The sequence below is a fragment of the Azolla caroliniana genome, unplaced genomic scaffold, assembly GCF_043228905.1.
Source record: "Azolla caroliniana isolate FFs.n. ecotype wild unplaced genomic scaffold, voAzoCaro1.0.p SCAF_17, whole genome shotgun sequence".
NCBI classification, from domain to species: domain Eukaryota; kingdom Viridiplantae; phylum Streptophyta; class Polypodiopsida; order Salviniales; family Salviniaceae; genus Azolla; species Azolla caroliniana.
The window spans coordinates 17,274,933-17,344,721 of record NW_028230452.1 but is presented as its reverse complement, the minus strand read 5'-3'; the positions used below and the strand labels follow the sequence as shown (position 1 = coordinate 17,344,721).

Here is a 69,789-nt window from a genome sequence, read left to right as displayed (position 1 = left end):
CTAAACCCTAAAACCTAAACCCAACGTATACATCCTTCATTGATTGGAAAATTATTTGGAAAACTCCAAATTATCCCAATCAATCTAACCTAAATCAGATCCCATTGTTTCCACATATGTTCAATGCACACAGCAGTTTTCTCTTCTGAATAACAAAAGGATGATCATCCTTCCATAAAAAATGAGACAAATCGTAATCCATTTTGCTTTAGCAATACCACAACTATAAACCATATGGTAATAGCAGTTTTCTCCTCAGCGTCACAAACAGATTATTAGCCTTCCATTAAAAGTGAGACAATTCCTAATCAACTTCGCACTAACAATTACATAAATATAAAGCATATGATATCATATATGTATACACAGGTTCTACCATATCCCTTACAATTTGGGGTATCTTCCTTCTCATAGTTTTCTATAATTTATGCATAAACAGAAAGTATTGTTTGATTGACCGCAAGGGAGCAATCATTTACATTCCAAAGAAAGCCAAAAGACATGAAAATGTTAATCCTCAACCTCCCAATGAGAAGAGGCCCTTTTTATCCCAGATATCTCTTTCACTGCATACTTAAAAAAGTGTTGGACTACAAAATTGTGAAGGTACTAGTGGCTAACCAGAGTACCTTTCTCCCATGACATCCATATATTCCAAACATGGCATGCAAATTGCAGCCGAAGCATTTGTTACACAATTTTAATTGGGTATGCCCTCAATCCCAAACCTACAACTATTCAATGATGGGTGAGAGATCAAACATTCAATCCATCAGAGAACAAGGCACTGTGTGGATAGGCCATACACTGAAGTTAGCATCCAATATATACTCCTACTTCCATTGAAAATCAGCTGCGAAGCACACTTCTGGGACCAGGTACAGTGCTTAATCCTCGCAAGGAAAGGGTCACAAAAATACTTGCCCTTTGCCTGATCAGAAAGCCCAAATTATCAGAATGCCATTCCGGCTTTACAAAGATTCCTAAAATGCCATTCTAGTTCAACACAATTTCCAGAAAGCTACCCTTATTTGTCATCATTATTACTTTGATTTACAATCATTTCCCAAAATGATTCCCAAGTTCTACCTTAACATATCCCTAGAATGGTAGCACAAACTGAACTCTAGTTTCTCATAATTCCTAAAATGCCACTCTAGTTTACACTCATTAAGTTTCTCGTGATTTCAATCTACACATTCAAATAATGTTTACCAGAAGTCAATAATAAGCAGTAGATCCATCTGGGAGGCCATAGCCTGATCCTGTCCGTCTTAAATCATATTCTGTTCTGGTGGAGCCGTATTCGGCACGACTGGATCCATATTGGGCGCGGCTGGATCCATATTCAGGGCGACTTGAACCATATTCGGGACGAGTCAAGCCATATTCACTGCGGCTCGAGCCATATTCTGTGCGACTCAAGCCATATTCTGGGCGGGTCAATCCATACTCAGGACGACTTGTGTCATAATATGAAGATGAATATGAGCCTCGTGGCTGCCAAAATAACCCAATGATGTTTACAACCCCACCACCACAAACAAAGTGATTTAATAAGTTTATGGATTCCTTAAATTCCTTTTCTTACATCAGTGGCACCTGCCAAGTAGTTATAATCACTGCTTCCTTGTGGAACATTTGCATAGCTGTAGCTTCCAGAACCATAAAGAGAGCTTGAGCTTGCAGCACTCCCTAATGAGGCTACAATGGTACATAGCACGAGTTTTTTAATTAGAATACTGAGAATTAAATCAATGAGTTCTTTGGTATTTAGACCATATTAATATTGTTAAACAATAAAAACTTCTCTTGCAGTAAGAATCTAGATTATGCAGAAAATATTTAATCAAATCATTTATTACTAATGCTAATCAATCATGAATTTTCTTGCAATTAGAATTAGAATCTAGATCATACAGTAAAAATGTATAATGAAATCATGAGTTTATCATGTGATGAGGATATCAATCAAATCATCGGGCTTTTTACACTTTTTCCCACATTTGGCTGATGTGAATAATGACAATCAAATCACTTCAGTGCTCAGATCAACAAGATGCACCTGAAGCCAAGATATTTCGCCCTGTCAGAGAAGCACTTCCCAAAGGTGCAGCCCTGAAGACAAATGATAACCTTAGAAACGCAAATGCATTTTAACCAAATTCATAAAAAAGAGTTGGTTTCTTTGATAACTATGCACATACCGAAAGGCATCCAGATAAGCAGATCCACTGACAAGTGCTGGTTCGGCATATTCCATTCGGGCTCTAGGATACGCTCTTTCATAATAGGGAGCCTCTTCAGCCTGCAAATAATAAAATATATATATTACACTCCTATAAATAAAATAAAATAATATAGAGCATGGGCTGTGCAATAGAGGGCTGTGCTTGTGTTTGTACTTTATTATGCATGTGTATAGGATTAGAACTCTAAAATCCACAAAATCCAACGTACAAATTTATTGCAACTGCTACACCATCAAACACCCATAAATAGTCCATTGTAACCTATGATCATGGATTGACATATGTGTCATATTCGTGATATTCTCCATGCGTGATATTCGCAAAATTCAAGAATACGAAATGGCAGGTCCCTTTTTTATTATCCCCTTTTTATTGTCAAGTCCCCTTTTTTATCTCTAGGAAACTAAAAAGGAGGGAGTTCATCTACTCGCTCTTTTTTTTTTTATAAATGAATACTTGACCATGCATTCGAATGGGAAACCCCATGAATGCGAATATGTCAATCTATGCCTATGATCATGCAATAGGTCTAGAGCAGCAAAAAACCTCAAAACAGAGCATCAACTTATGATGTCTATAGTTTACATTTTCTAAAAAGAAAGACAGGTTTCGACCAAAATGTGATATAGAAAGTGGTGCGCTTTTATTTCCCACACTTTTCACGTTAATTTATCGTTCTTTTTATATGTACTGAGAAAAGCATTTGTTTCATTCAAGTAACTACAATTAACAACCAGGGCATAATTGAGAGAAAATAATATGACCATAACAAGATAAACTAGAATACAGAAACTTATGTACTAACCACTATAGGGTAAGGTTGCTTGAGTCTAGGACTCGATTCGTTGTATGCAGCATACCCACGAATAACCTCTCTATGATTTGTACCACTTCCTCTCTGTCTTGGAATGTAATCTCGTGACCCGGAACCAGAATAATGACCTCGACTCATTCCTGACCTAGGTGACAACCTAACACCAAGAGGAAGATAATCATCTTCACCTCGAGCACCATAGCTTCCATGCCTATCTCTTAAGCTCCCAGATCTAGGTTCTCGTCTTGCCGAAGGAACGGCTGCTCCTGTAAAAAGTAAAACCCAGATATAAAACGGCTTCTTTGTGACTGATCAGAAGTGGATCATAATTTGTAAGTCAATTATTTAGGAATGTAAGGTTAGAATATTCCAGTTGAAAACTTTCTATAACTTATAACAACAATAGCCAGCTTTCCATTGGGTTTGCACATAAAGGAAGCATACCAGCCCGTGGGAACTTTGGAGATGGCCTTGACCTCTCTCCTCGCAAAGGCCAGTCATCAACAGGCTTCCGTTTCACACCTATCATAGCATCCCGTCGACCTCTTGGAGCTACTCGACCACTATCACTTCTCCTCCGATTGAAACGATCACCCCGCAGTGCATCACCTAAATAATTCGACAGCACAATTTAACAAGGCATTCAAACCATACAAAGTAATGAAAGTTTAACTTCCATAGTGGAGTAGCTTGTATCACTGTCTTTCAAAAGACATTCAAAAATACAATGAATGCAAGTTTAGCTCCCAAATTTTTACCTTTGCCTTTGTTTTGTGTTGAAGAACCACCACCTACAGGATATGAGCCTCGATGGCCTTTCATTCGCCGTTGTCTTGGTGCCGGCTTTGCTTTTGCTAGCTCCACTTTCAATTTTATCTTCAGATAACCAATTAAGACTAAGAATTCCAGCACACCATCGAATTATGTACAATGGATAGTAATGCTGGAATCAGGAGCCTACCTTTTGGTCGCCCTCCACAAGCTCCACCTCATTCAAGGCCTTTATGGAAGCTAAAGCAGCATCTCTCGTCGAAAAGTTAACGAAGGCAAAGTCTCTTCTCTTTGACTTAGGATTGTTTCTTGCCATCATAACTCGATCGACCTCACCGTATTTGCCGAAAAGTTCTTTCAATTTTGCCTCATTCCAATCAGAGGGCATACCCTCAACAAAGACAGACTTGACCTAAAGAACAGAATCAAATGAGGATCCAGACTACAATACATGAGAAGAATTACTACAATTTCAAACAAAATGATATTAGTAAGATTTTGACCAACCCTCGCCAAAACTGTCTCATCTGGTTCATCTGATGCTTCAGCCCAGGCAATTCTGGCTGATCGATCACAACCAAATACAGCATCAGGTTTACTTAACCTTTTGAATGCTTTCACAGCATCGTTGTGAACAACAAAGTCCAAGAAAGCATGGCCACAATTCATCCCTTCATTGTTTGGATCTTCGTCGAGAGTCATCTCATCAATCCCTTCAACTCCGTATTCTTTGAGTTTCGCAAGAACCTTTTCACACATATGCAACAACAACATAAAGGTTAATAACAATAGTAATGTCAAATCAGATAAGAACGCATTGATAGGCGTACCTCTTCCAACTTCCAAGTCTTGCATATATTGCCCACAAATAATGTGTCATTATCTTCACTAGGAACAACAGCACATTCCCGGTCTCGAATCTGGACATACACATATGTATAACAATTAAGAGAAATTTTGTAACAAAAACAAACCAAGCAAACATATATCCTGACATAAATCTTTAACAAACATACATTCTGATATTTTAATAAGAAAACATACGTGGTAAGGATAGCAAAAACATAAATATAATAAAGCATATTAAGAAACATTAAGTTCCCTGAAATTAATAATAATAGAATAAAAAGCATGAGACATTCGAAATATTGTCATCATTGAAATATAGAACAGAAAAAGAAACCTTGATTTTATCAAGTTCGGCAGCCGCCTTGGCTGCTTGGTCAGCATTTGCAAATCGAACAAATGCATAACCCCTGTTTTTGCCTGTCTGCGAGTGTGTCATCATCCGCACTTCAACAATATCACCAGCGACTTCAAATGCTTTTCTTACATCATCTTCTGTAGCTTCTTTGTCTAAGCCCCCCACAAAAACCTCAAGTGTTCTCCTCCTTTTCCTTTCAGTAACCGACCTCGGTTCTATAGCTTCTTCACTTCCCTCTTCTACATTGTTTTCTTCATTGTTGGTTTCTTCACTTCCTCCCTCTTCTTCATTCTGGACATCATCTTCTTCTTCATCTCCGTCTTCTTCTTCTTCATCTTCTTCATCTTCTTTTTCTTCTTCTTCTTCTTTTTCTTCTTCTTCTTCAACTTCTTTATCTTTGCTCTGTTTGTCTTTATCCTCGTCATCAACAAAGCCTTCCTTCATTGCTTCATCTATTTGTTTTCCACTCTCTTCCCTATTCACTTGTTCAACAGAATCCTCTTCATCTTTGTCCTGTTCATCATTGTTATTGTTGTTAAGGGAACCTTCCTTGATTTCTTCATCTACCTGTTTCCCACTTTCTACATTACCTACTTGTTCCCTGCTATCTTCTTTTGCATGCTGGAAATCTGAAGCAGAATCTTTTATGCATTCCTCTTTCACCTCGACGGGCTCAGACACGGCATCTACTTGAGCAGTAGTGGCAACTTCTTCCACTATACCAGGATGATTAATGTCTTCTTTCTCTTTGCAATCATCCTTCTCTTTGGCCTCTTCTGCACTCTGTCTAATTAATGTGTCCCCCAAAGCAAAATCTTCAATCATATCAGAATGATCAGCATCTTTCTCATTGCCATTGTCTCCTTCTTTGCAACCAACTTCCTCCTGGGAATCATCCTTTTCTATGGGTTCCTCTACCTTCTCTTCGGTGCTCACATGTGGGTCACAGGAAACCTCAGGTTTCAAATCACTAACCTTTTTGGCTGATTTCGGAGTCCCCCTAGCTGTTCCTCTTCTGCCTTTCTTTGCGGATGGAGAAGGAGTATTTTTTTCGGCATTTCGAGTTGCTTTCACCCTCATCACTATCATCGAAAACAACAAGAAAAAAGAGAATTTTATGTTATGGAATTTTTTAATCAGCATGCATACAGCATAAAGTTTTCAATGCAGTTCATGAGATGACTAAGGAACAGAATTTTCATAGTATCTACCAAAAGAAGAACCCTAAAAGACAAGAAAAAAAAACCAACTCATATTCTTTGTGAGCAATTAAGAACAAGATATGGAATTAGAAGCAACTTCCATAAGACATATTGTTTATACAGTTCATCACGAAAGTAATCATCAGCAACTTAATGATATGAGACAAAGGGAGAAACCCCAAAAATGAGTAAAGATAACATCACAATCAAGAACAGTATGTGGAAATTGAAGCAGCATCTATATAGCATGCTTGTTATGCGATCCATTGGGCGAGCAGTGAATAACATAGACAAATGCCTAAAAAGAGAGGAAAAGAATCAATAGCACGTGTGGTTGAGACTACCCATGGGGTTACCTAAGAAATCAGCCGTTAAGGAGAGACAGAAAACCCTAAAACAGAGCAAATGAGGACAGGGACTAAACGGACTGGCCCAAGAAGCAACAAACTGATGAGACAGCAAAAAAAACAAAAAATGAAAGCTAGAACAGGGAAGAGAAAGGAAGAGAAAGAGGAGGAGGAGGAGGAAGAGGAAGAGCATGGGATTACCTGCAGAGGGGCAGCGGCCAAGGAGCTCAGAGAAGGAAAGGGAGGGGAGAGAGAGGCAGAGGAAGGGGTGAGAAAAACCCCTATAGATCTCTCTCGATCTTTGCCTGCTCTCTTCTGCTCTGCTCTGTTCTGCTCTGCTCTGTTCTGTTCTGTTCTGCTCTGTTCTGCTCTGTTTCTGCTCTGTTTCTCTGCTTCTCAACGGCTATTGTTTTGCAACCCTAAATCAACAAACAACAACCCCTGCTCCTCCAGAAGTCCTGAGCCAAGCAAATAATAATATGTAATATTAACAAAGAAAAGAAAAGAGAGAGAGAGAGAGAGAGAGAGAGAGAGAGAGAGAGAAGAGAGAGAAAAGCCTTGCCAAACTTGGCAACTTGTTTTGTTTGTTGGGGGTGAGAAGGGCTCTAGAGGAGATCAAGAGAGAGAGAGAGAGAGAGAGAGATCATCTTGGTTGGGCCTCAGCTACATACATATATACATCTAGGTCTTGTCTTGCCGATGACCGCCTTCCTGACCCTGACCTTGGCATAGCGCACAATGAATCATGACCATCTTGGGTCCTCTCTGCGCTTTTCGTATTGTCATGATTCTCAACCTACCGAATCCATGCTCCACAAATATACATATCGTCTCTTGTGTTGGGCCTGAGATACATGCATCTGCGTAGCGTGATGAATCATGATCATCTTGGATCCTCTTGCCCTTGAGTTTGTGTGATGATTCGCACTCCTGGATTGGAGCTCTGGAGAAGATCAAAGATATCGTCTTGACTGGGCCAGAGCTTATCATGCGTGTGGGTCTTGGCAATAACCATTTTCGTGAGTTAAACCTCGGCCCTGGGATAGGGTGAAGAATCACGATCGTCTTGGGATGATTCGCCCCCACCAAGTCGAGGCTCTTCGCATTGAATGCTAGGATAGACTGATAATTAATATCTCTCTCATTGCGCTCTTGTTTGCTATGGTGGTCTTTCTAAGCCGGCCTTATGTATATATCCCCTTGCCACTTCAAATTCTAGGATAGTTTGATAATTAATATCTCTTTCGTAATGTGTCGGTTAATCTCCTTTGTAATATACAATCTTCTTGAGTATTTCTATTTTATCATCTATCTTGTGTTTCTCTCCTCTCCTCTCCGTCACACACACACATCTTTAACCTATTCTGCTACACAGAATTAAGACAATTCTTTACATGGTATCAAAGCACTTTGGTAGCTCGATCTAGCCCATCCTTGTGTATTGTGTCTACGCCGACAATTCAAAGAAATCTGGTTCATTGCTATCGTAGTGCCACTACATAGCTCGTGTTCGAGAGAAGGAAAAGAAGAAAGAAACCTACATCGACATAATGAATACTCAAATGGGGAGCGCTCTCCCTAGCGAGAAGTTGGATAGAAACAACTTTGCATCTTGGAAGTACAAGATGCACCAATACCTTGTTGGCCAAGGTTATTGGAATTACATCAAAGGAGCTCAAGAAAATCAACCCAACCCAATGACACCCGAACACCGAACATGGAAGCAAGCCGCAAGCCGAGTGATGTATTACTTGGCGGCACGTGTCCATGACCACATGCTTGGCTACATTCGAGAAGCCAAGATGCCGAATGAAGCATGGGAGAATATAAGGAAGATTTTCACGACCAACACAACTGCAGGAAAGCTTCAACTACGCCAAGAGTTGAACAACATCCAACAAAGGGATATGTCCATCACAGGGTACACCTTGAAGATCAAGGAGCTTTGTGACTCGCTCGGCTCAATAAGCGTCAACGTGGAAGATGATGAGATGGTGCAAATATGCCTGACGGCCTCACACCACGGTTCGGTGCAATGAGAACCACCATTCTAGCAAGGAGAATCCTCCCTATTTCTTCGATCTTCAATCAATGTTATTGGTTGAAGAAAATCATGTTCGAACAAGGAGCAATGTCTCAGAAGGCCACATGCTCTACACACACTCGAATGGAGGAAGAGGGCACAACCGAGCAAGAAGAGGCTAATTCATCCAAGGACGAGGTAGACAAGGTCCGACCTATGAAAACAACTCCCAAGTTCGGCAAGAAAGTGGAAACAATTAAGGCACATTCGGAAGAAGGGGGAGCTTCCATGCCGGTCCAAACCGACAACACTCAATTGAGTGTGGATATTGCGGTAAAATCGGCCACCACGAATAAGAGTGCCGAAAGAAGAAAATCTGGTTTGCCGATTCGGCTACGACGACTATATGGCATACCACCATGCCTTTATGATGAAGGTGGCGACAATTCATGAACCGGAAAATTTTCCTGAAGCAATGAACAAGGAGATGGGGGCACAATGCAAGATCTTGTTCCCCACTCACCACACAAAAAGGCGATCAGCTGCAAGTGGGTCTACAAAGTGAAGCATAATGTTGATAGCTATGTCAACCACTACAAAGCCCGACTCATAGTGAAAGGATATGACTGTGCGGACCGTGATTGCACTTTGCAACGACGAATGTGTGGCACCTCCACCAGATGGATGTCAAGAACGCATTTCTCCAAGGCAAATTAGAAGAGGAGGTATATTTGGTACAACCACCTAGCTTTGAATTGAGCACCCATCCGAAAGTAGTCTGCCGACTAAAGAAGCTACTCTACGGTCTTCAGCGAGCACCATGTGCTTGGCATTCAAAGATAATACAATATCTTCATCGAATCTGCTTTAGAATGTCAAAATCCGACAACTCCCTCTACATAAGAAGCGATTCTAGAAGCTCGATTGTTATCATCCTATACGTGGATGATCTGGTCATCAAAGGTGAAAATCTAGTCAACATCAACAAGGCCAAATCCCTCCTCTCCGGAAAATTCGATATGATGGACATGAAGGAGCTCCATTACTTCCTTAGCATTGAAGTAATTCGGACTCCAGCCGGCATTATGATCTCCCAACTACACTACATCCTCAACTTGTTATACAAGTTCGGGATGATTGAGTGCAAATTTATGGCAACCCCTCTCAATCGAAACCTCAAACTGGATGCCGACTTTGGCACAGAAGAGTGTGAGCCGACTCAATATCGACAACTGATTGGGAGCCTCATCTATCTCATGATCACTTGACCCGACCTTAGCTACTCGGTCGGTCTCCTTAGCCAATTTATGCAAAAACCACGTGACATTAAGTTGTGGTTGCACGTGAAGCCATATGGCTCAAGAGGATTTTGAAGGATCTAGGTGTTCCCATCAAGGATCCGACTCCCCTTTACTACAACAACATGATCCGTATTTATATGGCTCGGAACCTAGTGTTCCACGTGCACATGAAGCATATTGAAGTGCACTATCACTTATTCGAGAGCGCGTTCAGGCTGGAGATGTCGACCTTCAACATATCAACACGAATCTTCAGACAATCGACATCTTCACCGAAACCCTAGGAGCTGACAAACTTCAACAATTCATGCCAGAACTTGGATTGACAATCCCTGACTTGCCAAGCTTGAGGGGGAGTACAAGAGAGAACTGGATACCAGCCGACGCGGATATCAACCAAAAGGAACCGGCCCGAGTTGAGCTTGAGGGGGCGTGTTGAGAATCAAGCTCAACCTAGACTAGCGTGTGAACACACCTTTGAGAATATATGAGCACATGAAGGTCAACAATCACCACTACTCTCTACACATTAACTATGTGTCATAAAATCATATTCTATGACACATAACTAATGAGTTTCCACATTCCCCATGACTGATGAGCTTCAATAGTTAATGAAGAGAGAGGGTGACTATATATAACACCCTCCTCCTACTTTGTAATGTGTCGGTTAATCTCCTTTGTAATATACAATCTTCTTGAGTCATGTCTCTCCTCTCCTCTCCGTCTCTCCTCTCCTCTCCGTCTCTCTCTCTCTCTCTCTCACACACACACACACACAACACATCTTTAACCTATTCTGCTGCGCAAAATCACCACCATTCTTTACACATATATTTAACCAAGGTTTTAGGGTGGGGTATTGACATGGGTCCTATCAATGGTATTCATGCTCTTGTCGTTGAATGTCATGGTTCAATTGAAGATGAACAATGGGTAAACAACTATAAAGTGGTATTCTCATGAATGGTCGATGTCACGGTGATCGAGGAATTTCTAGTTGTAACATAGGGGTTATGCTCACCATTCGTGGTTAATATTGTGACGCTTGTAGGAATGTGTCCCCATGAATTATGACACTAGTTGAAGTGGATCACCATGGACACCATCCATCACACTTGTCTACATGATCGTCGATATTATCACGTGGGTTATCAAGGTAGTTTGTGATCGCCATGATCCACCATGGCCATTGATAGTGGGGAAATGAGCAACGAAGGTAAGGTATACACGCATATCCAATTCCCTCCAATGATGATTTAAACACCATGTGGTCCGTAATTGGGTTCTTGTACGAGAGAACATCTAATTAATTACCCTCTTGTGATTCGACAACCCTCAACATGTTGACCATATTCCATGTCAAGGGCAGGAAACTGAAACTCATTCATTTGTTTCACGAACACCGTATTCCAATGACGAGACATGGCCGTGCCTATGATTGATGCATAGTAATTGAACAAGCAACATATAAAGAAAGACACGAACATTAGCATTGGTCAACAATTCTCGAAAGGACGAGTTGAGGTGTCCTTACCATATATCATCTTGTACCATCACGCAAGGACCCTGCGTCATGTCCCATATTGTCCCGTTCCATCTCGTCTCGTCCTATCCAATCCAGTCCTGTCCCGAACCATCCCATCCTTATTGTCTCGTACCTTGTGTCATGTCCCATCTTGTCCTGTCCCATCCCATTCATCTTGTCTTGTCCCGTCTTGTCCCGTCATGTCCCGTGCCAATTGTACCCCATGCCGAGAGGAGATACAAAGTGTTATGGGTGCCGAGAGAGTGTGCACAGAATCTCCATCCCATTTTCTTTGAAATCTGAATGAAGAAGAATATGTATGTACACTTGGGAAGTGTCAGCCACAATAATTCAACAAAATCTATTTTTTTAAAGATTGAATACATACTCCCCTTCCTTATCCTCCCCAATCTCTCTCTCTCTCTCTCTCTCTGTCTGTTTGATCCCCAAGAAGGTCGCATATTTAGGGCTTCTGCTGAGTCAGGTGTCCCTGTATTTTGTTGAGTTTCTGCTGAATTAGAGAATTCCGCAGATTTTAGGGTTTGTGGTGGGTCAGGCTTTCCTTGTATCGGGATTTGTTTTGAATCAGGGTTCTTGTTATTCAAATTTCAGGGTTCCTGCGTGTCCAGGGTTTCGCTATATTTGGGTTTCTGTTGAATTAGGGTTCTCCCTGCAATTGGGTTTTTTTTGAATTAGGAATCCTTTGTATTTGAGGTACCCTGTGGATTGATTCAGGGGTTCCTGTGTATTTAGTGTTTCTGGAGAATCGAGCTTTCTGTATCATTAGATATGCAAATGAGCTTTGCAAATGCTGTCTCACCATTCAGAAGACTTGCATTAGATATGAAATCGTTGCCGTTTCGATGTAAGTTGGGGATGAGGAGACGAATGATCGGCCATAAAACTAGTAACTTTCTTCTTCAATATCATCTCTTAAGGATTAGTACGCATTCTTTTTTATCTTCCATTTGCATGTGTATTTTGATGGCCCTGTTGATTTAGGTGTCGAGTTTTTGCTTGAAAATATTTTGCCTTAGTACAATCTATTCACATGTTGAATTATGGCTTTTGAAAGAGGCAAAGAAAATGTTTCCATTTGCCATTTGCATCTCATATCCATGTGTACAAAATTTTATTGCAATTTCGTGTTTTTTCTTGTGAATAATCTCATTAACGTAATCAGTCACGTCTTGAATTATGTTTATTTCTCATGTGTGTCTAACATGGTCCAAACTTCTTTCAGTGAAAAATTAGACACATACTTTTAGAAGAAGAATAATTATACCTGATAGAGTCTTGTACATGAACTTTTAAAGATCCTGCACAAATTTTCCATAACATTGAGCATGTGGCATATGTTGCATGTACTTTCCTATGTCTTTAACATGACGGGAGGACTGATATGAGAAAGTTGTAAGCGAGAGTGGGCTGTGATAGGAAACAGAAGACTTAGTCCAGGACAAACATATTCTTATAATATATATATATAAGTAAATATTTTTCTATTTATGTATGTATGTAAATATGCAGCCCAAAATAGCTCACAAAAGCTGAACACCTGCTTTGTACCTATGGTCTAACCCGTCATGATGCATACCTTTGTCCTATGATCAATCTGTATGAAAAATACTCTATTGGTGTTCTGACCTATTATAATGAATGTATGTGGTAGCTTACATTGCCAAAATAAATAGAACCTTGGTTCTGGGTACTAACAGTTTTGTGCTTTTATAATGAATATATGTAGTAGCTTGCATTGACAAAATAAATAGAAGCTTGTTTCTGGGTACTAACAGTTTTATGCTTTTATTGTGAAGCCTCACATATTTATCACTGATGAGATGTTAGCCTCTCAAATTGCACTTTGGATTAAGAAATACATACTTATCCTAGATCAGTATAACAATGTGACCGTTTGACTCTTGACTGAGATTTATATTCAGAAATGCTCCTTTGTATTGATAACTACATCTTCTCCTGAATTTATATAGCAGTCTGCGAGGCAACACCATCTGATGGAAGGGATTCTTCATCATCCACGAGAGTTACATCTATTGAGAGGTCACAAGCCGATAAAATTGTGGATGGAATGTCATTTGGGCAACTATGTGATGATTTTGAATGCATAAGCAGTCCAGCTGTCGAGGCAACTGCACGACAACTTGCAAGAGATATTCTTGATATGAAAGAAGGAAATCGTGCAGTTGGAACTTTTTCTTTATCTGTCAAATACAAGGTAAATGTAGAAAAGTTTCTCAGAATTGTCTTTTATTTACTGGAAGATTGTATCAAAGATGTGTTTCCTTTGATCATGTGGAAGATGTTCTTTTTCTCTTTTGTTTGCTGAATGACCACACAAGACATGTACTGTCTTTTATTTATGGGATTATCACACAGAAAATGCATTGTATTTTATTTATTGGATGATTCACACTGAATATGTATCGACTCTCCAGGATCCCTTGCGGTCATTCACGGGTAGAGAAAAGTATAAAAGGTCATCCTGGATAAGAGATGCATTGGATAATCCTTCTGTGGTAAGCTGACCATATCATTCTTTTCACACTTGTTGCTTTAAATGGGCATACGTGTAACTAAGTAATTAGGAGTTACATTAAGGCAGAGTAGGTCTATTAGCTGATGGATGGCGATGATCTAGATATAGAACTTAGGGGTTGCAAGTATATAAAAGGCTAGCCGTACATTATGAAGCCCATTCAGCATCCACTAGCTAATGAAGTGTTCATTAACTTCATTATGGACGTGACATTTACATAACTCCAAATTATCTAGTTATGCACATGTTCAAGATCTACAACAATGAGGCATATGGTTTTTCAACATTATTCTATGGTGCAGTTGCAAAAGAGAGAAAGGCAGATTGATTTGATTATGGAAAGTTACATAAAAACACAGGTGGGCTTTGCCTCAGGCAGTGCGTGAGATGGCGATGGAATCAACAAGTGTGCTAAAAATCAAATGGGTTCTCCGAGGCAAACCCAAATTTGCTGGTTCGGGGGACTTGGTCTTGTCCATTAATGGCAAGTTTACACTCAATCAAATCAGTGGGCAAGTTGTAGAGCATATCGAGGATTGGGATCTATCAGGATCTTCTCCCGTAGCCCAAGCTTATTTTTGGCTTTCAAGGTTGTCGTATTCGACATTGGAAAGCGGAAAAGATGCACTTGATGCGTTAAAGGAGTTTAATGAGAAGGTGCTTGAGGATTCAAGAGGCAATCGAAACGAGAACGTTTATAGAGATCCCACAGATCCAACCAAGGTTAGTCAACAATATATAAATAAGGCAAATCACCAAAATACCCCTAAGTTTCAGAATGACCAGAATATTCCTGTGTAGGAGTAAAGTTTGTACTACAGACTTCTGGTAATATTTGAAAACTTAAGGGCACTCTGGTAATTATGCAAGAAGTTAGGTTTTGATGTTTTTGCTGTACTATATTACATGTCACAAAAAATTGCTTAACAAATTCACTTTCTTCAAATCAAGAGTTGTACATAAGAGTGTAAAAGGGAATGGGAATAAAGCAACGATTGCTTTATAAGACAAAGCTAATGAAAGTATATGATTATAAGACAATGCTAGCTAAAGCAAGATGTATATTTAATGGGTGCATGACATCTTATACGTGTCCTTGTCTTTTAATGCAGTTTTTCCAGATCAATGATGACCCACAGCGAGAATTATACCAAATCGGTCTGTTTATTGCTGTTATATATCTTCTCGTGCAGTTTCTGAAGCAGATACTTTAGAATTTCACAATGTTTGGAGGGTTATTTCTTGTATCCGTGTGTGGAATCTAGCTATTCTTTCTTTAATTCAAGAAGTTTGGTGAACTGATTGCATGAATTGTATTATTCAAGCTTTTTAATTGTGTCATTATGAAGAAGCTAAACTTTATCCCACATATGTAAAATGACAAAGAAAGAAAAATTATAACTATATATGATTGAAATAAAGCTCGTTGATACTTTGCATTATTTGTCAAAGCAATGTTTTGAGGTTTTAGTTAAGGTGTCCATTTTGTTTTGGAGTGTGGTAGATCCCAAACTCGGGTTTAGGTTTTAGACTTTCTCTTACAAGTTGCTACATTAAATTACCTTATATTGAGCTTGCGGCAATGTGTTGAAAGGATGCTTGGATCATTTGTTTGCTTCTAGTTGCTAAAGTTTTGTAAGTGTATTGAGTAGGCGATGGTATGATGTTGTAGTCAAACGGATCAAAAACATGAGATCATACAAGCATATTGATTATTTGTCGTCACTTGGATGAGTTAATGAAGAGGGAATTTATTAGGAATGGAACTTTGACATCAAGAGGCTGGGACGTGTTAAATTTAACTCAAGGTTGTAAATTTAGAGTCTTATTGAGCTTATTAGGGTTTTCACCTCTTTTGAGGGCTTGCATTTGTATTGGCTCCGACTCTATGCGCTTAGATGTTCGCATAACATTTGGGAACATTTTGTAAGTAGGTGGTGGAGTATTGATAGTTTATAACTTTTTGACATGTATTACACAAAAGTTATAGATACATGGTTAGATTCAATATAGATGGTAACATGGCATAGAAGAAAGAGAAAACCTATATTGAGTCTACAAAATAAAGTTGAAATTGCTAGGATGCAAGCCAAGCCTTATATTGCTGAATAATGTACTTCAAATTTTTAGTTTTTGCTTTAATAATACCTAATGCCAATGAATCTACATGGGAGCGGTTGAATATTGTGAAACCTTCTCCACCCATATTTTGACGTGCTTTCAATGTCGAAAAATAAAAGTTGATCATGGGCTTAACATTCAACAATATCGCTAGCAAACATGACTTGATTAGGGTTGAATTTAAATCTACGTAACAAAACAAAGAGCCATCCATTTAACAAATGCATATCTACTTCGTCCACGTAGTAAAGAGTCTTGTGTACGATTCCGTCTATATACAAAACAAAATGCATACATTGACAAACAAAACTACATTTGGTTCTTACTTCCACAAGCTACTAGGCTATGCTTCTACTGGATTATTTATTTGGTCATTAGCCCGAATGACCATCAAAGGCAATTCATCGAGGAAACAAAAAGCGTGACCCAAAGAATTCGGGTTTCCCGCGTTGTTGTGGTGAATGAATTCACGGTTTTTTGTTCTCCGAGTGTCCCCGCCCATTTGCATGACATGTTTCCATTGTTTCATGAAACCTTCAATTGAACCATCACAATCCCATCCTTCACTCATTAGCTCCTCTGCTCCTCCATTTTTGTACACACACACACACACACACACACACACACACACACACAAACAAACAGAGTAAAGTCATGGCTTGGAAAGGGAAGCATCCTGGTCCTGGTGGCTATGAAGACTTTGATCAAGCTTTGGATGATTCCGTTGTTTATGATGATTTTGAAGAAGAAAGTGGCGGTTGGGCGAAATCCTCTTCAGGTGGGTTGTTTATGAATCCTTTCTCTGTTTCTTTCAGTGAATTGTGAATTTTTCCTTTGTGTTTTTCACCCTTCAATTTCTCATGAGTCTTTCCTTTGTTTCCTTTCGATGGTTTATGAATATTCCTTTTTAATGCAAATTTGTTCATATCCTGACTCAATGTGGGTCAACACATGGTCTCCAAATGATGTATTGCAGAAAGTTACAATATCTGGAGGTGCTCTGTTTGTACTCTTGAAAATCCTGAAATGCTCGTGCAATGTGAGGTTTGCGGATCCTTTCGGAATTCTTCTTCATACCAAGGTTTGGAAAATGAGGCTTATAGTTTCAACTTTTCTGCTCATGGATTTGCTCTCTACGGTTTAACTAGATAATGGGTTGCATTAATAAACTATAAGGTTAGGGCTAGACTATCTATTCATTGTGCTATGTATCGACTATTTTTTAGCTATAGGTTGCATAAGTATATTAGGATTAAGACTATCCATCTAGGAATGTGTCCACTATAGTTTAGATAGATATTGGATGAGGGTTAGACTGATTTTCAAGGTTAGGAGTACACTGTCCATCATGCTATGTGTCCACTATGGTTCTGCTAGATGATGGTTTGCATCAGTAAGTATAAGGTCAAGGTTAGAATGTCCATCATGCGATATCTCTACTATTGTTTAGCAAGATAATTGATCAGGGTTAGATCAATGTTCAAGGTTAGAGTTGTACCTACCATATATGTATCCTTACCTGTATGAATTCGGTTTTAGTAGTGCGTTTCACAGCATGTAGCTGGATTTGTTTGTGGTATGTCTTAGGAGAAGAGTATGCGTAGTTGTAAAAGAAGGCAGGATTCACAGCTGTTATTTAGTTGACTTATTAGCATCACTTTTTGCTTGCGTCTGTTTGAATCATAACAAAAGCTATTTTAATCTTGATCACTAAGGTCCTTTCATGGGTGTCTATGTACATGTGCATGTATGATCTTGCAGCTGAGAAAAAGATGGGAGCTTTTGCAAAGCCTTCAGTTCTTGCAGAGTCTCTCTTTGATCCCTTACCTCATATGAAGTTGAAGAAACGCAATGTTATCGAGAAAATTATAAAAAGGATGGTTGGAAGTAATCCCTTGGAGGTGCCAAAGAGCTTTGAGGCTTGTTATCCTGAAACACACATAGGTTTGCTCATCTTCTTAGGTTGAAAAATACGAACAAATGTCCTCGGAATTGGTTATTTTGGTATGGGGGGATTGTTCAATATTGCTTTCATAAGGGTCATTTATGAAAAATATTTTGTCATTAGTTCCTGAGATAATCTTATGGGAATATGTGCAGAACCATTCAAGTTTGATAGTCCATCACCTGACGACTTGGTTCTACAGAGTACTTTCAAAAGTAGTGCTGGTAAGGTGTGTGTGTGTGTGTGTGAGAGAGAGAGAGAGAGAGAGAGAGAGAGAGAGATTAACGTCTTCTAAGACCAAAATTGACCCATGAGACAATTGGTTTACAACAAAATGGGATGTGTACCCAATCATTGAAAATAAAAATAAAATAAAACCTAGATAAAAGAGTTCTAATATTATACAAAAGGTGTTATGGTGTGACATATTCTATAAAGGAAATGGCTATGTGCTGGGCCTAGTTTCATTTCCATCCAAGTCTCTCAAAAAGGAGCGGGAGTTCAAAGGGTTTCGATGTGGGTGTGGCCTGTGGTCCCGATGTAAAAGGCCAAAATGTCCTATAAGACCAAACAAGAAATTACATCTTAAATGTTGTCTTGTCTTTGAGAACAACAAATCAAAATAAAATAAATACTACTAAGTAAATATAAAAGCAAATAAGATAAAAAGAGACAAAAGAATCTGGTTTTCGGCACATGTAAGATTCTCAAGCTAGATATATTATAACTTTTGTCTTTGAAAGATCTTTAGCAGAGGTGGATCTAGAATGGAGAGGTCTCCAAAGCGAGGGAAGCACCTGAAATGGCGGGAGATATTGGCCTTTATCTATCGATTACAAGAGTGGTGAGGTCGTGGTCTGTGGGGCCGCGGCCTATGTGCATGACAGATTGCTATTGCCCGATCTATTGAAATCCCTTTGTTATGTCCTGGTCGGGAGCGCATTTGTGTAGCCTTTGATTGACTTGTAGCATTAGTAGGAGTGATGGGGCTAAAGAAAGTTGTGATTGTTCTTTGTGGACAAGCTTGTGTGGCTGTTCTATTGTCCTTCAACAACTTTTCCCAATGTCTCTTAAGTTCTAGTAAGAAAAGTCCTAGGCACCGTTGGTCCTCATTCCATTGGGTCAAAGCCTTGTTAAAGAGGCAATGGTATCTCTCTCTTATTTCATAAAAGACTCTACAATGACAAACATAGTGTTCTTCGGATTCCACTCCTTGATGGCACAATTGGCAAATTCTTTATTATAAAGGTATTCGTGTATATTTTCCTACCTCAATCTCTAACTGATGTGATGAAGGTTGCAGCTACCCTATCACACGGCGCAATGCATAGGATAGATATATGTCCATATAAGGTGGCCTGATGATAAATATCCATCCTCTGATATGTGGTAAAAAGTGTGTTGTAGTGGGCCACCTTCATACCAAATGATATTTTGGGGCTGATCCATGTTATCTTGTTTTCCAAGTTAATAGTATCAGTTCAGATCACTCTATTCTTTTCCACGTTGGTCATGTTTAGACGGGGACAATCCAAGCTATATTGGAATGAGGGTAGTGCATTTTTATGGTTATGCCATGTGACACGAACCATTGCTTCATTTCAGCTTACCAACAATGAATGTCTCCATTTTCAGCTAGTTGTCTTGATGACATAAGTGCCAACCTTGGTACCTTCATTTAGGAAGCTCCCAAAGACGTTGGATACAAGTCATTGATCGGAACAATGCCTCGGTGATTATAAGGGCTGCTCCCATCTCTGCCCGGATTATATCATGTGGCACCGATGCTTTGCTCCTTACCATGCGGGCAATCATTGACACTAAAGGTCTCTCTAAATCTTTTCAATGATTTGCCTTGTTAAGACTTGATCCCCACATTTCTACTCCATAGAGAAGAGTTGGTGTGACAAGTTTATCAAATAACCACAGCTTACTTCGTGGCTCTTGGAACTGCAAATGTACACATTGTCTTTCGAGAGCACCAAAGGCTGCATATCCACGAGAAAGTCGGGCACAAGCAACCTCCCATAAGGAGAACCTAGGCCTTCTAAATGTTACTCCTAGATATGTGTAGGAGCGTGGTATTCCACCTTTTCCTCTCCCAAGAAGAATTCTGGTTCTGATCTTGTTACCCATGCTTGAGTGGTGTTAAACACCATCATCTTAGTTTTATCCTTGTTTATTAACAAACATTTGTCCGTACAAAATAGTTTAAAGGCATTTAGATGTCTTTGCAGTCCCTCTGAGGAGTCAGAAACCAGCACAATATTATCAACATACAATAATGTTTGTATAGCCATACCCACTAGGCATGCTCCCAAACTCCCGAACCCCTCTTATGGAAGGTGATACTTCATCTATCCTCTTGTCTTTGAGAACAGTAAGAAATCTCATTATGTGATATATTATAACCCCTTTACAATATATTGGTCAAACCCTATGTAGCCCTTGATTGATTTGTAGCATGAGCAAGGGTGATGGGGCAAAAGAAAGTTGTGATTGTTCTTTGTTTTTTTAACTTGTATGGGGTGCCAAGCACTGGTTGTCCTTATATCCGATTACCTTGCATACTGGGCTAAAGCCTTGATTAAAGAGGTATTGGTATATCCCTCTCATTTTAAAAAAACAGTGTAGTGGTAAACATAGTGTTCTTTTAATTCCACTCCGTAATGGCACAATTGACAGATTGTTTTCTCTAGAGGTGTGTGCATATCCGCCTACCTCAATATGTCAATGACAAGGGTAGTGAGATAGTGGTCCACACGACCCTGGCCTAGGTGCACGACAGATTGCCTAGGTGATCTATTTTAATCCCTTCGCAGGTCCACTTGTGTAGTTTTGATTGACTTGAAGCATGAGTAGGAGTGATGGGCTAAAGAAAGTTGGAATTGTTCTTTGTGGATGAGCTCGTGTGTCCTTTGAAAACTTTTCCCCATGTCTCGGAGGTCTAGCAAGAAGAATCCCACGCACCGTTGGTCCTCATACTCCATTACCTTGCGTAGAGGGCCAAATCCTTGGTTAAAGAGGATATGGTATCTCCCTCTTATTTCATGCAAAACAGTGAAATGGCAAATATATTATTCTTCAGATTGGACTCCCTAATGACACAATTGGCAGATTGTTTTGTCCAGAGGTGTGCATGTTATCTCAATTTCATGTCATGCAAAGATGTTTGCAACTGCCCTATCACATTACGCAACGCATGCGATAGGTGTGCATTCATGTAAGAGGGCCTCATGATGAATCTATCCTCCAATATGTGTAAAAACTGTGCCTTATAGTGGGCCATCTTCCCACCAAGAGATGTTGTGGGGCTGATCCATGTGCGTTATCGAATTTGATAACATCAGTTTGGATCACACAAATCTTTTTCACTTTGATTATGCTTAGAGGGTGGATAATTGTAAATCTAACAGTGGTTATGTTTACACTTTATGAAGTGGAGCAATTGCTTGGAGATCCAAGAAGCAAACAGTACCTTATCATCAACAGAAGCCAAGTATGTTGCAGCTTCTCTAGCACACAAGAAGGGATCTCGATGAAAGAAATTCTTGAAGAAATGAACCTACTTGAAGTGCCAATCTAAACTGTGACACTGAATCATGCACACATCTTTCAAGTAATTGAAAGATGAGCAGCAATATCAGACTTGTATCTTTCAAGCATTACGTAGAAGAAAAGAGGATAAAGATGAAGTTTATGCCATCAATGGCAATGTAGGCAGACTTCCTCGTCACAAATGTTGTAACTTGTCACCAATGCTGAATGATTTTTTATGTAACTTACTTATGAGAGCTAATGCATGAGTTTTTGAATCATATTAACCCATTTTAAAGTTTTAATTGAAGTATTTTTTACTTCGCTCAAAATCTAAGTTTAGGGTCTATGATACATCTCTCATATATGGGGTTGTAAATATAATTAGCTTTGTGCATACAGAAGTCCTGCTTTAATTTATTTGGAAGTTGAGTCAAGATGGTGGATGAATCATTCGAACAGAAAACATCTGTTGCTCTTGATTTAACTTGATTCTTGTTATGCTACACTTCTTAATGTTACTAGTGTTCTTGAATTTCTGATAAGAAAATCTGTTTCTGTATATCTGTTGTGCAATGATTTATAAATCAAAGGTCAAATTTGCAGTCAAAGTACCATCAAAGAATGTAGCATCATCAAAGAGACCCAGTGAGGAGAAGGAATCAAAAGCTAAAGTTGCCGAAGAACTTAATAAAGAAGATGCGAAAAATATTGTTCCTCAAACTATTGAAATGCTAAAATCTTCAGACCTTCATACAGACGAAACACATAAAAAACCCATCAATAGGACAAGAGCTGCATTTGATTTATATAAGCCAGAGAGCTGGATGCTTGAGGCATTCAAACAAGATATCAAACAGAGTCTTCATTTAGCTATCGTGAGTAATCTAATATCAATAAATCCTCAAACATATACTATTCTTTATTCTCTAATATGTAACTAATTTCAGGTGATGAAGTTTATCTTATAGGTTGGCCATGTTGATGCGGGTAAGTCAACATTGATGGGGCGATTTCTTCATATTCTTGGTATGGTGTCACAAAAAGAAATGCACAAATATGAGAAGGAAGCTAAGCAAATTGTAAGTTATTGTGAGTTGAGGAGAAGTTTGTCTCAATCACATGAATATAATTCCCATGGATGCTTCTTATCCAAAGTACTATCTTCTCATTTGTGAATAGGGGAAAGGATCGTTCTCTTATGCATGGGTACTCGATGAGAGTGCTGAGGAAAGGTCAAGAGGTGTCACAATGACAGTTGCAGTGGCACATTTTGAAACACCAAGATTTCGAGTGGTTCTACTCGATTCTCCAGGACACAGAGATTTTGTCCCGAGTATGATATCAGGTGCTTCACAGGCCGATGCTGCTATTCTGGTGGTGGATGCATCTATTGGAGCCTTTGAGGCAGGGATGGAGGCTGAAGGAGAGGGAGCAGGGCAAACAAAAGAGCACACACAACTCATTCGAAGTTTGGGTGTTGAGCAAATTATAGTCGCAGTGAATAAAATGGATTCCGTGGATTACTTTCAAGGTCGCTTTGATTCTATCAAATCAACATTGCATCCATTTCTACGGAAGTGTGGATTCAAGGACTCGGGGATTAAATGGGTTCCTTTGAGTGCCATGGAAAATCAAAATTTGGTGACATCACCATCACATGAGAAGCTAAAGATATGGTTAGCTATGCAGATTTAATGATAGAAAAAGGCTATGTGAACTAGAATATTAAACATCACTTCTGATTCTTCTATGTAATTTGTAGGTTCTCAGGCCCAAGTCTTATAGAGGCGATCGACTTGTTTGAACCACCGATAAGGAATGTTGAGAAACCTCTCCGTATGCCTATTGCTGAAATGTTAAAATCACGTACTTTGGGTCAAGCTGCTGTTAGTGGAAAACTTGAGGCTGGAGCAGTTAGGGTTGGTTCGAAGGTTAGAAACAAAATTTGGTTAAGAAATCAGGGAATGGATAAAATGTATTAAAATATTGGCCAAGAATAAATTAGCTACAATATTAAGTTTTCTTTACATCTTCAAGGTCCTTGTGATGCCTGCTAGTTTATCAGCAACTGTGAAAGCTATTGAGCAAAACGGAGAGCGTTGCACATATGCCAGAGCTGGAGATAATATCGACATTGGGCTTCAAGGAGTTGATCCAGGATGCTTGATTCAAGGTGGAGTTTTATGCCATCCAAATTTCCCAGTACCAGCAGCGTCAAAACTCGAGTTAAAGGTTATAATTCTGGAAACATCAGGCCCTCTTCTCCGTGGTTCCCAGGTATATATATATTTTTATGTTACTATTGATGTTAATGGTAGTTCAGATGTCATTTGCTGAATTTTGTTTTTCTAAATAGGGGGCCCAATCTCCATTTGGAGCATTTTAATGATGGATCATTATTTTCTATTTATGGGGGATAATCATTATTTGAGGCATTTTGTTTTCTACTGTTTGTGACATTTTGGTTCTCTGAATGGGGGTGGATTACCATTTGTTGCATGTTTTTCCTCTCCATTATGTTTTTTTTTTCTTTATGGAGGCTGAACTGTCAGTTGTGGCATCTGTTTTTTCTTCATGAGGGTGAGATCGCGTTTTGTAACCAATGCTGGGGCCCGAAGATGGCTAGATGAACTATGTGGTAGTGATCATTCATTTACCGAGTTTCTTGTGTTTTATTTCCAGGTAGTGTTTCATTGCCACCATTCGAAAGAACCTGCTAAGATTACACAGTTGACATCCTTGCTGGATCAGAAAGGACAGGTTATCCCGAACAAGAAGCCTCGATGTCTTCTAGCAAATCAACGTGCTATTATTGAGGTATGAAAATATATGTTGTATAATAACATGAGGGCATGTTAACAATCAATGGTCTGGGTAGGCTTGCTGACTCATATCACTGATATATTCTTAATGATTACTAGGTCACACTAGAACGTTCAATGTGCATTGAAGAGTATTCCAGGTGTAAAGTTTTGGGAAGAATCACATTGCGTGATCAAGGGAAGACACTAGCAGTTGGAATAGTGACTCGGATAATTGAATGTGAAGATTTGGCAGAATTTTCTATCTAATCTCTAAGATGCATTTTATGTACAAAATGATTAATTTAACGCTGAATAGTGGAAATAGCTCTCTGCATAACGTGCTTGTTCGATCAAAGCAATGTCTCTTTGGTAAGCTTGTTTTTTGGGGTGTTTGTATGAATTGATGGGTCTTAAGCTCATATGATCTTTGTAGTAGGCCATTGTTGGGGGAAGAGGTTCACTTCGTGTAATTCAATTCTTTTGGGTATAGAGCTGTCGTAGATCTTGTTGTGATACCTTGTTTTGTTCATAAATTTGGCAAGGGGTACAATATCGTAAGGATGTCAAGTTCTTGATGTCGAGGCCATTGTTATTGTGGACCACTTCATCGTGTGTGACTAACATGATTGTTTTGCATGTTTGATTGGTGACAATTGTGCAAATGATTCAAACACCTTGTAATTCTTTAATATGGCATGCTTTAAATCCAATTGATGAGGTTCATTCTGGAATAATATAATCACAGTAATGGGGGTTGTCGCCAAGTCAATGTGGATGCTTTATTGCATTTCATTTGTGACATATGACTAGTGGACACTCTATTCGTGTCCACAAGCCCACGGGGAGTCCTAGAACCCATATCGATGCATTGTACATGAGAGTAGAGGTGACTATGGTGTCATATAACAATACATTGGTATGGGACTCTTGAAAGTGTGTGTGGTGGCATAGTCATTCTAGCAACGTTAGAGTTGCATATCCTCAAGTGAGTCGAATTTTGGTGGCTTCAATCAATCTTTGGTGATATTGATCATAGAGCAGCAACCATCCATGCTTGTAAATGTGACCCTTACATATGTTAGAGTCCACTACTTCAACTTGGCATCTATTAGCATCATCAAAGTAATGACTTTTGTGATTCTATATCAATTGCATTGCCCACTTCAACAACCCCTAATAAAAAGAAATGATTGAATTGAGATCCCAAATTTCTTTCTATAATTAACAAGAAACACAAGTAATTCCTTTTGTAAGTATTACATTGCTCTAACCTATTAGATGGTTTCCATTTAAAATATGACAAGCTTCTTACCAAGGTCTTATTGACATGGTGCGTACACAATTTCAAACTTTAAGATGAATGTGCCCATCAAGCAATTGGCATGATTCATTAATATTAGTTTCTCAATCAAATGTGTTGCATCATATATATCCATGGCTGCTCTTGTTGGCATATATTCGTAATAGCAAAAAATGATGTGCCATCAAATGCATATCTAAATTTAGTATTATTGAACCACAATTGCTTGGGAGTAGCCGAATGATCCCATGAAATCCATTTGATTACAATCTTTTCCTTTGTTTTCCACAACATAAACTTAGAGTTTGCAACATCTCTTGTAACACCTTCGTCCAAGGACGCAATGGTAAAACAATGTACAATTCCAAAATGCATTGCACCATTTTGAGTCACACATGAAATGACCCATTTAAACTTCAAATACATAATCTTGACCTCCACTAACTTACTACCGATTCACTCAATTAAGGGATAATCTCTCTCTCTCTCTCTCTCTCTCTCTCTCTCTCAACTAATTTCACTAGCTCAGTTGGTTAAAATAATATGATAATATTAAGTAGGCCTACTAGCTTAGTTGGTTAGAGTGTCTTTCTAATAACATAAAGGTTCACAATGTTTATTCTTTGTTAAACAGAGAAACCACACACATCAATACATGTTAAAGCCCTTCTTATTATTTACCATCTACATCATCGTGCACAATTTTCCCTAAACAAGTTTGAGAGTTTGAGTATCAGACTTCATACTATGGGCTTTTAATCACATTCAACTATGCTTCTGCACATCTTTGACAAGAACCCAATCCTTGCACAAATTTGTCTCACAATCATAGCGTGCACTCTTGATTGTAATATTTATTAGTAAAGTTCTTGAGCATCAAAAGTTGTTACTCAATTTCATATGTATTACATGAAAAATGTTATATTTTTTGTCTTGTAGGTCATATTTGACCTTAGACATAGTAATAAAATCTCTCCCTCCCTCTCCCTATTTTTGTCACAATCCTTGCACAAATTTGTCTCACAATCATAGCATGCACTCTCAATTGTAATATTCATTAGTAAAGTTCTTGAGCATCAAAGTTGTTACTTTCGTATGTATTACATGAAAAATGTTATATATATTTTCTCATAGGTCATATTTGACCTTAGATACAAGAGAACCTCTAGCTTGATAGTTATAGTGCTCAACTCTCAATAAAAGGGTGGAGGTTTGAGTCTTATCCTCATCGAAAGATAGAAGGGAAGATTGTGGTCTACTATCAAGAAAGAGAAGAGTGGTTAAGTGCAAAGGTTCAATACACTCACAACCATTTGTTTTTAGCTTAAGTTTTATTTTATTTTATTTTTACTTTAGATGAATGGGTAAATACCCCATTTTTGTTGTAAACCAATTGTCTCGTGAGCCAATTTTAATCTTAGAAGATGTTAATATCTCTCTCTCTCTCTCTCTCTCTCTCTCTTCACTATTTTTGGTGAAAACAGACAATTATATCAATAAATGTGTGTGAAAACACTACTCTAGTGTTACCATACATGAGTGTGGTCACCATTACAAGGGTAGTAGGACAAATTGAATGGCTAATAAGCAAGATGACCACCTCACCAAGGAAATAATTTCTACTTGCTTCAATGAAGAAAATTGTCACATTAGTACTCCCTTGAATTTTCTGGATATGCTTTGACTTCGTGCCTATGATAAAATACAAACGCATTGCACATATCCCAATTATCACACAATCCCCAATATCATAGAAATAGGAAAACAAAATCCATCCCTTATTTAATGTCAACCTCTATTAATTGTGCAAACACACATTATCTTGACTTCAAATAATAACATGACAAAACTTGCCAAATTTGAGAAATGTAGCTCCAAACCTAACAAGCAATCAAACATTTTATGAAATGGCGAGTACTGTCTTCTGCTTGAACAATGCAAACAAAGCAATTGCTTGTTGCTAGTCCACATTGCTTTAGAGATAATCCCAAAGGTAAACCACTAATCTATACTCCCGAATCAAGACAATTACAACTAGTGGTAATGTGGAATGCCAACCATGTTTCAAGATCTTCCACCATTCATAGTTGTTACATACCTTTCATTCTTGTTGAGCCGTAAATTATATTCATCAAAGACACTCAAAGGAGCAATGGTACAAAACATTATTGGCCATCACTTTCAAAGTTGCGTACCTTCCATTCTTGTTCAACCTTAAATTATATTTATCAAAGACACTCAAAGGAACAATGGAACAAAAGATTAGCGTTCATCACTTGTAAAACTGTGTCTAACCTTGTAAAAGCTAATCAACCCATGATTGCTCTTTGGTTTGTAGAAATAAAGGACCTTACGACATCAATGTTAAAATTTGTAGTTATTACTAGATAAACCCATAATTGGGTGAAGTGTATAACAATTGTTGCACGTCAACAAATTCCAAAATTTGTTGAGATTGAGCCTCAACTACATCTTCTACCTCTTTGAACCCCAAATGAAACAAGGGTTGAAATCAATAGCACAATCTCTCCTTTCCAAGCCAACATACTAGTAAGACACGGATAACTCTTTTTGCAAAGAATTACAATACTCTTTACTAGATGATAGTGTCCATACAAATAAGTAGAGTATTTCACGTCATAGGACAACAAAGTGTTGAACACAAAAAACGAGGAATTTTGAGTGAAATACTTTCGTTCAATAATTGCCACCATGACAAATCATTGTCCTCCCATGTGTTAAACCCTCATTCTCAATTAAATATTGGATAATAGTTGTGAGTGTAAACACGTCTTGCAATAATGAAAACTTGCGAGCCATCATATGCATAGATAAATCTAATATTTACACTCCCCAAGTGTTTATGATTATTAGATTGTGACTTCCATATAATACCATGGGTTCCACAATATATTGTACAGCCATCATGCCTACATGAAATGGCCAAGATTGTGACTTCCAATACAAACTTGCCATGCATTCAACTCTCTCTCTCTCTCTGCCATTGGGATATAGATATATATCACTTTCTTGCTATTAAACTTATGCATAATGACTACATACATCCCTATAAGCTCGAATGAATGATTGAATGTGAAGCATGTTACAGATTCATGCCGAATTGAATTGAATTCCGTTTTATTTCTTAAGCTTACAAAACATTCGAACTTGCAGCCTCTCACACCGGAAGCGAGAATCATACCACCAGACCAAATACCACGTGAGGAATCTCATCCAAATTTTAAAATACAAATCAACGTTATGGTGATCAGGATAAAACATTATGTAACCTTCAAGATATGAGCATCGAGGCTTTCATCTCCTACATGTGTATATAATTGAGTTTGAATATGCATGGCCACAACACCAATATGGTGTATCACACTATAGGTTGGTAAGACAGTATGCAAATACCATTGGTCCAAATTTCTTTGAACATCCAACGATCCAATGTTACGTGTTAAAGACAGCTTGTCTTTATGTCATATAGACACAGATTCATGATTCCAATGCATTGTCTCTTCTTCCACCCTAGGGACTAACCAATTCAATCCGACCATAGCTTGTCTTTATGTCATACAGACACAGATTCATGATTCCAATGTATTGTCTCTTCTTCCACCCAAGGGAGTAATGCCTTTGCAGGGAATTTTCTACCCATCCTCAAGTTTTCCTCACATACGTTGTCGTCTTGCATACACAAATTACAACACTATAAATTTGCACTCAAAACATCTGCAAGACCATTCAGTCAATAATGTGTGCAAGTAAGGATTGTCAATGTCGAGGTCTCTATTACCACTACCACATCATCACTTCATTGTGTCATCAATATTTGCATACACATTAGACATAGATACATATACTGCAGCATTGTTATCCGCCAGAAACATTGCATGTTCAAAGGCCTCATTTGCAAGCTCTCTTTCACCCCATCTCTGACAACCACCCAATATAGTATTCCATGATACAACATTAGGATGAAAAGGCATCTCCTCGACTAAGGTTAGAGCATTTCCTATTTGACCAGTGCGGCAAAAGATATCAAGCATGCATATGTAATGCTTACAAGTTGGGACCAGATTATATGCATTCATCATGGCTTCCAAGCATATGTGGCTCTCATCCACAAGACCTGCATGACTACATGCAGCAAGTATGCTAAGAAACGTTACCATATTTGGCTTGTGATGTTCTCTTATCATTTCCCTGAAAATGGCGAAGACATTTTCACATTGTCCTATTTGTGCATACCCTGCTATCAATGAATTCCAAGAGACCACATCGCGAATGGGAAGCTCATCAAACACTCTTTGTGCATGAATAATGGAGCCAACGTTAGCATACATATCTACTATGGCATTTCCGACAATGATATCTGTTTTCAACAAATTGGTAGTTAGGATCTCTTCATATATCATTTGGCCTTGCTCACTAGCTCCTATGCTGCCGCAAGCTTTTAAAACACAAGAAAATGTAACACCATCACCAGGGATGCCCTCCTTCCGCATTTGTTTATAATATTTCATTGCCTTTTCGCCATACCCATGATTTGAATACCCAGAGATTATCGCCGTCCATGAGAGCATATCTTGAACCTTAAGTTTATCAAACATTTCCTCTGCTTCTTTGAGCAAGCCAAAACCAGCATACATATCAACAACTGCATTGCTGAGAGTAGGATCATTATCAAGCAACCCTCTTTTTGTAATCTCAGATTGGATTTCATAGCCTTTTTGGAAGGCTCTCACATTTCCACATGCTTTTAAGGTACAAGCAAATGTAACTGCATCTGGTGAAACATTCTGGACTCTCATTTGCTGGAATCGGTTTAGTGCTTCTTCGGCACATCCTTGTTTGGTGTATCCTGAAATAAGTGCATTCCATGAGACGGCATCATGAACATGAAGTTTATCGAACACTTCCTGTGCTTTTGCAAGCAAGCCACATTTACAATACATATCAACAAATGCATTACCGATGGTGACATCCCTTTCTAAAAACCCTCTCCTTGAAACCTCTGCATGAAATTCTCCAATTTTCTTTGTATCTCCTCTATCACCACAAGCTTTCAAACAAGAAATAAATGTGACTGCATCTGGAGTAATGTTCTCATCTACCATTTGTTCAAAACAATGCAATGCCTCTTCGGCACAGCCTTCATTGGCATAAGCTGTTATAAGAGCATTCCATGAAACTTCATCTCGATGAAGAAGCTTGTCAAACACAACCCTTGCTTTCTCGAGAAGACCACATTTTGCATACATATCGATAAGTGCATTCCCAATAACAAGATCTGTTTCAAAAAGTCTCCTCTTTAAAATCTCGGCATGTAAATCTTCTGCTGTATCTTTGAGCCCTATGCTCCCACAAGCGTTCATAGCACAGATGAGCGTGATGGCATTTGGGGTAATGCCTCTAGCTTTCATCTTTGCAAAGCAATCCAATGCTTCCCTCCCATACCCATGTTTAACATAGCCTGCAATGAGTACAGTCCAACTGACTACATCTCGATCTGGGAGCTGGTCAAACACACACTGACATGTCACAAGAGAGCCACAATTTACATACATGTCAACTACTGCGTTACCAACCATGAGATCTCTCTCGATCATTCCCTTCTTGGAAATCTTACCATGTATTTCTTGGCCTTTTTCAATGCTTCTACACGCTTTCAAGCAGCAAATGAATGTTGCAGCATTTTGTGACACACCCTCACCTTGCATCTGCTCAAAGCAATCTAATGCTTCATCATTACGACCACATTTGATATATGCGTTCATTAAAGTGTTCCACGACACAACATTTCGAACTAGAAGAGAATCGAATATTGTCTGAGCATCTACAAGAAAGCCACATTTAGCATACATATCGACCAATGTGTTGGCCACAACAAGATTACTTTCCAAGAGTCCTTTTTGGACAATGTCATCATGTAAAACTTGGCCATTACCCGGGTCCCCAATGGATCCACAAGCTTTCAAGCAACATATGTACGTGACATCATTAGGAAAAACACCTTCAATTTGCATAAGTTCAAACCATTTCAGTGCTTCTTCACAATAGCCAAGTTCGGAGTAGCCGGCGATGATCGTAGTCCATGTAACCACGTCTCTTGATTGCAACTTGTCGAACAAATCATGTGCCCTCGTAATCAATCCACATTTCACATACATATCAACCAATGCATTTCCAACAAACATGTCACTTTCCAAGCCGAGCTTCGCGATTTCATCATGTAATTCACATCCTTTTTCAGCATCCTTCATCAAAGCGCAACAATTGAGCAAACATACCAACAAGTGAGAGGTAGGAAAAATGCCTTTACACTCTTTCATTTCATCATATAAGGTTAGAGCAATTTCCGGACTACGTGATTTAGCATACCCTATGATAAGGGAATTCCAAGCGCTCTGATCACGATAGGTCAACTGATCGAACACATACTGGGCGTGCCACATGGTGCCCAAATCAACAAACACATGGACAAGGAAGTTCCCAATCATTATGTGGCCTTTGAGTCCAACAACATGGAAATAGGTCTGCATTCGGACAGCCCAAAGGAGGCCTTCCTCATGTTTCCTGCAAGAGCAGAGTATGGATGTGAGGCAATCAATGGGGGGTCTTATGAGAGGGAATGGACCTCTGCTCATGATCCATGAGCAAAAAAGTACAAGGTAAAATTGCAAGCTGACAGAAAAAACTAGAAAGACCTTTAAATTATGTAAATGCATATGCATATATATAATTAAGTGAAATTCATTTCTAAACAGGCCCATTAGCTCAGTTGGTTAGAGCGTCGTGCTAATAACGCGAAGGTCGCAGGTTCGAGACCTGCATGGGCCATTTCTTTGCATTTATATTTATACTTAATAGTGAATACTATCGATCAAATTTACATTCTAAACCTTCTCTTCTTCTTTTGTTTCTCTTTCCTTCATCCTAACTAACTCTTCACTAACCATAGCTAAACTTTCATAATTAACCCTTCTCTTCTTCTTTTTTCTTTCCTTCATCTCACTCTTCACTATGGTAGCTAAATATATCGACGGATTTGGAATGAGTTCTTCAGAGCGAGATAATAATTACTTGCCAAAACACCGGTTTTTGTTCTTCCCGAGAGTCTCCTTAGTATATTAAGTCATAGTTAAGAATGCTTGCAAAAACATGATTTTTGTTCTTCCTTGTCTCCGTAGTATTTATTCATAAATAGGACCACCTCTCATGGGTCGGGGTCGAGAACAAATGTGTGTATACAACAAGGCTTGTTAGATTAGCTACCCCCCTATATATTGTCGATGGAATTTGCTTATAAGCGTCGAAGCGATGTTTTATTCTTATGTATTACCCTTGAATTGATCCATTAGTGTGTGGGTGTGGTGGATAATAAAACTTGTAAAAACACGATTTTTGTACATCCTAGTCTCCTTAGTATTTAGTCATACATAGGAACAACTCGCATGGGCCAAATTGGGAGAAAAATGTGTGTACAACGAGGTTTGTTGCATTAGCCACACCCTATATTTATCAATGGAATTTGCCTATAAGCATCAGAATGACATTTTATTATTAATAATTATCCTTGAATTGATCCATTTGTGTGTGGGATTATCTCCCATGGATCATATGTAGTTAACTATGTAGAAACTTGCATGGGTAAACCTCTTTATTGATGAGATTTGCTTATTCAGTGCTGGAAACAATGTATTACTTTACTCCCAAATTATCTACCTTCTAGGGAATTTTGACCGAGTGCCCTTTTAAATTATGACAAATAATTTATTGTGTGGCATTTTGGCAAATTTCCCTTGACGTTGCCCTATTCCATTCACCCTTAAAAAGTTCATGTGTGATTAGTCAAATTATATATGATAGTATTCCACACATGTTTACACATTAATGTAGCCTACATACATTATTGCGTAACATGGTTGTTTTCTTACGTTATATATACAATTCCAACAAATTACTATGTTATTTTTGCATTGACAATTGTGCTCATGATCATGTTGATCATGCTTTGTGATGTGGAAAGTGAAACTCGGTAAGACATGGGTTTGAATAGAAAAGCCTACATGGACAACAAATTTTGTAACATGAAGTCCAATGGCTTTGGGAAGGGTTACAAAGTAGAAGCTTATAACATTGTGACTAGTTGATGCAGAATCAATATAAAATCACAAATCAAATTGATAAAAGGAACTATTGTTGAGGTTATTGCTTAACCCTACTGTTGAATATCTTGTATCAACAATTATATGATATTTTTGACTTACCTAAGGATTAATTCGAAATTTGATATTAGTCCTTTTCAGTCTTTGTATACACCACCACTACAACTACCACCGGCATATATGTATAATTCATTGATGCAACAACCCAAATGGTTTTTACAAGTAGCCAATTGGGAGAAGCCTACGGTGGTGTAACATAATGATAGCAACAAAGGAAATGGTATTGAGATTGATCCCCACCTACATCCGTCCCAACCTAGCATTACAATTCATTAGTTTGCTTTACCATGTAATTGCCAGGATAACTGTTTCGTCCTTTGCGTGTGCAATGGTCAAGAGCATACATTCTTTGTATAAACAAAATAAAAGAAGAAGAAGAAACAATGTTCTTAGCTTTACAATGCCCACACTAATCTAGAAGGTGTGTGTGGTTCTTACAAGTAGCCAATTGGGAGAAGCCTATGGTGGTATAACATAATGATGCAACAAAAGAAATGATATTGAGATGGATCCCAACCTAGCATTACAATTCATTAGTTTGCTTTATCATGTAATTGCCAAGACAACCATTTCTTCCTTTCCGTGTGCAAAGGTTGGGAGTATACATTCTTCATAAAAACAACACTAACAAAGAAGAAGAAGAAACAATGTTCTTAGCTCTATAATGCCCACACTAATCCGGAAGATGTGTATGCGTGCACAATGTGCTCACATTGCGTGCCCATGGGGGGGGGCACACGTGCACATGTGGCAAGCAACATAACATAGCATATGCAAGCAAGAACCCGATGTTTCTGTCAAGCTCCAAACGTGATGCGCATACGTACTATCAGGATCTCTCTTTTTTTTTATTGTAAGTACCTTACCTATTGCTTCTTTTTTTTTCATAACTACCTTACCCTAGCGGTAAGTTGTTACATTACAAGCATTATGTCTTGGGTTGAAACCCAATTATCTCACAATATCTCTATTACATACTTCATAGATATCTCTTTTAATTCACTAGATGCCACTGTGGAATGAAGGGGTTGAACCCATGACCTCTTGCTCTCCATTGGGCAACCTTACCATCTCTACTACACACTTTGTGGATATCTCTTTTAATTCACTAGATGGCACTATGGAATGTAGGGGTTGAACCCATGACCCCCTCGTCTCCATTGGGCAACCTTACCAGCTGAACTATAATATATATAGAGAGAGAGAGACAGAGAGAGACAGAGAGAGAGCCGAGATGGATATAGCTCAGTTGGTAAGGTTGCCCAATATATATATATATATATATGAACGTATGTGCATATCTGGACAACGTGAGCTATACACGGAGCGTTTGGATTGGGGCGGGACCCATGCATATCGATTTGTGACTCGGGAACAGATAGAGAGACATATGGTGGGTGGGTGGGCGGGCGGACGGAGTCTGGGCGGGGCAGAGGCTCCTATGGAACAAAGAGCAGGGGAATGGAGAATACAAAATGTGTTGAATTGGAGCAGGAGCAGGAAGAGGAACAGGGGAGAGGGGCAGGCAATTCGGAATTGGCTCATCATCTAAGCAAAATCCATCATCTTCCACTTGGGTCACATGGCCATGGCTTCTCATCTCTCCTGCTCAGCCTTCCACCTCAACGCTCCTCCAAGGTACCTTTGTATGTTGTATATGTATGTATGTCTCAACACAGAGAGAGAGAGAGAGAGATGTTTCATCTTTGTGAATTCTCTCTCTCTCTCTCTCTCTCTCTATGCACATGATGGGCTATTTCAGATATTCCATATCGACCATGTTTTTGGTTTTCATATGCAGAGGTACTGACAGAGACTAGAGATGTATTTCATCTTTGTGAATTCTCTCTCCAAGCACATGATGGGTTATTTCAAATATTCTATATTGACTTGTTTTTGTTTTTCATATGCAGAGGTATTGTTATAAGTAGAGATTCATTCATCAGATACGATACCAAAGACTGTATAAGAGGAATACACAGATGCTTCCTTGCTGGGAAAGCTAGGCTAAGTGATAGTAGGGTTCAGGTAAACAAAGAGAGAATCGTTGCAAGTGTTGAGGTGGAACAATGGGTGAAGAAATCCCGAGAGGATCGAATTCAACACCTTGAAGACCAATCTCTTTCGATACTTAAGTCAACCATTGACAGTAGTCAACATCCAGCATTTCCTTGTGCCTTAATTGCTGGCGATGTGGTACGACATTTGATGCATTTCCTTTAATATGTAACATGGTTTTTGAGTTGTTTTTTTTGCAAGCTTACATGTAACTGTGCATTTTATTTGCGATTAGGATTCACATCAAGGATAGAGATATGCTCACATTAAAATCATTTTGCTATATGAGTCAAAACCAATGATAGATTAGATAACTATGAATTTGCATGCGATCAGGAGTCGGAATCTAAATATCTAATATGCGATTTAGGAATCAAAAGCTGCCCTTTTAATATGCATTGCTAGGAGTGAAATTAAGGTTAGAGATATGCTCATAATGATGCATTTAATTTGTGAGTTAAATTAATGGTAGAGTTGTGCACATTCAATAGGATTATCAGTCAAATCAAGCCTAGATATATAGTTATGAGTATCCATGAAATATGTGATTAGGAATCAAATCAGGTTAACAATATGGACATCTGTCTACAATCAGAAGTCAAATTGAGGCTAAGGATATGTGATTAGGAATCAAATCAGGTTAACAATATGGACATCTGCCTGCAATCAGAAGTCAAATTGAGGCTTATTCTTGTTCAACTCTGTGAATTATCAATTGATTTCCGCTAAGGTGTATTGTTCACAGCTGCATTGTAGGAGAAAAATCTCTGAGGGGGCCTGTTAAGTGAATTTCTTTTATAGGATCTAGAGATCTTTATGTATGAGCTGCTGCATTATTGCAGGTAATTCTTGATTTGCTGAACAGATTAGGAGTTCTCAGCAACGGCAGGGTGAAAGTTATATTCATTGACACATTTCATTTGTTCCCTGAAACATACAGCTTTCTCGAAACTTTGGAGGTTTGGTTTTAGATAGTTGTGATATAATATAGAAAAAAATCTGAAATACCCTGCGTTTTTCCAAGTTTACAAATCTTTTTAGCTAGTTATTGAGGGTACTGTATGCTTGAATGCAGAAAAGATACGGGTTCAAGGCCCATGTGTTCCATGCTGCAGGTGTTGAAAATAAAGAAGAATACTCAAAGAAACATGGAACTGATCTGTTCTTAAGGGTAAAGTTTATTGTACAGCTTACTGCTTATGTTTGGAGACCAGAAAATCTGTGGAGAATGGAAAGTGCAGTGAATTGGCAGTTTTGTCCTTTTCTCTTGACAATAATTTTTTCTTTAGCAGGATATTGATGAGTATGATAACATTTGCAAAGTTGAGCCATTCAATCGATCTTTAGAATCTTTAAAGGTTAGATTTGATTCCCAAGTTATAAAATCGTAACTTTACTTTGCAAATTTGCAACATTGTTGCATATCAAAATTTCATTGTTTACGGTTGAAGTCCAAAAGTTTGCATATAAAATAGTTGCTATTAAATGTTGTTGCTATAGTTGAGTCAAGAGTGAAAATAAAAGCTAACTTTGATCTAGTCTTTAAGATGCTGATATGTTCATTCATACTAGAAACTCCATGGACTAAATACATAAAAAGGAAAGTCTAAAAACTATAAACAGTTTTAAAAGGTGTTTCCAAACATAAGGCAATTAAGTACAGACCATAATGATCATCTAGTGTTGCATGGTTCAATGGTTTTGAACACGAGGACCTTTTTTTGTGTCTGAACTGCTTTCTTGTCTGAATGATATTGTTCTCCTTCCTCCAAATTTTTTTGGAGCAAATTTAAAATCCATTGTCATTTCTGTTTTAATGACCTTGATTGTTTCAGTTTCATTATTTTCATACGTCATGGCTAACTGTTCACTTTTTAGAGAAAAGTTTTATAATGTCAACATAAAGGGAATTTACAACAGTACAAGTATCCTTTTTGTTTCCTAGGGGGATATCTTGATCATGGCAAAGTCTACTTTAAAAGGCCATGTGTAATTTTGACTGTTCATTAAAGAAAAATTTTCATAAGAAAATTCAATTAGATAACATTGCAAGGATGCTATAATAGGTTTTGCTTCCTTCTGTTTTTTTAATGCACGTATGTGTTGAAGGACAGTTGGATTTACAAGATGTAGTGATTCAGGTTGATGCAATGATCAATGGGCGGAGGCGAGACCATGGTGCAGAAAGAGCACACCTTGAGGTAATAGATCCTGCTTGAAGCGGTGAAGGGGCTTATTAAAGAATACATTTAATTATAGATTTTTAAAATAGCTAGTTGTAATTGTGAACTCTATGAGAACCTAGGACATGCCTTTGTGAGACCTGCATTTCGTAATTAACACCATTTATAAAAATGTAGGCTGATGACATTGCATTGTCTATGTTATTAAGGACCGCACTCGTTTAACCAAATGTTCTGAGAGAAGAATGACCTATACAAATTAAGAATCTTACTGTATCTTCTACTACCTATCACAAAGGATAGAAAGGGAGTTCATGTAGATATCAATCCTTTCTGATTAATTTCTAGCTCTAAATGCTTTCTATGTAGGTTGTGGAAACAGGAACAATGTTAAAAATACAGCCTTTGGCCTATTGGGAATTCAGGTACTATCCAAGTGATCATTCAATTGGTTTTATTTACTCAAACAATGTAAATTTACAAGTATAGATGCTCCACAGAGACATATGGGAATACTTAAAAAAATATGGAATTCCATATCATCCACTCCATGACCAAGGGTATCCAAGTGTAGGAGATATTCAGAGTACCTTACCAGTGCCGAAGGAACAATGGTTTGAATATGGTGGTGAGAGGTCTGGACGTTTTCAGGTATATTCGCCATTGCTTGAAAGAGTAGATGGCAATCTTAGTATAATAAGTAACATTTCAGGTACTGTAAACTAGAGGCATTCACGGCACAATCTTACTAACTTCCACTATGTGAGCAAGGATTGTAGCATTCTTAGATCTCCCAACTTTATAACACCATAGATACTCTTTTTACTTCCTCCAACTTGTGTACATTGATGTCACAATAATTGTGGTATTTAAAGTTTATATAAGATAGTTCGAGTGTGCCTTTTTCTTTGTGTGTTCTCTAGGTTCTTCTCTTTTCATACTTTTTACAACGTAGTGACTATTTTTTATTCATTTTCTCATCACGTCAAGTTTGTTGTCGATTTTTTGATTGTTAAATACATTCGGATTTATTCGTGTACCCTTATAAGTAGACATGCTTCATTGTTTTAGCTATGTGGATTTTCAGAATTGGTTAATTTTTGTAACTATAGCTCTATCTCAAACTATACCACATGCGTTCTATGCTCTATGTCGGTGAAGAAGACCCTTTTTGTGACGCTTTAATGCCTCCTGTAGATCTTTGTGCATCATCTGCAGCAGCAGCAGAATCCTTCGCTCTGCTACAGTCTGCTGGAAAACATCTTTGTGGCAAAGGAGATTTGCCTCACCCTTCCACATGCCAACCAGATTTAAAAAAAAAATTTAACCAGGAAATGCATTTCAATAAGAAACTGTCAGGAAGTTGAGATAGCCATCTAGTTTTTTTCCAGGAAGTTTTTTGTAGCCACTGACTGGAGTTTTGTGAATCTTGACAATATTTTTCATCATTATGGGATCCCCACTCACTTTCTCGTCATAATTAAAAAGAGGCTGCCATCTGTAATCTGTCACATTTTGAACCTAATGCACAATATGAATGCACTAAGCAAAATTTTTACGAGGCTAAGTTATTCTTTGGCTGGAAATAACCTGTCTTTCTTGTGAATTACTTGAATATTTTGACATATTTCTTTGTGATGATGGATGGCCAGGGTCTGAAAAACAAGGATGGGACAACAAAAACTGAGTGTGGCATTCATGTCCGTGGTTCTCAATAAGATAGGAACTTCAGAGACTGCATCTCTCTAGACCTGTGCTTCGTTTATTTGAACCTTCCAACTGTACGTGTTTGCTCTTGTACATTATAGAAAGTCGATGATCTTCACAACAACAAAATTGCCTTTTATTACTTGGTGTTTAACACAGGTTTTAGGTACGCAATGTCATCTCATTCAAAAGTCTTTGGAATATTCCGAAAAATCATGTATGAAGTAAGCCATTATTGTATAGAAAGAAGGAAAGATTGTATTGTATATTGGGGTACTACTAGTATTTTGATTGAAGGGATAGAACTGGACAGGATCGCTAAATCCAGGAAAAGTTTTTGTGAATAGGGAACCTAATTGCAGTCTAGTTTATGTACTCCAGAATTCATTTTGGCAATCATGTAAATTGAAACAATGTAATTGCATGCAAACCTAAGTACATTTCTTATTAATGCTCATTTTCTTGTTGACATTGTCCGCTTGTCATTTAATCTCATCATTGTTATCCTCGGCTAAATATTAATATATAACAGATATCGATGCAATTGTATATTGTTGATCACCTCTACATTACGCTGCCAAATCCAAGCTTTCAAAGTGGAACCACATGTTGTCTTTAATCTGGGAGTAAGCTTATTGTCGTGGAACATGATTTCTACTGCCCCAATGTGCTTATTCTCATGAAATATATTTGGATTGAGTTGTTTATTCATTTTCCCCAAGGTTGCAACTGTTACATATATAGGTAAGTTTCTAATGATTCATTAAGAGGACTAGACCCCTTGCCTTGTTAGTGTGTAACCTAGAACTTTGAAGTGAGCGATTCAAATTAGAGATAGTGTTAAGAGTCTTAACTAAATATTTAAGCAAAACATAAGGAATTATGGACCAAAGAAAGGAAAGAGGGGTGCGAAACTACCTGACCATCCCGTAGTGATGGCATGAGATGGACCTAAGCCTCCTCAATTTCCCATACCATTTAGGGTTAATGTGAGTTGTACATTGTGTACCTTGAGGATTGCACATGTTTAGTTTACAAGAGCCATAGCCACACTAACATATTCTCGACTTGAATGAAGCCTCTATTAATTAGAAGGTAGCTCACTTTATTTAGGTAGAAAACTTAGGCCCTAATATGTTCACACATGACTACTTTATATGAAACGGTCAAATGATAACACACTTAATAATTATCTCATAATTAAATTCATACCCTCCTTTCTTTCGGAATTAACCTATGTGTATTGATAATAAGATTAGGGAAAACTATTAAAAGCCTATCTCATGATTAGTTATGGTTATGTGCGTAATAGATAGGCTTGCACTCCTTTAAATAAATTTGGGTCCCATGCATTTACAGAAGAGCATACAAAGTTTTCAACTTTTATATGGAGTTGATGATAAAGTCAAATGGTTTTTCACCAACACTCACTCCAAATATCAAGGATGGGAGAGCCCATGATGTTTCCATCTTCAATGTTGGGCAAAGCTAAAAGCACAATTGGAGTTTCCAGCCTTTGGATTGACACTACTAACTCAATAATGCACGCATTTGAGTATTTGGTGGCATTATTAGGAATTGGCAATGGTTCGGTTTAGGCTTAACCGGTTTGGTCTTATCCAAGCCAAGCCAAACCGGTTAAGCCTTAACCGTTTTGGGGTTCTCAAACCTGAACCAAACCAAACCGATCCCTTGGGATGAAAAAGCTTTAGAGGTGTGACGAAACCCAAAAAACACTCACTTCTACTCTTCTTCTCCTCCTCGTAACTCCCACCCCCTTGGCATGTCCCCCATCCCCATCCTTCTCCTGACATGCCCCCCACCCCCATCCTCCTCATCGTCCTTTGTAGATTGCTACCACCTGCCCCTTTCCGGACCTCAATATGTCCATTCTCGATTACTATTGCTTGTCCCTCGACCACCTTCAGGTTGAGCTCGCCGCGTCCTAGGTCCTAAGTCAAACTCCAAAGAATTTGGAACTAGAATTTCACCTATATGTATAGAAAGAATGTATATAACAACAAGGAGGAGGTCCACTATATGGGCTCCCTCTCCTTCTCTATCCCTCCCTCTCTCATCACTCAACAGTTTGTTGCCTATGGCTTCCTGTCAGTCTCTCTCTCAACTTTCAAATTCTAACTTCTAACTTCTCTCTCTCTAATTTCTAACTTTGTAAACCCTAATGATTAAACGGCTTAAACGGTTTGAGCCGGTTTGGCAAGGCTCAAGCTGAGCTCAAACCATTTAGGTGGGCTCAAGCCTAAACCAAGCCGAGCCAAGGCGCTAAGCTGCCAAACCATTTAAAACCGGTTTATTTAAACAGTTTAGGCTTGAGCCGAGCCATTGTTGATCCCTAGGCATTATTGGTGTAGGTTTTTAGAATATGTTAATCCTTGATCAATACTTTTTGCCTTTGTGCATCCAACACTAAAAGCCTTTTGATTTTGAAGATATTTGATGATGATGGCCAAACCAAGATTTTGCATTCAATACTATTGTTTTTTAGGTTTGTTTACATGCATTGCCATAGTCTAGTGATGGTATTGTCGAAACAAGATTCTTAATCATGTGGCTTAGTCTTCATAGTTCTTTTGAGTTTGTGAAATATAGATCACTTCCATTTCAATAGAACTTGGAGTTGGCATAAAGGTTATTGTTGCAAAAGTTTTGAGATGTGTCCTCATAAGAGAAATTGACACACTTTTCCATGAGAATACCATATGCATATAATTTATTTCCTTGATTGGTAATTATATGAACTTTTGTGGTGCATATATGTTTTCATATGAATTTTGAGTGCTCAATGTGCGTATGTAATGGGAACACAATCATATTCTAGCACTTTTAACCTAAATTGTATCCCATAAAACCCAAGACAAAAGTGTGAATAGACACTATTAGCCTATTCTTCTCATCGTTGTGAGGCATGATCTACATTGGATATACGATCTATTTGTGATCACAATATATACAATCAGCACATGTATTATGATATATTGCATGACATGTATGAATGTTTGTGTGCTCCATTTCCGATACTAGAATGAAGTATATATAAGTGTTCTTAAACAAGAGAAAGAGGGAGCAAATAATAAAAAGATGGAAGTCATTAGGATGATGCGAGAGGAGAGGCGAAAGGAGGAGTGCATTGAATATGAGTGGGACACTCTTTTATTCTAGTTTTTGAGAACATGTTTTTGCAAGAAAAGTGAGCATTTTTTTAAATATTATATGGGATGTATCATAGGTCAATGAATAAGGGGATGTTGTGTTGAGATATAACTCTTATTTTGTTTACTGAGCAACAATCGACTTCAATCTAATACATGCTGAAAAGAAATATATACTAGACGCAAGTTATTTTGTTGCATTCCTCCCAAATAATACATTATCAATATGATCCTTCACACTCTACCTTAAGAGCGCAAAACTCAGAACTTATCTCTTACCATCACACCAACAATATTACAACTACTTCAACTTTGATTACATGCTTCCTTTGGTTAAAGAGAAGAAATCTTTAGTTCCAATACTATGGAAGGGATACCGGTGACTTTGTACATTGTTTGCATCCATACGATACCTTAAGTGCTAAGAGCAAACCATTCCAACTCTTACCACATGCATGAATTGGCTAGTGAGAAGTATGAAGGGGTACCATATTGTGCTAGTTCTTTGCATTCTTGTCATGGCTTTAATTCGAGAGCTTTAGTGCGCTCCCAACGAACTATTTCGAATATTAGAATGGGCAGAAATTGTTGCACAAGGGCAATATTGAAAGTTCGATACCACAAGAAAGTGATGGTCGGTGAGAAGTATGCCTAAATATACAATAAAATAGAGAGAGGTACAATAATCTATAGTTATTGCTTGGCCATCTTAGATTTTGGAACTCATGTGGCATACATCCTTCGGTTTGTGAGAATACTATTTAAAGTACTATCACAACAATAAAATATTAGAAAAAGAGCATGAGTCATAGTGTTACAAACAATTGTTTGTTAAGTATTTGTCTCTACACACAATTATCACAACATATAACTTGTACCTACTATATACACGTGTACTAATTAAAAATGGAAGTAGTGACATTGTCAAAAGTATAATTTATATGCCAATGCACGCCTGACTCTGACACAAATTACAGTTACAAATAACATGGGGGAACTTGAGTCTTCCTAGCCTTTTTGACCTAAGGAATCATTTGCTATAATTTTCATCTCGGGGTAGGGAGACACGAAGTAAATTCGCAAAGCCTTCTTTTTAAGGAGAAGGCAAAACATATGTTTACTACTAATGAATGACTCGTCAAGCTTGAACCCATGACCTCCATCCCCGATTCTTATCGAACCTAGTGATTGACAATTTTAAGTTCGGGTGATTATTTGAAATGGTATTGATTCAGAAAGACATTCTGAAACATACATGTGAACCATATACATACATACATACATACATACATACATACATATGTAAAGTATGTGCATAAATACTCACATAAGAATACATAACATGTGTTATGTATTCTTATTATTATGTGTTATTTTGTATGCTCAAGAGGAAGGAAGAGAACTACAATGAAGTATGTATCTAAAAAGCCTTTCATTCATTCATTCCTTCATGTCTTGAGAGCATAATATGAACCATACGTACCATACGTGCATTAGCATTTCGCGAATGCTTCAATCATTCGCGTAAGAAAAACACCCTCAAAGAATGATAAATACCATACTTTTGGATGAACTATTTATTATTAACTAAAAAATTGAAAAAAAACATTAAAAAAGATGGGAAAAAAACAAAAAAACCACACAAAGAAGGTTTGAATAACATTCGCATTCGTTTCCCAATGCAGGAGACCGAATGTTATGCTAGGCGAACACGAATTTTGCGAATGCGAATGCACGTATGTTTCATACTATGCAAGTTGAGAGAACAGAACAGAACAGAGCAGAACAGAACAGAACAGAACAGAGCAGAACAGAACAGAACAGAACAGAACAGAGCAGAGCAGAGCAGAACAGAGCAGAGCAGAACAGAGAGCAACTGAACACCCCCACCCACTGAGACAATCCTTTCTCCCATGGCTCCTGCTCCCTTGCTTCTCCTTTCGCTTCCTCCCCTTCTCCTCCTTCTCTTTCTCCTCCCCCCGTTTGCTTCCTGTAATTCAGAAGGTAATCCCTTTCCCCACCTCAAATTAGGGTTCCTTCTTCTTCCTCCTCCTCCTCCTCCTCTGTCCCCATCAGAGCTCCCTTTATTCCGATCTAAAGCTCTGTGTTTTCTTTGTGTGTTTTCAGGTGACGCCCTTCATGCTCTGAGGAGGAGCCTTTCTGATCCTGACAATGTTTTGCAGAGCTGGGATCCCACCCTCGTTAACCCTTGCACGTGGTTTCATGTCACCTGCGACAGGGATAATCATGTGACCAGAGTGTAAGTTTGTAACCTTCTCGGTTTATTTATTTTTTACCCTAAAACTTGTTTTGAATCCGTTGTCTGTTTGATGGAACTCCAGCATGATAACATTGTTTAGGTTAACCCTAAACAAACCATAGAAATAATAGGAATATACATGCTTTTGTGGGTATCCTAGGTTTGATGTGACACCTAGCGGTAATGGTGTATGTGTACGTGTTTCATTTGTATTGAAGGTTTGAGATGAACCTTCAAAATGCTGTATATACACATACTCTACTGTGTATTTTGATAGTTTGCTAATTTAGGAACATTGCTACTACTAATACACGACTCAAACTTTGGCATGGTGAGGATATCTCTAACTAAGCTTACTCTAGAAATGGTGCATCTAGATATAAGTATACTGTCTTTGAGGTTTGTTTAATCTGGTCATACTGTTCTGTAAGGAGACTATGAATAATGAGAAAGAGTGTATACTTCCTTATGCTTGGGTCGTTGATCGAACCATTGTTCGTTGGACATTTGTGTGCCTGTTATTGTACCTCCAGGAATGATTTATGATGATACATATGACGATTGAATCATGTAAAAAAAAGTATCTTCCCTTTTATGTGTGAAATTATAGTGTAGCTGAAGGAAATATTGAATAATACCATAACCATCATTCTTAGAGTTTATGAATAGCGAGTTGTTGTTTGTTGTGGGGTTCGTTTATTACTGATAACATGTAATTGGCAACAGCTCATTTTGAGCCAGAAGCGAAGCATGAAACTATGACTCAATGGCTTAAACGGCCTGGTTTAAGTTCCAAAATTGCAAAATGATTCAGTTTGGTGGATTAACAGTTACGTTCAGTTTATCAGGCTTGAAACCGTGGCTTTAACCACTAGTATTTGTTGGTTTATAGGGCCATTTTCTATAGCAGGAAGTAATATAAAACTCAAAAATCTTAACATATTTTAAAATGATTGATCTTCAATTTTATTTTTGTGCAAATTAATTGCTAAATGGTTTACGTTTGAGGGTATCTTAAATAGTTTAACAATTTGGTTTAAATTTCAAATTGATTTAAATGGTTTGATTTTGAGACTCACAAACTAAAGCGTCACATCACTGATTGCTACTGATAACTACGCAGTTGAGGTCAAAAGTTGAGCAATATACTGCTGGTGATTACTGTGGGCTGTATGAAGCCATTATATACTGACCCTGTTTGATCATTGAATTTCTTTTATGTGCAGTGATTTGGGAAATTCTAATCTTTCAGGACATCTTGTTCCTGAGCTTGGAAACCTTCAACACCTTCAGTATCTGTATGTGTAAAAGACCTTATTCAAAGAAAGTTAATGTTGTGAATTCAGGTTTATAACATGGAAAATGTATACAGGGAACTCTACAAGAATAAAATTAGTGGCAAGATCCCCCAAGAGCTGGGAAACCTCAAGAATTTGGTGAGCTTGGATCTGTATAATAATAGCTTCTCTGGAGAGATACCGAGCACATTGGGAAATTTAAAATCTCTTGTTTTTCTGTAAGTTGTATGGACTCATTGACTTCTCTTGGCTATCTTTTCCATTATGTATACCATGTTTTTGCATAGAATAAAACTATATATGTGCATAAAAAGAAGCATTTTGACTTCAAATTTCGTCCATGAAGAGAGAGATTCTCAACTAAGATTCTTGTACTCTATTGTTTTGTGTATTTTATAGACGTCTCAATGGGAACCGATTGACTGGCCTCATACCTAGGTCATTGGTTGGTATAGGCAACCTCAAAGTCATGTAAGTATTCTGGATTTATTAATCTTTTTCTTCCTTCAAAAAATAGTGAACTATGCTGCTTTGTGATGCTGTTTTGGCTCCATGATTTTGAATTAGTATTCCAATGGTTGAATTAATATGCTTTTTTGTGATTCTCCTTAATGTCCAGAGATCTATCAAATAATGACCTCTGTGGAACAATTCCGGCTTTAGGATCATTTGAACATGTTCCTCTGAAGAGGTAACTGGATATGGTTTAACGTAGCACTTGTTGACAGCATATAGTTTGCAAAGACTATTGATTAATTGTGCAAATCTTGTGTTTTTTATAGTTTCGATAATAATCCTCGACTAAATGGTCCAGAGTTGATGGGATCAGTGGGTTACAATTCAGGATGCAAGTATGATGCACATGAGAGACTCTCTACTTAATCATCCAACGTGATGAGCTAATGCTTTTTAATGGCTATTATTTACAAGTCAGCTATTAACCTAATTGGTTTTTGGGTCGGGGATTTTGTAAGGTCCTTATGTTTCTCTGGATCAGCTATTTTGCATTAGGATAAGGCTGCTCTTATATCTATATATATTGGCATCAAGGGATCAGCTATTATGTAAACCATTCATCTAAATGGGTTATTGGGCTGAATGGAAGTTTCATTAAAGTCATTGCTAAATGAAGCATTCAGTGTTTAGACCATGATTGAGACAATTTCTCAGCTGCCTTTATGTGGGCCTTGATCCAATTCTATCCCCCATGAAGAACCTCATCACAAAGCTAAGTGCTCAAAAATGTATGTGCGTGTGTTATATATTTATCTTTTGGATGAAATGTTGTCTTGTCGATGATGGTATATTTCTTTGCCCTTGTATAATGGAATATTTATCTCTAAAGGTTATTTTGATGTGTAGAACTTATGGATTTGCTTTGAGGTCCATTAAACTTTGTTACCACCCTTACGGGTCTTACAAGATTTAAGTCTGAATCATTGTATATCCTGTACAAGCTTTGTCTGTGATACTCAAATCTCTTTGGTGCCATCAAAGTAATTGTACATCAATGGGCTTACATGTTTTGGTAGCTTTGATTAATCTATTACTAAGTAGGTGAGGGTATAATGAATTTGGGAATTTTATACTGTTATTTTAGTTATTTATGTGTGTTGTGGAGTCTTTTAGATGAGATCATGTAAGGCAAAATCTGTATTCTTGCCTTATATCTAATACAATGTCTCAACAGAAATTATGGTCATGATGGGTGGAATGCAAACTTAACACTCAACCAAATATATTAATATAAACCTTGTCAATCAAGGAAGAGCTATTGATGAGGTTGGCGTCATTATGATGATCTGTGGTGATAGCCTATGGTCATGAACCCTAATTGTAAGCTATTAATGTTATCAATACAAGCTTGTATTTTTTTAAGTCATTACTTTCTGGTTTCTTTTTAACACTATATACATCTCCACCCAAACCATACAACATATTGGCATTTCAAATTAATTATGACCTCATGGTCTTCAAACAATCAACTTGATTGCTCACAATTGACACAAGTGTAAGCGAGATAGGCATGTTGACAATCATAATACCATCAATACAAGATTAGGCTACGCATGCTCCTCTTCTTCTCCACTCTGCAAAAGAAAGAAGAGAAATGGATATGTTTCGACCTTGCTAAAACAAAGCATAGAAATTGCCCCTATGCCAACGAAAAAGGAAATATATATCAACATCTTTCTTAAAGAGGCCTAGATAGCCTATTAATGCAAATAGGAGATTACAAAGTTTAAATAAAAAACGAGGTTACGAAGCCCATTGTTCTATACATGTAAGATTCTTGAGGAGAAACTTACACTTATTTCTTTGTCTACAATATGGTTTCACGGATCACCATCGAAGAGACTCAACCAATGGCATATACTAATCTCTTTAAACGCACTCTTTACTGTTTTGATTAATAAGGAGGACATAATCAAGAGAAAAAGGAAGAAGGAAGAGGGCCAAAATCTTGCAAGAACAAAGAAGCTTTCATGAATGATCAGCAGAGATAAAAGATAACCAAAGATAAAAGAAAACAAATGGCCTCGCCCGGGCTCGAACCGGAGACCTTCAGTGTGTTAGACTGATGTGATAACCAACTACACCACGAGACCCTTGATGAGAAGGAATACTTAGATGTTTTTATCAACAATGTAGAGGGATGACACGTCATATGCACACGTGGCAGGGGACCTGACACGTCGATCTCCACATGGCACGGCTCGGCCTTATGTGGCAGAGCTCTTCTGCATCGCTGGCAATCCGCCCAACTCCCTGTCCTCCTCCCCCCCAATCCTTGTTGCTGCACCGATGGCTATGGCGATCCGACTCGATCTTTAACTGAGGTAATTAAGGGCTCTCCGTTCTTGCTTCTTTCCTCTGTCTATTTCATGATCCATCCCGTTTGGAACAATGTCTCTGAAGAAACTCTCTCCTTCCTCTCTATGTTTCTCCTAACCTACATATGCATGATATATGTGTCTCTCTCATGTGGATTCCTATGCGTTTTTTGTCTTTCTGGAATCAACCTTTTGTGCCTATATCAGAAAAGAAGTACTCTGTTATTTATTTCTCCAGCTATGATTCACGAACTTTGTGGATAGGAACCTAAGGTATCAATTCCTGTCGTCTTTTTGAGCTCACAATACTAAAACACTAGAGGAGAATCATGAGGTTAAAGAGAAAACCCACATGGGAATTATGTCTAAAACTTCTTTTATGTGTGAGTCTATATTTGAAACAGATGAGGATATACTAGGATGACCTATGGAACCTGGTAAAATCATGGGTTCTAGAGGGAGATGGGTAGATAGATTTTATTAGCATCCTCTGAAATCAAACATGACCTATGAAAGAGAGAGAGAAGTGTATTAACATATCTCTGGTACTTTTATACAGCTTGTTTGCAAATATTGAACACCTTAAAGCTTGTTTACTTGTTTGAAAAATGAAAATTAACCTAACTGAAATAACAAGAGAGCAAGAATGGTCACGCTGATCCATCCTGAAGCCCCATGAGATGCTTCATCTCAGTTATACAATTGTGACTTTTAGGAGTCTCCACTCAAGACTCAGGTGCTCCTCAATGGTTTCTATCTGACTGTGGAGTGGGTGTCGAATTTATCTCCCTACTTCCCTTTATGCTTATTATGTACTCTATTTAGGCATGTGCTATGTGTGATAGCTAAGTAAAAGTCAATCTGTGTGCTGGTGCCCTATTCTTCAATAAGGCTGATCTGGGGCTCTGAAGTTCCATGAGGAAGAATCCTAGACAATTTGGTTCATAGAATTGTACGACACGGTGTGCAATGTTCCAAACTTATATCAAAACAGATAATTTTATCTGTCTCAGATATCATAGAATATGATACATCTGCAGATGTAACTTGCCTCTAAATTTCTTCTAGGTGGCCTAGCCTGTTCTCAGACCTTGCTTTTTTCTATCTAACCCTTCTTTATATTGAGCTCATCCGAAGAAGTGCATATTTGGGCAATGTTTGGACATGGACCATGTGTAAGATGTTTATCCATGTGCCAGGGGCAGATAATGAAACATATCAATGTAGAGCTGGAGAAATTGGGGATGTTAATGTGTCATCCTCGTCCTATGGGAAATTGGGGTGTTAACCATGCCCCTTAGATATTTATCTTAAATATCTCAGATTTAATCACTCTATTCACTTCTGACTGGTTCAAACTGTAGTGAGAAGGGGGAATATTTCCATATGTTTACCATGCAAGTCTAACCAAGTGCATTGAGAATGGACACGGGGGACTCTATCCATGCAAGGCTTCTAGTTGCATTGAGAATATGTATCCACACACATCTTTTTAACGTCCATGGGAGACCGATTATGATGTATGGCATGGGGCCCAACCCATGAGAGATAGAGAGAGAACGGATTATCTTCTTCAGAAGTTAAATTTGACCTATGAGATAAAAATATTACCTTTTTATGTAATACATGTGAAAGTAAGTAGTGACTGTTGATGTTAAAGAACCTATTAAGTAATGCCGCAATCAAGAGTGCACACTATGATTGTGCGAGAAATTCATGCAAGGATTGGGTATGGTCGAAAATGTGTGGAAAACATAGTCAAATTTGATCAAAGGTAGGGCATTGTATCAAAGTGTGATACTTAAGACTCCCGAACTCGTTTTGCGCAAAGTTTGCATAGTCAACTACTCTTGTCACTTGTGCCTCAATGCCTTGTCTCACATCGTATTGTGTGAGTTAAGTTGCATGGAAGCAACGGTTCATATATCTAGCAATGGGATGGGTTTTAACATGTGTGGATGTGTGTGATTTTCCCGTTTGACGAAAAATTTGGTTTTGTAGTTAGGTGCAACATATGTAGTATAAATCATGAGGCTCCACATTTCTCTGATGTCATGATACATTGACGTTGGAGAAAGGCCACATTTATAGCAAAATCTAGTGATGCAGCATGAATGAAGTGTGTTGCATCCTATCTTTCAAACAGTTTTTCCATATCTTGCATCTAACCGGTTCAATAGTTCATTACATTATTTACATCTCAATCTTTATGTAAAGGTTTGATCTAATTCGTAGACTATTTGTAGGGCATGCCATGTTGCAATGCATGATTAAACATATCACTTATCCATGCATCTACTTCCTTGTTCGTCCATTTGAGCATTTCAACCTTTGTACATTGAAGATCCCTTGCCTTTTAAGAGGCCAATATCTTAAGCCCTATGGATACATCTTTAGACATAAAGAAGGGAGACATATGTGGAAGAGAACCATAACACTTCATTGTTCCGGTAATCGATAACTCATATAAATTCTTAGAATGCATAGACAAGTCCATAAGAGTTTGTTGCTATAACTCTTAACATGCATTCCCTTTAGATTCCCCAAAATTCTGCACATACATGTGCTTTTTCTTGTGTTTGGAGAAATTGTTGAGAGAGAGAGAGAGCATTTAACATCTTTTAAGAGGCCAAAATGGCCAAGATTGGTTGTGCATTAAGTTGCAAACTTTTTATATGAGCATTCATGTCACCATAGACAATAACTTCCCCTTTGGCTTTGGAATAAGCAATATTTTCTACTAGATTGGCAAAGGGTTGATCTCTATTCAGACAAGCATAACAATGAGAAATTTGATGAAGAATGTGGCATCCAGCTACAAACGTGATAACATTTATGTTCACCAATTTCTATGATTGACACATCTATCTCCAGTTCTCCCTTGATCAAACATGTCACCCCTCCTTGTCCTGATTGTTGTCTTAACATTTTCATTTATCTTAAGGAATATATATCATAGTTGCCTAAACATTGAATCCTTTTAGTATGATATCCAATTCAATTGTCAACTCTATGATATCGACATTCTTTACTTGATTCATCACATGCATAATAGGCGAGTTAGAGACAATATCACTGCTAAATAAATTGGCGCATGACTTTGTTGTACATATATTCTTCATTTCATTTGCATCCCGTCCCATTGTCTATCTTTTCTCCTTCAATGCTTCCTTTAGCTCAATCTTGTTCAAACGCTCATTTTATTCCAATCAAGCATGCTAATATTCTCTAGCCTTATCCTCAAGCTTACATAATAGTCGAGTTAGAGACAATCTAATTGCCACATGAATTGGCCTGGCCCATGATGTTGTTGTGCATACATTCACTCACATCCCACCCCATTATGTCTATTTTTTTCTCCATTGCTTCCTTGTACTTCAAGCTTACATAATAGGTGGGTTAGAAACAATCTCACCACCAATTAAATTGGCCCATGAATTTGTTGTGCATACATTCTTCATTTCACTCACATTTTGCTTTGTTGTGTCCATTTTCTCCTGCTTCAATGCTTCATTTTTTCCAAACTCTTGTTTGTTTCCAACCAAGATTTGGCTTACATTCACTAGCCTCATCTTCCAAATTTGCAATCGTTTTCTTATTACTCTCATTCTCAACCTCAATAACTTTGTAGTTTCACATTCTCCCTCATGAGTGCCCTAATCTCTTTATCTTTCTTGTTTATGGTCTCTTGTAAAGAAATTGAATGACTCATAAGCACTGTCTCAATTGTGGCTGAATTTGTTGTATTGAGGTCAAGAATTTCTGGTGATTTTGTCTCATTATCAATCATACTCCCAGATTTTGTGCCCTCCTTGTGAGTGTTTGCCACTATAATTTTTAAAACCGAGCTCTTCAAGAATTATAGTTTTGAAATCTATATACCTTTAGTTGATCATAGAATCCCAGATCATATTATAAATCTTGCTGTGGACTTTGATTCAAGCCATAGCTTGTCAAAATTGAACCTTGTATGACTAAGTTATGGCTAAAATAATGAGGCGTGCGCGCGCGCGACAGGGAGAGAGAGAGAGAGAGAGAGAGAGAGAGAGAGAGAGAGAGATTTTATATTTCTGTTACCAAACTTGAACTTGAACCCCTTTCGTAGGGTTCTCTTTCCGAATGTCAGCCATGGGTGCTGGAGACATGGGAACACCCAAAAAAACCACAAAAACTTCATCCAATCCACAGGTTATTTCAAATCTCTTCTTCTGGTTTTGCTTTTTTTCTTTACCTTTGAGATTGTTATACGCAGATGTTGAATTGATGTGTAGCAGCAAACTCATAGTGTCACCCTACAAATGTCATACTCTTCCAATTACTCCATAAAAGAAATGTATAAAATGAAACTGCTTTTTTGATAGGCAAAACATTTATGTGTGAAACATCTATAAAGATCGACATATCAAACAATTGTTTTTAATAATAATGCTTTTCATTAAATAAAATCAATGTAAATGTTCTCCAACACATTTGCATCATGCAGGTTTCTCTCTCCTGCTCTTTCTCTCTTCCTCCTTTCTGATATATGAAATTATATAAATAAATCTCTGTTAGGTATTAACTCATCAATCAGCTTTTGCATTGAATTTTTGTTAGATAACCGTTTATTAATTATTTTGTAATTAATTCTGAGATTATCTTGTTGCTGAACTAGTAGCATGAATGAGGTCACTGATTTATTGAGTGCTTCATTGTCATCTCACTTGTAACAACTTAGTGTGAGTAGTAGTGAACGAATCTGCTTTAATAGTGTTTTGTCATCATTTCACTCGTTGCAAGCACATAGTATTCACTGTAACACGTTTATTGTACCTACAAGAGATAAAACCATTGATAACACATATAGACTATACCATATGCTGTGATAGATTGTTTCATTATCGTAATAATATAGTACACTTTTATTCTTTTGAATGAATACAATAGCTAACAACATAGTATTTATAAGTCTCTGTTAATGTTAAACACAGGCATATTATGGCTTGCCTCCTATTCCTCCTCCAGGATACTTTCCAGCCACCCCTGGTTCAGGCCCACAACCTCACCCATACATGTGGGGTGCTCAGGTATATATCACATGAATAAATAAATATAGTATAGTACATTTAAGTTTCTACTGTATCTCATTTGTTTTTATGTTATATTTGGCAGCCTTTAATGCCACCTTATGGAACGCCACCTCCATTTGCTGCTATGTATCCCCATGGAGGGATCTATTCAATGCCCCCTGTAAGTGATGTTGTATTAGTGTTTGCTTTGCAAAATGTAAATTTGAAGTAAATATGTTTGCTTCAAGCAGGGTGCACATCCATACAGCCCATATGGTTTATCTGCTGGAAATAGTAGTGAAATTCAGGGGGTATGTGATGTTTACTAGCATTTCTCGTGTTTTGTGATAGCCAAGATTTTATTATTTCTGATTAACATTCCTTTTCTACAATAGAATGCTGCATCTGGAGATGCAGAAGGAGAGAAGAAATCTGGGGATGCAAAATCCAAAAAACCAATGAGAGTGGGCTTGGAAACGTTGATGGGCAAGGATAAAGAAATCACTAAAGGAACACCGGGATCTATGAATGGAACTTTCTCACACAGGTTAGAACTCGGGTGCCAAAAGTATAAAATCATGCATCATGCTCTTTCGAATATGACTTTTTACTTCAAGATCATTGTGCTTTTCAGCCATGAAAGTGGGAGTGAGGGCTCAACAGACCAAAGTGATGAAAACTCCCAATATGTATGACTCATCAACTTCAAAATTGGATTTGCAAATGCAATCCTGAAATAATGACAGTCTTTTTATTTAGCATTTATCTGATGCTGCAGGGTTCTGATGGAGGTCACAGAATAAATGCTGGTCATGTCATGCCTGAAGGTAGTATTAAAAAGTTATTAAAACTTTGAATATCATAGATGTTGAACAAATTGAAATAATCCTCTGAAACTTTGAATGCTAAGAAGTTAAACAAACCCCTCAATCTTTGAATGCCATAGACATTACACAAATCTGTCAAACTTGTAACTTCATAGAAGTGTGAAAGATACCTCTGAAACTTGAATGCTAAGAAGTTAAACAAACCCCACAATCTTTGAACGCCATAGACATTACACAAATCTGTCAAACTTGTAACTTCATAGAAGTGTAATGAACCTCTCAAATGTTGAAATTTAACTTTTCTGTTTACAGAACTTTCAAACTTTGAGCTATGTTTGAACAGAAGAATAATAAAACTTTCAAGATTTGAACCCTTGCAGCTCCAACACAAAGCACTGTACCCAGTGAGAATGGACAAGAAGCAAATAATGGAGGTCATGCGAAGAATCTTCCAATGGCTATAGCTGGCAAGCAGGTTATTGGAGCGGGACCTCTTACAAACCTAAACATTGGGATGGATTACTGGAATGGAGGAGCCCCAGCTGTGTTATCCAATCAAGGCAAAAAGGGTTCACTTGTTCCTTCGGGTACCAGACCAACTCGGGATGGTGAATTTTGGCTTCAGGTTTTCCCTCTGTCTCTGTCTCCTTTATATATTATTGTCATTGTTTTCGCAACCATTATCTTTTCATATGGTGGGGATGGAAGATTTTATGTCCAGTCATCCACATATATAATACTACATATGTCATGAAAAATTAGACTTCTCCAATGTTAATTAACAAGCTAATGTGTTTATGATCGGGATTAGCATATCTAGCAGAACTTAGAAAAGCTAACAAATACTAAGCTCTGAGAGAGCAGGTAACAAGGTTTAAATTGTTTTGGCCTCAAGAACGGCATTAATATCCCTCCATCTATCAATCCATCTTTTTTGGGAAGGAATATGGGACAGGAAACATACGTTTGAAACTCAATAACATGACAAAGTGCCTGTCTCTATAAGCCTACAAAAAAATCCAAGTGCGTGAGTATTGATCTTGTGTAGAGTCCACCTTGAAAGAAGAATGCTACTCAATTTATAATGAACACTTCAAATTACTTACATACCTTCATTGAGTGATAATCATAAGCTGCTAAAATGCAAATTTCTTATCATCACCTTGTATATATCCGAGAGTCTTCTTTGATGCTTCTCTGCAGGATGAGAGAGAATTGAAAAGGCAAAAAAGAAAGCAGTCAAATAGAGAATCAGCACGACGGTCTAGGTTAAGAAAGCAGGTGAGATATAGATGGATTTTTAATACAACAATTTTTTTTCCCGTGTGTTTATCTGTGTCTCTATAATGCATTAACATTCACAAGGTAATGTACTGTTACCGTAAAAGGCTGAATGTGAGGAGCTTGCAGCTAAAGTAAGCATACTCGAGAGCGAGAATTCCGATCTACGAAGTCAGCTCTTGCAATTTTCTGAACAATGCAACAAGCTTTCTAATGAGAATAGATTGATGATGGTAAGCCACTACGACATTCTTTAGTGTAGTTTCCTCCTTACCTAAGAACGTAGTTTATGTGCAAAATCTTGGAGGAATCATGGAGGTCCATTAAATGTGTTTTTGATTTGTGCAATCTTGTAAACATCATAGAAACTTATGATATTTAGTGTTTTGTTTCATGTAATTGTCGTGGAAACAAGGTCCATTAAATGTGTTTTTGATTTGTGCAATCTTGTAAACATCATAGAAACTTATGATATTGAGTGTTTTTGTTTCATGTAATTGTCGTTGAAACAAGGGATTATGTTTTCTGACATGTGCAATCCTGTAGGAACAACTATCAAATCATGAAATGCAACCAGAGGGTGTGTCAACCGAAGGTCGAGTGGTTAGGAATGGTGGTGGTCGGTTTAGAGTAGAAAGAAGAGGTACAAGAAAAGAACTTCAACTAGAAACCAACCCTTTCCAGCGATCCGAAGAAAATTTCATTGTAGAAAACGAAGGTGGCAAGTTACCAGTTTCTATGCCTTCTGGCTAAGCTTATAACATAATGTGTTTAGCATTATGATGTAACTTTATATACTTACAGCACGATGCCTTGTCCCTATGTTAAGAAAGTAAAGGCTATCACAAAATCTTTTGATTCATTGGCATGGCCACTGGTGGGGAGATATTTAACAGGAATAAAAATAGGTATTGCAAACCTATAATCCATATGGAGCCAGAATCAATTGATTAGAAAAGTTTGCTGTTACTGGCACTCAACAAAGAGGACAGTGGATTTGTGCCTGCTGGTGGTGAAATAATGTCTATATATAATATATGCAAGTCTCTTATATCTACCTTCTCAGGTTGTGTACATGACCTTATATACATATGAGACCGTAGATTATTTGTCAGTAACTCGGATATTATTATTTATGTATGATAAGGATTGAGAGGACCCATATTATGAAATTATATCCACATTTTGTTAATGCCATACATTTATCAAGATATCACATCATTCGATGTGGTGATAGGAAAGGCTGGAAATTCTCCATTCTCCAGTGTTACATCTTTCAAATAAGTCATGTCTGTTTGCTTTGAACAAGGCATACACGAATAAAATACCATGTGTAAGGATGCTATAAGAATGTCTACTTGCAGATTTGAAAGTCTTGATGTTGAAAAAAGGGCAGCTCTTTATGAAGTAATTAGTAATAGATCAAATTTGTCTCAACCTTGAATTGTGCATTGTGATATCGTTTATTTGATTATCAAATTTGAAGTTTTGAGAATTTTCAGGGTCTAGTTATTGGTTTTGTTGCAATTTGAAGTTTTGAGATTTTCAGGGTTTGGTAATTGGTTTTGTTGCAATGTATGAATGGTACTTCCGATATTTAGGCCAAACAAGACTAGGAATGTTGACTTAGTCCATATGTGCTGAGGGAATCCATGTTGATGCCCAAAATTGTAGTAAATTGCCTATGTTTCAGCAAGCAAAATATAGATTAAAGATCTAAAATTCAACAAAGATTGTTTGGATATTGTCTATTTCAATTAGGACAATGTTCCACTTAGCCATGCCCACTATTTCAACAAGGCTTGTTTTACCCTATTTGGCATGATATTTAGCATCTCACTTCATAGGAACTTTGAAAGAGGTAGCAAGATGTGGGTACGAACCCTTGAGATAGAGGTACAAAGAGAACATTAAATGAATCTTTTCCAACCACATAATGAAGCAAAGCAATCGGACTAGGTCATTTGATGGGAATGAAGAGGCTAATTTCTTTTATGCACCAAACAAGAATGCAACCTACATTGCTATGGCAAGTTGAAAATGCTATACCAAATACGATTATCCACATGGAATTGCATGTCTCTATCTCTAATTAGAGTATAAAAAGTAAGAATGTTGTTTGACTTTTTCAATTTAGGTGAAGATGCGAATTTTGTGTAATTACACTACTAATGTGCCACGATATGGATGCATCTCTTTCCATGCAACTTTGTGTGAACCTATTTTTTACATGCTCTCATACATGCCTCACTAAACTCAAAACACCTTTTCTTGCTCCCTTTATCCATACCTCAACGAAATATGTATATGTATCCATGTAAGCAATAACTCCATGAAATATATGTATCTATATCCATGTAAAACGGTGAGGCCTCAATGAAATATCTCTAGCCGGGCTACATTAGAAAAAATACAAATGCACATAAAAAACCATGTAACTTGGCAACATCCAACAATGCATGTAAAAACTCAAGGACAACACATAAACTTTAGTAACTTGAAAACATACAACAATTCACATTGAAAGCTCGGTTTTATTAAATTTGCATATATGATTCACCTAGACAAGAGAACTTCAAAGCCATGATTAAAAGTGTTTATCGATTTGATTCAAATAAATTCCTTATTTGAATACGGACAATGGCAATGCTCATGTGTCATCGTATAATTGGTTGGAGGATTATCAAGCTTGTATCCATCACTGTAAAAACAAATTGTTGCTTCTAGAAAAATAACTCTACAATCTCCGAAAAAATGGAGTGTAAATGATGGGACCCTCTTGAGCGTAACAAAGTGATACATTTAACAAAACAATTGAGTCTCATAAGCAACCTTGATCTTATAGTAAATGTACTGAATACGGATGGTTGGGAATTGGTTCAAACATGAATGTTTGCAATGTGATTTGACAACAACACTTTAATACGAGAAGCTTGATATCCAAGCCCAAAGTAAAATCCATGCACTTGAAAGCTTGTTGGTTAGAAGAAGTATCTCCTCGTGAATGATAGGTTTTGACGCACATCCTCAGAATTCATGGGACGTGTAATGATCAAGTTGCATGATGTCCTATTGATAGGAAAATTAACAATCCATTGAGAATTATATGGAGGATCCTACCCCAATGTATGTTACTTATAATCCAAACCAAAAATGTTCACGATACATGTCTCTTTTATATGTATAATTTCGACCCTACATTTTTTACCATGTTATTGGGGGGTCCCAAGACTTGTGTGTGTGTGTGTGTGAGAGAGAGAGAGAGAGAGAGAGAGAGAGAGAGAGAGAGAGAGTGAGTGAGAGAGAGAGAGAGAGAGAGAGAGAGAGAAAACCTACCCACTTCTAAGGATTAACCTTATGTGATGGTTTAATCTATGGTCAAACCAAACCACTAAAACACTTACCACACTACACGAACCAATTCCAATTGATTGCAAGGACATTGCTCAAGAGTACTTTTAGAGCTTTGTCAAGTCCAGATTCCATTGTAAATGTTTGAATATTGTGGGTCATTGCTAAAAAGAGAAGAGAAACTTTGGTTGTTGTAGAGAAGTGCCAATCAATAAAGACTATTAAGTGGCAACGTTTTAGAAATACCATCGCCTATTAAGTGGTAACATTATTATTGGGAAACTAAAGTTGGGATATTAAATATCACAATTCGAGATACCTTTCTCAAGATTGAACCTGGATTGTATCAAATTCCCCCACATATCCAATGCACCCATCAAACTATAGCTATAATATCTTATTCATATTGGGAAAGAGAACAGACAAGCCGATAAATTTAGAGCGTTGCACATACATACATTGAACGTGCACAACTACTTGAAAATGATAAAATTTGATTCGTAGAAGGAACATAGAACCTTATTACATTGTTACAAACTTTTACTACAAATGTTTATTAATGCCAAGAAGGGCCTAATCTAGATTTTCTAAACAATTTATCCTTGTTCCTAACTTAACATAACACTCCATAAAATATATAATCAATATTGCACGTGGTGCAACAAAGTTGGGCATTTCCATGAAGCATCAATGTCGGTGAATTGATCCTAAAGCATTTGGCTCTCGGTTGTCCAACCTTATTTGTGCTATATAAATTCGTTCAAATACAACGTTATTAGAACACTTTATGCTTCTTTTTAATCATTTCAAAATTGATAGAGATTAAAATATTGAAATTGTTTTGTTCAAGGGGTAGTCATTATTTTGAGAGACCTATTATATGTTGTTAGCAAGAAGAGTTTGAAGTGACGTAACGAAACCTACAGTCACGTTTTGGGCCTCTTTTCAAATTTGTAGGCTTGAACTATTGCAATTACAATCACGATCATTGTGCGACAAGTTTCTTCAAAATGCATTATATAATCATTACCATCATTTTGAAAATATGATGCCCAAGAATAGCATTTTTTGAAAATGTCATCATAGGACATGACATATATGTTCGTTGTCGTCTCTCGATGAACTACCACCCAAGAGGTAAGTGTTGCATTCTTAACGATTTCACATCTTATGAACGCCTATAATGTTGTACTTGACAAAAGATTGTATGTAGATATTCATTCGATCAAATTACATACCATCGTGTACATATACGTGCCTCTTGAAATTGACATAGATACTTTTTAATGGGCATTATGGTATGTTGGAGAATTGAACATTTAATCCTATCATGATATTTTTGCGGTCTTAGGAGAAACAAGTTGTTTGCAATTCATGAGAAATGAATTAGCTCACTCTTAGATATTCTCCCTTGTAATAAGCACCTAAGGAGTTGTCAAAGTTCGAGCTCACAAATTTACATAAGGGGTTGTCAAAGTATTGTCCAAGAGCCCAACCCCCATTTTATGCGTGGATTGGGTTGAGCATAGTGTTATAAACTTGTATGATTATGAAAGAGGCACATTAGAATGTAGAATACCATAAGTTCTCTGGCATCATCGTGTTTCAATCAATATCTAGCCTTTTGCATTGATCCTACACCATTCTTATGCCTTTCTCAATGTGTCCATATTTTGCATCATGACATCATTGTTAGCATATATTCCTTTCACTAAGCAAGTCCTTACATTGTTGTCAGTAGTATCTCTCTTGCCCAAGTTGCAACATTTTCGTTAATATCTCTTATTGTCAAGTCATGCGACTGTGCCATGATCTCTATCGGTATTCAAGTTCTAACACCACAATTAATATATATCTCTTACGAGTCAAAGGCATGGCATTGATGGTAGTATATCTCCCGAAAGTCAAGTCAGTATATTCCTCATTCTAGTCATGGCATGATATTGTTGTTAATATCTCTCTTCGTAGTCAAAAGTCATGACATTGGTACCAACATCTCTCTCACATGTCCAAGTCAAGATACTCTCACTACCATCTCTCTCATTGACACACACACACACACAAAGAGAATGAATGAATGCACACATTGCCAGATGCATGGACACATATGCAAATATGCGGCGGCGCATGAATGAGCGCCTTAGATGTGGGGGCACGAATCGAAATGCAAAGGCAAATTATACATTATACATTATACATTGTTATGTATATCTAGATAGATCTAGATAGACTATGTATATGGATCATTATTGCTCAGCTATTTCCTCAATGGCATTTTGGACCCAAAGGAGGGCAACAGTAAGGATACCACCAGAGACAAGAAGGCCAACAAAGCTAGACACCAATTGGGCTGATTCAGGAGACAACTCACATACACATAACAAACCTCCTCTGTTTCTTCCTCCTCTGTTTCTCATACATTCCTCCACAATCCTTGCAAAAGAGGCATGGCCCACCATTGCATCCAATGCCTTCATCCCTGCAAATTCCCTCATCTTCTTCACATCCCCTCTCCACTTGCTTAATCTCCTCCTTCCATGGCTGCTTGTTGCAGTCCCTCCCACCACAAGCTTTGATGATGGTGATGGTGATGGTAGTGTTAATGGTGATGGTGATGGGCAATTGTATGCAGGAAAGGATTCTTTCACCAGCATACAAGGCATTAAGCTTGCCATGGCTCCTTCACTCACAGCCACTCACTGAGAGTCTTCACCACAAGTTTGTATAACCAATGTCCAAGTTGTGGAACTTGAGATAACAACAACAAATATGTGTGGCTCAAAATTGCATTCATTGATTAGACCTTTTTAACACAAAGAGGGCCTATCCATACACACACACACACACACACCCTTTTTTTGTCTGCCCACAAGCCATTTGTTGCCCGAGGGGTGCTTTTATGGACACCCGAGCCTATGTTGACGATTGGATCAGTGCCCTACACACACTTTTACCCTATTTTTACAACACGTGCAAACGGACTCGTATCACATGGAACCTCCCAACCCTAGAAAATGGGCACAACTAAAAAGTGTTGCGCCAAGGTAAAGTTGTTTGGTTTGGGGACATATCGATCGGACCTTTCAAGGCGAAGAAAAGACGATTGTTAGAAATGGGCACGAGAAGGAGTACATGTGTTAGCCCCTAGGTAAAACTTTGCGTTATTTGGAGACATCGAAGGTCATCTAGTGATGACGAAGAGGACAAAGCACATGGAGTGGAAAGTGGTTTTGGGCTCGGGAAGAAGTTTTCTTCTACTCGATGTTTGAGTAGGGGGCCCGCACATCCAAAAAAGACCATTAGTATATATATATTATATATATACACACACACACACATAATTGAAGAACAAAAGCGAGACATAGATTCATCATTTAACACATGTGTCAAAAAATGCATCCTTGCAATATGTAGGGGTCAATTGGAAGGTAGTTCGGCTAGTAAGTCAAGTTTTGAAGGTAGTTAGTTGGGCCATCAAGGGGGAGCCATGGGCATGAAAACCTAATGAGATCCCTTTACAACTACTTTTAGTTTTGCACGTTTACATCATTAAAATTTCTTTAATGAATATATTTTTTGGTAATTGTAATTAGCAATCATAAAAGCGCAGCTGGTGTAGTGGTATCATAGTACCCTCCCACGGTACTGACCGGGGTTCGATTCCCCGGCTGCGCAATTTATTTATATATGCGTATAGCCTTCCTTTTTATTTTATTTATATATACTTTATATCCTTTTACTCTATTTATATATACTTTATATCCTTTTACCTATTAATATATACTTTCGTGTGTGCTGAGAGAAGTAAAGACACGCACACATGTTTTGATTGTTTAATCACATTTCTATTGCAATCGGCCAATCACTCGAATCACTATAACATGTCTCCTTCCTTTCCTCTCACAATTCACACCTCACTATATTTAAGACTTTCTTGATGTCTCTTGTCAAGGTCTGGTTCTCTCCGTTGGTCTATGGATCAGATGACCTTGTGCTCAGTAGTATCATTGGGTGCACATTCTTCGTATGGAGGAGATATCGTAGGAGCAACACCACGATGTGATACATCAACTCCTCAGTGCCATGGTTTTTTCCAAGGGGCTTCGAGCAACCACAATGAATCATGGCATAAATATTTTGGTGTCCATAAATAACATAAACCCTAATTCAAATGAGAAGAATATAGTCGGCAAATTAAGCTTCTAACGCTATAATGACTCACTAATGAGTAAATTCTATATGATTAGTTGCCTATGCTATGTATCTCTGAGTCCCAAGACTAATGAACAAGGTGACTTTCTGGCGACTAACAAATGAGTAAATTTCATGTTATTAGTCATCTAGGATCAATGCCTCTTACCCCTAAGACTAACGGATGATGCACGTGGAACATCAGATTGCAAAATATATGGGTTAACACATACCATTGTCAATGTTTGTTAAATAACTCATTTAGAGAGGTTTTACATGCACAAAGTACATATAACATGGACCTTGCAATAGGCTCTAATATAGTGTTACAAATCAATGCATGTCACATCAATAGCAATGTGATAGAGAACCTTTGCATTTAAGCCTCCCCCCCCCAAGAGACAAAATTTTAACAAATCGTCTATTCCCTGACAATTAAACAATCGTTCATCATCAACAAGTTTTCTATGTATATCCAAGTGTTGATTCTGACATGACGTGTGCAATGGGTTTATTGATATATTATGCTCTTGTGCCAATGACAAGCATTAGGCATGTTCTTCTACTCTCGAAATTGTTACATACATACATACGTATATAGTTGCATGCAAGGCTTTATTCAATCTCTATGGTTTGTACAAGAGCAATGACATGAATGGCAATGCAGTAACAAGTAGAACTATTGTTTTCGAAATGGTTCCCAATGAATTACTATTACCACACTCAAAATGTCTCCACTTTTTATAGTTTGTAAATATATCTGAATCAACATGCCTTTATGACATTAGTATATAGCTGCATAGGCACAACATAAATATGAAAAAAACTATTAAACATGATGCATTGTATATTGACAAGACAACAAATTGCTAAAAACACCTTTTTGTAGAAATGAAATGAAATCTCTTTTGTACAAGCTTCATTATTAAGTGATAATATTAATTCATTGAGCTTGTCATTAAATTATTTTAAGACTTAGGCTTGATTCATATTCACGGACATCCAACAACTTGTCGAAACCAATCAAGGTGCATCCACCATAGCATCCACACCAACCCCATGTGTGCTTAATAAGAAAAGTATTAGAAAAGAAAATATACCAAGGCTATAAGCTCTATATATAAGTGCTATGTTATAAATACAATACAATACTTTCCGAGAGAGTACTTCATAAAAGAGACTTGAGCTCAAGGTTCTATGTCTCATGAGTAAAAGTAGCATTGTAGGGTTCTGGTGTATTCTTTGTAAACAATGACCTTGAGGCCCAACCTGTATCTTGTGTAAAAATGGACTTGTCCTCGAGCCTATATCTACTATCATCTCTATCCATTGTAAGGAGAGAAAGCCTTCACAAGTCATGTGCAATTGTTATTCTAATGCCCTCGTTATTAGTTTATTGTAGTAGATATACGTGTATGAAATTAAAATCAAGTCCTGACACCGTCAAGATTCCCATTAACCCGACCGACGTCCTCAGAGTGTTAACGAACATTGGTTTTATCAAGGAGAGTAGTACATTTTGATGTAATAACAAGTACATGTTATTACAACCCGCATTGTATGTCACAACTCTAAATAATTTTACAATCAACAGTTAGCACTACCAGTGATATATTTTTAGGTGTAGTTATCACAGAGACTTCCCTCAACTTTGACATTCCTTTATTATTGTCTTGGGTGCAAGGATGCAATCACAATTGTCTATTATCACTCTTAATGAATTGTGCACATTAAGTTGTAAGGTATGTAACATGTCAATAAGGTGTAGTTATCATGGAGACTTCCCTCAACTTTGACGTTCCTTTATTATTGTCTTGGGTGCAAGGATGCAATCACCATTGTCTATTATCGCTCTTAATGAATTGTGCACATTAAGTTGTAAGGTATGTAACATGTCAATACTTGCTCGGATGCAAAAAACCAAAATCGTTGTTGTTAGTTCACATTTTATGGCACTTTCATTTTGTGTCTTATTAGTAGGGAGGATGCCTTTTTTTAGTTGTTGGCTCGCTTTCTCTAGTCTTTCAAGATGTTAAGTCTCAAGATGTTAAGCTATCAATATCATTTGTTCTTTTCTCCCTCTTCCTTTTTGTCTGATTTCTATATAGGAAGCTTGTCAAACATATACATTGATTAGAGGACCAAAGATACTTGCCACTTTTATCGAGTTTAGTAAATATAAGCATATACATTGTCAAGTTTAATCTTCGAAACACGTCTTTTTGCGCTTGTCACACACTACATCTTTATTTCGGGCTTTCTTTATTTTTTGTCTTAAATTTGGTCGGTGACATAAAGCAAACAGGGTCAAGGACGAGTGGCAATTTCCATTAGATTCAAGATTGTTCCAATCCATAATCCTTTCCGGATATTTAATAACATGGTTAGCACTGGGGAAGATTTAACGAACTTGGTGCTTGGTGGCTTTCATTCATGTTGTGGTATGTTTGTCAAACCAATGGTTGATCGGTCCCAAGGAAACACCAAATACAAGTTGTGGGGTACTACAAAGGAGTAAAAGAATATATGTTTTAATGTAGACATCAACACATACCTCACATCGCGTCTAGCCTAAACGTGGTTTGTAGCATTCATTTAGCATCTCAATATGAATAATGTACCAACCGTATATCAATGGGGTTCTCTATGCTGCATGTTGAGCATTCATTCACTTATCATGTACCAATCGAATGGGCGGGTCCTAATCTTCATTTGTCATGTCTATCAGGAGCTATTACGTACCAATTGTTATCAAAGAGGGGGGGGGGGGGGGTCACTATCATGTTTATTTAGTGTGTCAACTTCTATTACCTATAAGTGAGGTTCGCCCTACCTTTGAATGTTCATTTAACATACACATACATTTGTCGATGTGGTTGTTGTCTCAACATCTACATTGAACTATGTGTTGATCTACCACGACAAAAATCATTGCATTCTTTCGGTCGAACAATCAAGTTAGGTAGTCCAATTCAAGGAAAAGAAAAACCCAAGGATCATGGTGGCAACGCGGTGCATGACACTCATCGAAGAGTAGTGAGACCGAGGGGTAGGTTTGGGCAAGTCTTGGACATGACCGATGGATGGTGAAATTTGAATGCATACCTAACTCACGATTTGAGTGTTCTTCTACTAAGATACATTTAGTCGGATGGATGGGCGGACATTCGGGTCTGTTTAGTTGAACGGGTGGGCGGACATTCGGGTCCTTTTAGTCGAATAGATGGGCAGACATTCGGGTCCTTTTAGTAGGACATATGGCCAGACATTATTATCATTCCAAATTGAAGCTCCTCTAGGCTACATTTTACACTCTTTTGGTTGAGGATTTTGTTTGGGACATTGATGATCTTATGAGAGAGAGAGAGAGATCTATGGTTTAGGATTAAATATGTGGATTAATGATATACCTAGCCATCTATGGAGCACTCTTTTTTAGGGTTTAAGATCTATGGTTTAGGGTGGATATGTATGAATCTATGGGGATTTACGTGACACTCCAGGTTTTAAAATCGATGGTTTACGGTTTAATTACGTGAAACAATGATATATCTAGCCATTTATGATGAATGGTTTCTGATTAGGGTTTATTATTTAAACACCTAAATTCATAAAATGCTAGGGTTTTTACCAGAAAGATCATTCGTCGGGTTTTAAAACACTGAATTGATTGTTCATAAGGGTTTAGGGTTTAGGAATCATCTAAAAGTTTAATATTCAGGGCTGATCTAAGTCAATGAATTAGGGTTTTAAAACACTGAATTGATTGTTCATAAGGGTTTAGGGTTTAAGGATCACCTTTAATTTTAATATTCAGGGCTGATCTAAGCCAATGAATTAGGGTTTGATCTTAATGCGTGCAATTCATGGGTTCAAACACATTAGGGTTTACCAAAACTATAATTTTCAGGGTTTAGAGTTCATTCATCTACTGACGTGTCGTGGAATGGATTGTTCAAATGTTTAGGGTTTGCATAAACCACCAGTTTTAGGGTTTAGGGTTTAGGGTTTAGCTGTTGAAGATGTCTAGACACAGGGAGACAACAGAGATCTAGATATATAGGAGACTGAAAGAATTTAGTAATAATAAAGATTCAAATCCCAGTTACAAACTATGGGAGACATGAAAATAATGAAAAACAGAGCTCAACAGAAAGCTCAGCTCTTCTTCTGTCTCTGTCTGTCTCTCTCTCTGATAATGATGGTAATGGTGATGGTGATGATGATAAGTAGTAGTGTCTGTCTGAGATCGCCGCACACAGGCAAACTGAGAAGATGAGAGCTCACGAGTACTCGATAAATAGGTAAATGCTCCTTCTAAACGGCGGTGGTGAGCAGCAGGAGCGTCGTGGCTATGGTGGAGGAGAGGAGGAGGCCAGTGAGAGACTGAGACGATCCCGTGAGCGATGGCGCAGCGAAGCTCTGCAGGGAACAGCAAAAGAAGAGAAAAGATGAGAAATCCGGGGGAATCGTGATCAAAACAGAGAGAGAAATCAGAACGCGAAGATCGTAACAGAGAATGGAAGCACAGGAAAGGAGGATCAAGTGTAAACATATGAGAAACCAGAACGCGGAGATCGTAACAGAGAATGGAAGCACAAGGGAGGAGGATCAATTGTAAACATATGAGAAACTAGAACGCGAAGATCGTAACAGAGAATGGAAGCACAGGAAAGGAGGATCAATGGTAGACATATGAGAAACCAGAACGCGAAGATCGTAACAGAGAATGGAGGCACAGGGAAGGAGGATCAATTGTGAACATATTTACCGTAGTGGGGGAATCGGGCGATGGCGGAGATGATGGCGGCGGGGCGATGAAGGCGGGAGCAGGGGTGAGGGAGGAGGTGGGGGAAGGAGAAGGAGAAGGAGAAGCAGGAGCAGGAGCAGGGCTAGGGTTAGGGTTAGGGGTCGAGATGGATGGCGATGGCGATGGAGTGGCGGGGGGAGGAGCGGGAGGAGAAACAGAAAGCACAGGGGCGGGGGTAGGGGAAGAAATCACAGGCGTAGGGGCGGCGGCATGAGGAGGAGGCGAGATGGTAGGTGTAGGGGTAGGGACAGGAGGAGGAGAAGAGATCGGAAGGGTAGGAGCGTAGATGGGAGGAGAAGCAGCGATGGCAGGGCCGGAAGCAGCAGGTACAGGAGGAGAAGAGATCGGAAGGGTAGGAGCGTAGATAGGAGGAGAAGCAGCGATGGCAGGGCCAGAGGAGGCAGCAGGAACAGGAGAAGAAGTAGCGATGGCGGGGCCAGAGGAAGCAGGAGGAGAAGAAGAAGGTGCGAGAGCAGGAGATATGGCGGCGGAGGGGGTGACAGTGACGGGCGCCGCCGGCGGCGGAGTGAAGATGGTGGTGGTAGGCGGATTGGCGATGGAGGTGGTGGTAGGCGGATTGGCGATGGAAGTGGCTGTAGGCGGATTGGCGATGGTGGATCCAGAAGGAGGCGACGCAGAGAAGGATGGCGGCGGTGAGGCTTCGAATGGTGGCGATGGCGGAGATGAAGCTTCAAATGGCGGCGGAGCAGAGAACGATGGCGGTGGTGAAGCTTCGAATGGCGGAGGTGAAGCTTCAAATGGCGGCGGAGCAGAGAATGATGGCGGTGGCGAGGCTTCGAATGGCGGAGATGAAGCTTCAAATGGCGG

General features: G+C 38.1%; 8 protein-coding genes and 3 non-coding genes across 15 annotated transcripts in view; 7 read left to right on the top strand and 4 right to left on the bottom strand.

Moving 5' to 3' along the window:
- Positions 1–305: 305 nt before the first annotated feature.
- LOC147853342 (uncharacterized) lies at positions 306–6,950 on the bottom strand. Its single transcript, XM_087332929.1, has 13 exons — positions 6,792–6,950; positions 5,021–6,123; positions 4,668–4,757; positions 4,345–4,584; positions 4,028–4,249; positions 3,825–3,942; positions 3,511–3,675; positions 3,058–3,332; positions 2,208–2,308; positions 2,066–2,118; positions 1,592–1,704; positions 1,216–1,500; positions 306–931 (listed from the first exon to the last, which is right to left on the bottom strand). Exons 2-12 carry the CDS (start codon positions 6,119–6,121, stop codon positions 1,222–1,224), a joined length of 2,757 nt encoding a protein of 918 aa, XP_087189055.1. The 5' UTR covers positions 6,122–6,123; positions 6,792–6,950; the 3' UTR covers positions 306–931; positions 1,216–1,221.
- A 4,919-nt stretch (positions 6,951–11,869) lies between these two features.
- LOC147853341 (uncharacterized) lies at positions 11,870–15,441 on the top strand. 2 transcript variants are annotated; one of them, XM_087332941.1, is made up of 5 exons: positions 11,870–12,349; positions 13,437–13,678; positions 13,899–13,979; positions 14,375–14,722; positions 15,112–15,441. In XM_087332941.1, exons 1-5 carry the CDS (start codon positions 12,232–12,234, stop codon positions 15,211–15,213), a joined length of 891 nt encoding a protein of 296 aa, XP_087189067.1. In that variant the 5' UTR covers positions 11,870–12,231; the 3' UTR covers positions 15,214–15,441. The 2 variants fall into 2 exon arrangements, with proteins under 2 accessions (XP_087189067.1, XP_087189066.1); XM_087332940.1 differs by having other exon boundaries at positions 12,029–12,349; positions 13,434–13,678.
- Positions 15,442–16,741: 1,300 nt separating this feature from the next.
- On the top strand, positions 16,742–24,764 carry LOC147853340 (uncharacterized). Of its 2 annotated transcripts, XM_087333232.1 has the most exons (11): positions 16,742–16,898; positions 17,097–17,201; positions 17,882–18,064; positions 18,221–18,289; positions 22,209–22,480; positions 22,574–22,684; positions 22,785–23,281; positions 23,368–23,536; positions 23,643–23,882; positions 24,288–24,422; positions 24,527–24,764. In XM_087333232.1, the coding sequence occupies exons 1-11, from the start codon at positions 16,775–16,777 to the stop codon at positions 24,674–24,676; spliced, it is 2,055 nt and encodes a 684-aa protein (XP_087189358.1). In that variant the 5' UTR covers positions 16,742–16,774; the 3' UTR covers positions 24,677–24,764. The 2 variants fall into 2 exon arrangements, with proteins under 2 accessions (XP_087189358.1, XP_087189359.1); XM_087333233.1 differs by lacking the exon at positions 18,221–18,289.
- Positions 24,765–28,725: 3,961 nt separating this feature from the next.
- On the bottom strand, positions 28,726–32,408 carry LOC147853339 (pentatricopeptide repeat-containing protein At2g03380, mitochondrial-like). The gene has a single exon (XM_087333499.1). It carries the CDS (start codon positions 32,360–32,362, stop codon positions 29,522–29,524), a length of 2,841 nt encoding a protein of 946 aa, XP_087189625.1. The 5' UTR covers positions 32,363–32,408; the 3' UTR covers positions 28,726–29,521.
- Positions 32,409–32,481: 73 nt separating this feature from the next.
- On the top strand, positions 32,482–32,555 carry TRNAI-AAU (transfer RNA isoleucine (anticodon AAU)). Its single transcript has one exon. It is a non-coding gene; the product is annotated as a tRNA-Ile (tRNA).
- Positions 32,556–35,435: 2,880 nt separating this feature from the next.
- On the top strand, positions 35,436–40,348 carry LOC147853337 (phosphoadenosine phosphosulfate reductase-like). 2 transcript variants are annotated; one of them, XR_015531323.1, is made up of 10 exons: positions 35,436–35,581; positions 35,857–36,139; positions 36,844–36,960; positions 37,077–37,172; positions 37,294–37,359; positions 38,143–38,202; positions 38,554–38,609; positions 38,685–38,835; positions 39,837–39,965; positions 40,051–40,348. XR_015531323.1 is itself a non-coding variant. In XM_087333512.1 (9 exons), the coding sequence occupies exons 1-9, from the start codon at positions 35,526–35,528 to the stop codon at positions 39,900–39,902; spliced, it is 951 nt and encodes a 316-aa protein (XP_087189638.1). In that variant the 5' UTR covers positions 35,436–35,525; the 3' UTR covers positions 39,903–40,348. The 2 variants fall into 2 exon arrangements, 1 of the variants encoding a protein (XP_087189638.1); XM_087333512.1 differs by having other exon boundaries at positions 39,837–40,348.
- Positions 40,349–44,823: 4,475 nt separating this feature from the next.
- On the top strand, positions 44,824–47,925 carry LOC147853336 (leucine-rich repeat protein 1-like). Its single transcript, XM_087332942.1, has 7 exons — positions 44,824–45,065; positions 45,189–45,321; positions 46,548–46,619; positions 46,694–46,837; positions 47,019–47,090; positions 47,239–47,310; positions 47,402–47,925. The coding sequence occupies exons 1-7, from the start codon at positions 44,975–44,977 to the stop codon at positions 47,499–47,501; spliced, it is 684 nt and encodes a 227-aa protein (XP_087189068.1). The 5' UTR covers positions 44,824–44,974; the 3' UTR covers positions 47,502–47,925.
- A 1,229-nt stretch (positions 47,926–49,154) lies between these two features.
- TRNAV-AAC (transfer RNA valine (anticodon AAC)) lies at positions 49,155–49,228 on the bottom strand. Its single transcript has one exon. It is a non-coding gene; the product is annotated as a tRNA-Val (tRNA).
- A 118-nt stretch (positions 49,229–49,346) lies between these two features.
- On the top strand, positions 49,347–57,820 carry LOC147853334 (bZIP transcription factor 68-like). Of its 2 annotated transcripts, none has more exons than XM_087333457.1 (12): positions 49,347–49,459; positions 53,559–53,641; positions 54,424–54,519; positions 54,605–54,682; positions 54,753–54,812; positions 54,897–55,048; positions 55,136–55,190; positions 55,280–55,328; positions 55,709–55,953; positions 56,532–56,609; positions 56,717–56,842; positions 57,156–57,820. In XM_087333457.1, exons 2-12 carry the CDS (start codon positions 53,573–53,575, stop codon positions 57,360–57,362), a joined length of 1,215 nt encoding a protein of 404 aa, XP_087189583.1. In that variant the 5' UTR covers positions 49,347–49,459; positions 53,559–53,572; the 3' UTR covers positions 57,363–57,820. The 2 variants fall into 2 exon arrangements, with proteins under 2 accessions (XP_087189583.1, XP_087189584.1); XM_087333458.1 differs by having other exon boundaries at positions 49,375–49,459; positions 53,580–53,641.
- Positions 57,821–63,564: 5,744 nt separating this feature from the next.
- On the top strand, positions 63,565–63,635 carry TRNAG-CCC (transfer RNA glycine (anticodon CCC)). Its single transcript has one exon. It is a non-coding gene; the product is annotated as a tRNA-Gly (tRNA).
- A 4,582-nt stretch (positions 63,636–68,217) lies between these two features.
- The window catches only part of LOC147853332 (uncharacterized), a 2,085-nt gene continuing 513 nt past the window's right edge, over positions 68,218–69,789 (bottom strand). The window contains exons 1-2 of the mRNA XM_087332796.1: positions 68,923–69,789; positions 68,218–68,573 (exon numbers count right to left, since the gene is read on the bottom strand). The exon at positions 68,923–69,789 is cut by the window's right edge and continues 513 nt beyond it. Of these exons, the coding sequence (XP_087188922.1) occupies positions 68,469–68,573; positions 68,923–69,789 (972 nt within the window). The 3' untranslated portion in view covers positions 68,218–68,468. The remainder of the gene's footprint in view (positions 68,574–68,922) is intronic.

Coding starts and splice junctions, on each gene's coding strand:
- LOC147853342 (XM_087332929.1), bottom strand. CDS start 6,121: ATGAGGGTGAAAGCAACTCGAAATGCCGAAAAAAATACTCCTTCTCCA. Junction 3,943..4,027: donor TTGTGGAGGGCGACCAAAAG/GTAGGCTCCTGA, acceptor GGTTATCTGAAG/ATAAAATTGAAAGTGGAGCT. Junction 1,705..2,065: donor GCGAAATATCTTGGCTTCAG/GTGCATCTTGTT, acceptor GTACCATTGTAG/CCTCATTAGGGAGTGCTGCA.
- LOC147853341 (XM_087332940.1), top strand. CDS start 12,232: ATGCAAATGAGCTTTGCAAATGCTGTCTCACCATTCAGAAGACTTGCA. Junction 13,980..14,374: donor CATTGGATAATCCTTCTGTG/GTAAGCTGACCA, acceptor GCTTTGCCTCAG/GCAGTGCGTGAGATGGCGAT. Junction 14,723..15,111: donor ATCCCACAGATCCAACCAAG/GTTAGTCAACAA, acceptor CTTTTAATGCAG/TTTTTCCAGATCAATGATGA.
- LOC147853340 (XM_087333232.1), top strand. CDS start 16,775: ATGGCTTGGAAAGGGAAGCATCCTGGTCCTGGTGGCTATGAAGACTTT. Junction 16,899..17,096: donor TTGGGCGAAATCCTCTTCAG/GTGGGTTGTTTA, acceptor GATGTATTGCAG/AAAGTTACAATATCTGGAGG. Junction 23,282..23,367: donor CATGAGAAGCTAAAGATATG/GTTAGCTATGCA, acceptor TGTAATTTGTAG/GTTCTCAGGCCCAAGTCTTA.
- LOC147853339 (XM_087333499.1), bottom strand. CDS start 32,362: ATGAGCAGAGGTCCATTCCCTCTCATAAGACCCCCCATTGATTGCCTC.
- LOC147853337 (XM_087333512.1), top strand. CDS start 35,526: ATGGCCATGGCTTCTCATCTCTCCTGCTCAGCCTTCCACCTCAACGCT. Junction 36,961..37,076: donor GCTTTCTCGAAACTTTGGAG/GTTTGGTTTTAG, acceptor GCTTGAATGCAG/AAAAGATACGGGTTCAAGGC. Junction 38,610..38,684: donor TTGGCCTATTGGGAATTCAG/GTACTATCCAAG, acceptor GATGCTCCACAG/AGACATATGGGAATACTTAA.
- LOC147853336 (XM_087332942.1), top strand. CDS start 44,975: ATGGCTCCTGCTCCCTTGCTTCTCCTTTCGCTTCCTCCCCTTCTCCTC. Junction 45,322..46,547: donor GATAATCATGTGACCAGAGT/GTAAGTTTGTAA, acceptor TTTTATGTGCAG/TGATTTGGGAAATTCTAATC. Junction 47,311..47,401: donor GAACATGTTCCTCTGAAGAG/GTAACTGGATAT, acceptor TGTTTTTTATAG/TTTCGATAATAATCCTCGAC.
- LOC147853334 (XM_087333457.1), top strand. CDS start 53,573: ATGTCAGCCATGGGTGCTGGAGACATGGGAACACCCAAAAAAACCACA. Junction 54,520..54,604: donor CATACATGTGGGGTGCTCAG/GTATATATCACA, acceptor TATATTTGGCAG/CCTTTAATGCCACCTTATGG. Junction 56,843..57,155: donor ATGAGAATAGATTGATGATG/GTAAGCCACTAC, acceptor GCAATCCTGTAG/GAACAACTATCAAATCATGA.